General features: G+C 40.4%; 3 pseudogenes; 2 read left to right on the plus strand and 1 right to left on the minus strand.

Moving 5' to 3' along the window:
- Positions 1-16,200: 16,200 nt before the first annotated feature.
- LOC144253041 (large ribosomal subunit protein uL1 pseudogene) lies at positions 16,201-16,781 on the minus strand (annotated as a pseudogene).
- Positions 16,782-37,456: 20,675 nt separating this feature from the next.
- On the plus strand, positions 37,457-42,068 carry LOC144253029 (ribonuclease H1 pseudogene; annotated as a pseudogene).
- Positions 42,069-47,263: 5,195 nt separating this feature from the next.
- LOC144253030 (unconventional prefoldin RPB5 interactor pseudogene) lies at positions 47,264-48,458 on the plus strand (annotated as a pseudogene).
- Positions 48,459-60,948: the final 12,490 nt, after the last annotated feature.

A 60,948-nucleotide genomic window follows, 5' to 3' on the forward strand; every position in this document is an offset into this window, starting at 1 on the left:
CATCCCTGCCATCCATTATGACACTGGAAAAGCCAAGGCCCACTCTGCTAGTCCAGCATCTGCCTGTATTCCTGTCTTCCGTACAGTCTTACCCCAGCTTCTGTGTTCTGGCCCTTCTCTCCTGTCTTGTTTCTAGACTCTGACTGATAATAGTGTCCCAGTACCAACATTATCCACCTCTGCTCTGGTCACTGGTGACCTTTCCAGTGGCTTGGGGCCCTTCCAGCTCCATGAAACCCTGGGGACTGGGGATTACCTTGTCTGTGCTGGGCCTTTTCAGGACTAGAGTCCTGGTTCTCCAGCCCCTACTTGGGTTCCACTGCCTGCAGACAGATTTCCAGCTGCTACCAACCTCCATAGCTGTCCCCTGACTGTTTAGCATCACCTGTCGCTGGATTCAGCTGGTTGCTGGTTGGAGGTCCTCACCCCTGCCTGGATGTCTCCCAGACCTCTCTAGAGAGCCTGCTGTGCAGAGGACTGACTCTGTTTCCATCATGACCTGTTTTGAGACTCGGTAGTGGCAGCAGATCACCAAAAGAAGGATGTTGGGGGTTTCCGGTGGCCAAGTTCAATGGCTCCACGCTTAGGTGGGAGCCCTGTGTGCACTTGGCCATCCAGAAGAGCCCTTTGTACCCACCACAGCCCTACCCTCAATCTCCCTCCCCTAGGCCCTTTTAGGAGGGGGACTAGGAGGCTGCTCCCCTGCTCTGTCAGCCACATCTAGTTTGTGCTTGGCTCCAGAAGGCAGAGGTCAAGCAAGAAAGAGGAGAGAAGAGGGAGGAGGAGGAAACGTGGTACTGGAAGAGAGATCAACGTCCAGTGGTGGAGAAGCTCAGGACAGGGCACCGGGGAGGGTGGGGAGGGGAGGGGAAACTAGGCCCGGGGTATTTCTGTACAATAATCCAGGAGAAGAGGGCCAAGCTGACCAGATAGTGAGTAATCTTCAGGGGGCAAAGGCAGAGACTCTGCCGGAAGCCTGGGGCTGGAGGAGCTGGCCTGGGGCTCAGTCCGTGGACTGGAGCCATGATTTCAGATGCGGGGAATCTGAGGCCAGCTGGACCCAGGGACTAGTGAGCAGGGAAGGTGGGAGTGGGTGAGAGGAGCCAACCATCCTCCCTGCCCCACATCCAGCACAAGAGGATGGAAAGTGAGGTGTGACAGACCTGCCCAGCTCTCTGTCTGCCACCATGGGGTTATCTGGCTGGGCGTGGGGGCAGAGTTTCTGAAATGCACACTTCCTGGGCTCTGGCCTGTGAGGGAGATGGTGTGAGAAAGGGGGAGGAACACACTCTCGGAAACCTCAGGGGAAGGGTCAAGCCCTCATTTTCTTTCCCATGGGATCTCCAGTCATGGGGTTGAGGAGAGGGAATGTGAGAGAGTCAGGTCATGGGGGGAGCAGGGAAGTCACCAAGTACCAATTCTATTTTGTGCCTCTTGCCATACATTAGCACATAGATTCTTCCTGAAAACCAGATGAGGGAACAGTGATGCATATTTACACCGAGGTGAAGTGATTTGCCAAGCATCATGCAGCTACAGAGGCAAGTAATCAGCAAACACAGTTCTGTCATGCCCCAAAGCCTGGCTTTAGAAGCAATATTGCAAAGTGAGGGGCCACAAGTCCAGGCTTTGCTCTAAGACTGCCTGGATTTGTGTCTACTACCTATTCCCTGCCAGCTGTATGACCTTAGGCAAGTGACGTCATCTCTCAGCCTCAATTTCTCATCTGTAAAATGGGGCTAACAATAGAATTACCTTCAAGCCAGGCCCAATGGTGCATATTTGTAATCTCAGAGCCCTGTGAGGCTGAGGCAGGAGGATTGCAAGTTCAAGGCCAACCTGGGCAACTTAGTAAGACCCTTTGGCAAAATAAAAAACAAAAAGGACTTAGGACATGGCTCAGTGATAAAGTACCCCTCTGCTTAAGTTTCCTGTACACACACACACACACACACACACACACACACACACACACGGTACATTCTTAACATTGTTATGAGGAGTAAACAAATTAATATGTATAAAACACCTAGAACAGTGCCTGGCATAAAATAACTCATTGCTAAGAAACACAAAATGAGTACTTTTCTTATGTCCTTCATAGATCTCCTTAGAGGAAAGAGCATGAGCAAGGCAAAAGAACTATTGGGGAAAATACAGGGCAGAGGGTCACTCCAATTCCCTTAGAATTGGAGTACTCCCATATTTGGACAATAGTATTAGGAGTCTTCCAACCAGAAGCTCGTGAGACCCAGCAATTGCACTTCTGGGAATTCATCCTAAGGAAATAATGGGTCAAGAGAGCAAAGATGTACATAACAGGATGTTCATTGCCAGGTTGTTTATTATAGTGAAAAACAGCAGCTTGGTTTAATTAATTATGGTGAATTCATACACAGCAGCCATTAAAAACAACAAGGTCAATGTTTTAAAAATATCGATTCAGAAAGAGATTCCTGATATAGTTGGTTGTTAAGACAATAAAAGCAGGTAAGTAGAGTTTGAGAGAGGAGATACTGGAAGGACAAGGTTGGGGTGGGGAACTCCATCTTATTTATGGAGCACATAAAATTGTTTACTGTGGACTTTCATTACTTTTGTAATGAGAAAAAAAAAACAAGCAGCAAAACAATTTCCATTTGGGGGGAAAGAAAGAAAACCTTAAAGGTTTAGAATGTCCAGCTAGGAAGTAGTCATGAGCCTGGAATGGCTGGGCCTTCAAAGGAGGATCTCTCTGCTCCTTTGGGAGTGGGCCCAACATTTTATCCTCTTCAATCCTTCTCCCTGCCAAGAAGCAGGGGTCAGTGGGGAGCAAAAGGGCCTGGTGGGGTCAGACACACCCACCAAGTCTGTGGTGTTCAACAGGCTGGCATTTGCTGTTAAACCAGTTTCAAAACCACTGGCCAATGAGCCCTTCCATGTTCTTCTGCTCATTGATTCATTCACTCAACAGGTATTTTTTGAGCATGTGCTCTGTGCCTGGACTATGTGATGAAGCTGGAGTCCTGCAAACAAAGTGTAAGTGTTCAATAAATAGACAAAAAGTTGGTTGTCTTGGAGCTTGTGTTTTAGTGATGATACACAGGTAATTCATGAGACAGATTGTATGAAAAGTGTACTAGATGATGAGAACTATACAGAAAAATCAAACAGGAAGAGAGAAGAGTGAATATGGGATTTGGGAGTGGGATGTGTCATTAAAAGTAGAGAAAAACCCAGTGGGGTGGTGCACACCTGTAATCCAAAAGCTTGGGAGCCTGAGGCCGGAGGATCCCAAGTTCAAAGCCAGCCTCAGCAACTTAGCACGGCCCTAAGCAACTTAGTGAGATCCTTTCTCAAAATAAAAATTAAAAAGGTCTGGGGATGTGGCTCAGTGGTTAAGCACCCCTGGATTCAATCCCCAGTACCAAAAAATAAAATAAAATAAAAAAAAGAAAGAAGAAGGAAAACCAAAAAATCAAGAAAATTTGAAGTCCACTCTTGAAGCAGTTCTAGGAACAAGCCATGAAAAAAGAGTAGTCCAACCAGAGGAAACACCAATTACAACAGCCCTGAGGCAGGAAGGGAGTTTGATGGGCTGAATGAAGTATAGAAAAGATGTCAAATAGGCAATAGGATTAGTGAAGCAGAGAGTACCAGATGAATTTGGAGAATAAATGAATATTAAAGGGGGCAGGATTTGGTAAGCTATGGTGAGGTTTTGGCTTTTACCCTGAATGAAATTGGGAGACAGGACAGGGTTTTCAGTAGAGAAATGACAATCACTTGCTTAGGTTTGAACAGGATCACTTTGTCAGGTGACATGCATATAGGCTGGAAGGAGAAGGGTCAAAGAGAGAAGCTGGGGACTGACTAGGAAGCTATAACAGTCATCCAGAGGAAAGATAATGTTGGCTTCAGCCAGAGTGGCTGTGAAATTGAGAGAAGTGATTGCTACCATAGTCCCGTTTTGCTCTGACCTATTAGGTCTGGATTTTTCATCACATCCCGAACAAGCTAATGCAGTCACTTTGTTTTAGTAAGAATAAGGCATACAGTGTGTGTCACTATAGAAATATCCTTCTTAGTCCTGAAGATCTTTGTGTTGTGTTATCTGCTACATCTCCAGTGCCTACAACACTGTTTGGTGCTCACTTGGCACTTAGTGAATGAATGAAATAATGAATGATGAATGAATGAAGGAAGGAAGGAAGGCATTAACTGTGTAGATAAGGGACCAAGGACTTGGACTAAAGGTGGGAAGAGGAGAGGGTAATGTTGGCTCAGAACACACATGGAGGTGTTTCTGGTCCCTTCCTCTCTCTGCCTGGCTGAATGTGAGTGTAAACATTAGTATTCGTAATTTTTGGCCATATCAAAAAATGAACCCATTTAGGAAAAATCACTCGCATTTTATTTAAGAGAAGGGATGCAAGCCGGAAATGGATAGAGTTCCTAATTTGGGGACAAATGGAGTCCAAAGCTTTGGCTCATCTCAGTTCTAGAAAACCAGAAGCACTAGCTTTTCACTCTGCTCTTTTGACACAACCCTTCCAGCTCTTCTAGAAACTTCATTCCCATTCAACAGCATGTCTTTTCCAATCTTTTTGCCCTCCTGCCTGCTGATTCTTCCAGGGCTATCCACTAGCCCTCTTATTATTTTGAAATCCTCATTCCATTCAATGGAAACGCCTCTTAATCTTGAAACATCCCAAATCTCCTTGATTAAGCTATACCCGAATTCTCTGCAGACCCTATCCCTCTTGTCTCTGTAGTCTGCTATGGAAACTTAACTTTCCCTCTAGCTCAAGAGAAGGGTAGATTGACTGACTCAGACCCTGGATATCCCATTTTCCTTCTTTATCTTCTATAGGTACATAATAAGCCATTATTAAGGTAACCTGGGGAAGGTCTTGCAAAGTTTAATCAAGCACAGTGCAAACAAGAGAGGGAAGAAATAGCATCTGCCTGTGGTTTCATTGCACATCTCCATCCTTCTAGTTTAAACACGGCAGATAGATAAATATTCCAAATGGAGGTCATGCTGTTTCTTCCCTCAAAGTCCCACCAACATGGCAACACAGAGGTTTTGAAAAGTCCTTCAGTTAAAAGACTAAGGCAGAAGGATAGAGAAAAGTGCAACACAAGATTGAGAGCGGGACTGAGGTTGTGGCTCAGTGGTGGAGTGCTTGCCTAGCATGTGTGAGGCCCTGGGTTCAATCCTCAGCAGCACATAAGAATAAATAAATAAAGTTCCATCTATGATTAAATATATAATATATGATTTTATATACATATAATTGTATATGACTGGGAAAATATGAAAAATATGTATGAAAACTGGAGAAAGAGGAAACCCAAGTTGGCAGTGGGGGGAGCTCAGAAGCAGATCAATTTCTTCAACAAACCTCAGAAACATTCGGGAATGAGGCACACCACCTATCTCTGAGAGCAGGAGTGTATTTCGACTGAAAACAAGTAGTGTGGTTTAAAGTTTGTATGAGAAAAATTAGACCTCCAAATATTTCTCCCAGATGGACAGAACACTGGAGATTTTTTCCCAGAAAGGCTGGACACAGAGATACCAAGCACGTTCTAGAGATCACTGCAACAGAAGAAAATGATGGTCCACATGCTACACAGCAAGGTGTTCATGCCCCCACTCAGCTCCAGGAACATATGCAGCTGTGACTCTCTGTTCCCCTGACAGAGACTGGAGTCTTCCTCTGGGAAATAATATTTGTGAGTCCCCCAAAAAGTCCAGGAAATTCTGGCTGAGCCTGGTAGCACACACCTGTAATCCTGGCTACTAGGAAGCTTGAGGTAGGAGGATCACAAGCTCAAGGCCAGCCTCAGTAACTTAGTGAGACCCGGTATCCAAATTTAAAAAATAGAATAAAAAGGGTTCTGGTTGTAGCTCAGCAGTAGAGTATACCTGGGTTCAATTTCCAGTACCCCTCAAAATCAAAACTGACAAAAGTCCAGGAAACTCACTCTGCTCTGTGCAGTTGAAAACCCCTACAATCTGCATACAGAATTCCAATAAGCTTTCAGTTCCTCACTCTTAGAAATGAGTGGACACTCAAGGATGACCAGACATTTGAGGAAATCCTTTAATGGGGAAGACAAAGACTAAGACAAACAGAAAATTTAATTCAGAGGAAGTAGACACAAAGCGGGGAACAGAAGAAAACTCAAAACAAACAACTACTACATCTCCATGGCTTGCAACAACAAAGGGTGACCTTTTGCTCATGCCATATATTATCTGCATGTCTGTTCTGTTGTCTTCCCTCAGGATCCAAACCGAAGAAGAAGCTTCCATCAGAGGTATCCTCAGGCTCCTAGCAGACAGGAAAGAGAGATGGAGGCATTGCACAGTGACTCTCAATGCTTCTGCTCAAAAGTAGAACATATCTCTTCCACTCATATTTCATTGACCCGAACAAGTGATGTGTCCAAATCTGATGTTTGCAGTTCAGAAAACATTATTCTGCTGCATAGACAGTCCTGATAGACAGGATAGAAAATGCTTTAGCAACACCAGAATCTACAGGAATCCGTAGAACGAAAACAGGAGGCAGTCAAAGAGAAAAGAGAGGAGAATTAACAAATTGTCAACATGATAAGATAAAAGCAAAATTAAATAAATTATGAGCTCAAGGGTGCACGACTGTAATGCCAGCTACCCAGGAGGCTAAGGCAGGAGTATCACAGGATTGAGGCCAGCCTGGGCAACTGAGTGAGATTCTGTCTCAAAATATAAAATAAAAATGATTGGGGATATAGCTCAGTAGTAAAGTGCCATTGAATTCAATGATTCAATTCCCAGTACTGAATGTGTGTGTGTGTGTGTGTGTGTGTGTGTGTGTGTGTAGTTGATGACAAATAGACAAAAGTACAAAGAAATGGAAACTAAATAAAATTAAAAGAAGGCTCCAAGAAGCCCAATATGTGAATTAAAGTAATACAATGGAGGGGAAATAAAACAAAGACAAGTGAGAGTAGGAAAACATTAATGAAATAATTCAACAACATTCCTCTTCATGAAAGGGCAAATGTTTCTGAAATGAAAGGGCACAATAAGCACACTAGATAAAAAAGACAAATAACAGGGCACGTTTTGGTGAAATTTTAGTGTACTTTACAAAGCGGCCTTAAAGTTTACCAAAGAAAAGCAAGTGTATGAATCAGAGTAGCATCAAACTCCTCAACCACACACTGGAAGCTAGAAGATAATGGATCAATGTCCTTGAATGTTTTACAGTAAATGGTTTGCAACTTAGAATTTTATACTCAAATGACCAATAAAGTGTGAGGATAAAACAAAGACATGTTCAGATGGAAAGGTTCTCAAGACATATACTTTTTTTTTCAAGAAGCTGTTGCAGGATTTGATCTATTAAAATGAAGATTGAGATACTTCCTACCATCTTTCCATGACAACATAATGGTGTGCATGAATATCCTGGCTGATGCTCTCAAAGGCATCAAAAATACCAAAAGGGAGCTGTGTGTGGTGGCACACATCTGTAATCCCATCCACTCAGGAGGCTGAGGCAGGGGGATCATGAGTTAAAAGCCAGACTCAGCAAAAGTGAGGTACTAAGCAACTCAGTGAGACCCTGTCTCTAAATAAAATACAAAATAGGGCTGGGGATGGGGCTCAGTGGTTGAGTGCCCTTGAGTTCAATCTCCAGTACCAAAAAATAAATTAAAAAAGGAATGGCAAACGCCAGGTATGTTAAGTTGTGCTTCAAAGTCATCATGTGGCTTCTAACTGAGAAGACAAATTTGAAATCAGTGATGACCACAGAGCTGGATGGTCAACCCCAGATTTGATAAACAAAGACATAGAAAAATGGTAGAATAATCTCCTTCCATTCAATCACATTGATTTCATTGTATTGAAAACCTCAGCTGGCATCACAGACCATGAAGAAGCCAGACAAAAACACACAGGAGGGGAAAATTTGAGACACTTTTTCTTGGGATTTAAAACGTACATACTATTAAAAGATGTCAATAGATCAAATAATGAAGAATGATCCAAAAATGAGAGAGATCTGGAAGCCAGAAAGCAGGGAATCTAATATTACAGAAATGTGGGGATGACCCCTAGGATGAAAATAAGTCCCCAGACTTCCCTTTTACCATCATTCTTTGTATATAATAGGGAGCCAAGCTGCAATCCTGGAGCCCCAACAGCAGCAGAAAAAGGATCATGGAGAATTTTAGAAGAGATACTTCCAAGAAAAAATGCTAGGACATATTGAGATGAGGTTTACTTTTCTGGCAGACAGTTTGGGGGTGAATTAGTTATAGGTACACAGAAGACGAAGCAGGCACAAAATATTGGAGAACATAAAGGGTATTCAAAAAGGCCATATAATCATAGGAACTTCATATTTTTATTGGTACTTTTTATTTATACGTGACAGTAGAATCCTCTTGATATAATTATACAAGCATGCGATATATCTTATTCCAATTAGGATCTCAGTGTTGTGGGTGTACATGATGGTGAGATTCACTGTGGTGTATTAAATTCTATGCATATATAGGAAGGAATTCCATATAAATAGAGCTATATCAGGATGATGGGAAGAAGGGAAGACTTGTATGACTTTAGGTGAATAAAGGGAGATGTTCTTTTAGAACAAGAAGTCAGTAGATAATATATAAAACTGAAAATCCAGTATATATCAATATATAATTTAGAAATGTAGAGGAAAATATCAGTAAAATATTTTCCATCTAAAAGTGCTGAAACCAGGCATGATGGTGCATACCTGTAATCGCAACATCTGGTGAGGCTAAGGCAGGAGGATTGAAGATTCAAAACCATCCTCAGCAACTTAGCAAGGCCCTAAGCATATGGCTCAGTGGTTAAGCACCCCTGGATTCAATCTCTGGTACTAAAAAATAAACAAGAAAATGAATCAACAAATAAATAGACTAAAAATATTAGACTCTAAGGTGTTGGAATTAGGTATAGAAAGGTTAAGGCAGGGACACTCTGCTTTTTGCCATAAACAGTACAAACTATGTACATTATTTTTTTGAATTTTATTTTCCTACTTAATTGTGAATCTGAATATCTCTTAACATGTCCAATGACTAGTTCTCTTTCTGCATATACCCTATTGGTAACATTTAGCCTATTTTTTGGAATGGTATGCCTTATTTTTAGGAGTCTATTATAATTTATAAATTTGTACATTAATTCATTTAAGGAATATTCATTGAGCATCTGTTGTATGCCATGCACAGTGGAAGGCACTGGGGATACAGAAGATACAAAAAATAAGAGAACAAGTCTGTTTAATGGGCCTGACAGAGAAGCAGTAAACAAATATAGACTCACTTTCTTTTTTCTTTCTCTTTTCTCTCTCATTTATTTATTTTTGTACTGGAGATTGAACCAGGGGCCCTTTACCAATGAGCCACATCCCCAGTCCTTTTTAGTTGTAATCTGGAGATGGAGGCCTTGCTAAATTGCAGAGGCTAGTTTTGAATTTGAAATCCTCCTGCCTCAGCTTCCCAAGTGGCTGGGATTACAGGCAGGTGCTACCATACTCCTGACCAGACTCACTTTCTGGAACAGTTAGTGTTCTGAGGAGAATAAAAAGGAGTGTCAGGGTAGATTATGAAAGGTGGGGAATGGCTGCTTGTATTGGACTGTTAGGGAATGCATCTATGAAGAGATGAAATGCAAATCATTTACATCTCATGAGAATTAAAGTACAGATTCAGCATTTCAGACACTAGGAATAGAAATTTTACATGTGCTAAAGCAAAAATAAAATAAAATAAAGGGGGTGTTAGAGAAACGGAAGACCACCTGGATAAAAGTTGCCAATCATGTCTCCCAATCTGTCCTTTGTGTTTTAATTTTGTTTATGGTGATTATTGTTATACAGACATTTCAGAGTTTTGATGGCATCAAATGTATCAGTCTTTTCATTGAGATCTTTTTCACTTTCTATGGTTTCTTTAAAAGAAGGTTTTTCCCCCTACATCAATATTATAACCATACTTTTCAATATTTTCTTATCATAGATTCATACTTTATATTTTATATCTTCTGCTTTTAATTTGTCTGTAATTTCACTTTTAAATGGTGTGAAGAAAGGATCTAAATTTTTTCCCAAATGGATAGCCAATTGCCTCAATACTATTTATTGAATAGACCATTCTTTCTCTGCTTATTTGAAAAGCCGCCTTCATTAAACACCAGATTACCACATACACATGGATGTGTTTCTGGTCTCTATTCAGTGCCATTGTTCCCCATCTCTATCCCTGTGCTAGGTCTGATTATTAGGCCAGTAATCCTGCCTCAGGCCAAATTGGCTATTTAGGGCTCTTGTCCATTCTGATTGGTCTGAATTTATGGCATACCCATTGTTATCTCCTTTGAATAGAGCTCTAGCACACAGTTTTTATTCCTAGAAATGTATGAAATATTTGGATGTCTGGTCAAGCAAGTCTCCCTTTCCATTGTTCTTACCTTTCGAAATTGTCTTAGCTATTCTTGTGCATTTTCTCTCACACATGAATTTTCTAATCAATTTGTCAAGTTCTGTGAAAACTCCTGCTGGGAATTTGACTGTGAGAGAATTAAATTTATAGATTAGCTTGGAAAGAATTGATGTCTTTACATTATTGAGTTTCCCATCCAGGAACATGAGTGTATCTCCATATATTTAGATCTCATCAAGTGTTCTTTTGTAAAATTGTAGATTCTTCTTTTTATAAGCCTCTCACACTCCTTATTTTGTTTTTCCTTAGCTATTTTATACTTCTGTTTAGCAACAGAAGTTTTTGGGTGAAAGAAACTCCTTTACCCGATTTACTTTCTAATTGCTCATTGCTGGTTTATCTTGATTTCTTTTACAAAAAACTTCATTTTGTAATAGTTTTAGATTTATAGGAAAAAATCCAAAGAAGGATACGGATGTAGCTCAGTGGTACAGTGCTTGCCTAGTGTGTGTGATTCGGTGGATTCAATCCCCAGCACCATTAAAACAAAAAATAAGAAGAGAAAGAAAGAAGAATTCATTTCAAAGACAATATAAAGATTTCTCATAATCCATGACTCATTTTAAAAAGTTTATAGTTGTAGATGGACAGCATGCCTTTATTTTATTTATTTATTTTTATATGGTGCTGAGGATTGAACCCAGTGCTCACATGTGCAAGGCAAGTGCTCTACCACTGAGCTACAGCCCCAGCCCTCTATGCCTAATTTTTATATTATGAACAACTTACATTACTATACACACTTAATGAATGAATCAATGCATTATTATTAACTAAGGTACATTGTTTATTCATATTTCCTTAGTTTTTACCTAATGTCCTTTTTTCTGTTCCAGGATGCCATTCAGGATACCACATTCCATTTAATTATCACATTTCCTTAGGCTCCTCTCAGCTGTGACAGTTTCTCAGACTTTCCTTGTTACTCACGACCTTGATCATTTTGAGGAGTACTGCTCAGGTACTTCCTGGAATCTGCCTTAACAGAGATTTTTCTGATATTTTTCTCATGATTTGACTGAGTTACAAATCTGGGGAAGGGAGATCACAGAGGTAAATGCCATTTCCATCACATGATAGGAATATATGATCAACATGACTTGTCACTGTTGATTTTTCTGTAATCAATCAGCTGAGGCAAAATTTGTCATAAAGCTCCTCCATTATAAAATTACTTTTTTCCACCTTCTATAGTGTACTCCTTAGGAAGAGTTACTATGGGCAGGTCACACTAATTGTTGTGGGTAGAATATTTTCATAAATTACCTGAAATTCTCATGCCCTGGAGATTTATCCATTCTGCTTGATTTGTGTCAGTATTGACTCATAAACATCTATTTTTATATTTCGGTTATAATATAATACTCTTTTAGATTTGCTCAGGTCACTGGGAGCTCTTTCAAATAGATCCTATGTTCTTCATATCCCAAAAATGTGTTTTTTATTTTTATTTAATCATGTGTTTGGGTTTAGGTTGGAGGGGGTACTCCCATACTTTCTGAAACGATAGTATATTCCAGTCCTATTTTGTGCATTTCCTGCTCCAGTTGTCAAACCAGCCACTTCTTCAAGGATCCATGTTTCCTTTTATTGGAGAATGGTATGAGACACCAAGATCTAGGTACCAAGAGTGCTCACTGCTATCACGATGTACTTGCTTTTAGGCCTTAACAGCCAAAAGTACCAAAATGTTTGTGTGTATTGTAATCTATGTATATCTATAAATATTTCTGTATGTAACTATCTGTATGTATATAGTAAGCTAAACATGATGATGACTTCAACTCTAATCTGTAATCACGTGGATGATTCTAGTCTACTTCTCTTGCTTATCTATAAACTACAACAATGATGAATCAGGCTCCAACTATTGAACATCCATTAACTTAATTGTATTCTTCCAGTATACATGTATGGTGGTATAAGAATTGTTAACCATACCCCTGCAAAAAATAAATTTCTCACAATAAATCTCACTTTCTTTTACTTTCAGGTTTACAGATTGCAGGTTTTCAAAGTTACTTAGGTTAATCCCTCCTTCCTCTCACCACCCTACAATTTGATTCTTTGGTCACATTCTGCATTCCATCCTGGAATCCCCAATCTCCTAAAAGATTTTTTAAAATTTGCTTCATTAAGATTACTTCTTTATGCTGTAAAGTTCTGTGGCTTTTGAATAATGCTGTGTCATGTAGCCACAATTTCAATATTATACAGAATGGTTTCACCACCTTTAAGTCCCCTTTGCTTCACCTACCCATCTCTTACCCTCCTCACCTGGAGCCCCTGTGACCACTGATATTTTTATTATATGGTCATCACTATAGTTTTGCCTTTTCCAGAATGTCATTTCCAGATGGTTTGGAATCATATAATATGTAGCCTTTCGGAATGACCTCTTTTGCTTAGTTCACACATATTGTTCTGTTTCTTTTTTTGTGGGGGTGAGGGATGGGTACTGGGGATTGAACTCAGAGACAATGAACCACTGATCCACATCCCCAGCCCTATTTTGTATTTTTTATTTAGAGACATGGTCTCACTGAGTTGCTTAGTGCCTCACTTTTGCTGAGGCTGGCTCTGAACTTGCAATCCTCCTGCCTCAGCCTCCTGACTGCTGGTATTACAGGTGTGCACCTCCTCACCTGGCTTGTTTTGTTACTTAATAGCTCATTTATTTGTAGCATTGAATAATATTCCATTGTATGGGTGTTTTTTTTTATTTCTATTCACCTACTGATAAGTAGGTGAATGTATAGTTGCTTACTAGTTTGGGCAATTATGAATAGGTAAATCAAGAACAGGTGGATCTATTGTTGCTTCTACTTTAGGGCAATTATGAGTACAGCTGCTATAACATCTGTGAGGAAGTTTTTGTGTGGGCACAAATTTTCAAATCACTTGACTAAGTACCTAGGAATACAATTACTGGATTGTATGTTCAGACAACACCTAACTTTGTACAAAATCACCAAACTGTCTTCTAAAGTTGTTGTACAATTTTGCATAAGCAATAGCCATGAATTAACATTCCCATTGTTCCACATCTTCACCATCGATTGATAGTATCAGTTGTTGGACTTCAGCCATCCTATACACATATGTGGTATTATTTAAATTTGCAATACGCTAATGGTAAATGATGTTGAGCATCTTTTCATGTGCTTGTTTGCCATCCATATATCATCTTTAATGAGCATCTGTTCTGATTTTTCACCTATTTTAATTGTGTTATTTGTCTTGTTATTTTTGTATTTTAAGTGTTCTTTCTATATTTTGGATATAAGTTTTCTACTGTATGTGTTTTGTAAATATTTTCCTCCTATCTTAAATGGCGTATTTTGCAGAGTAGATGTCTTCAATTTTAATTAAATGTAACATCATTTTTTTCCTTTTATGTATTGTGCTCTAGGTGTTATGTTAAAAATTAACTACAAACCCAAGTTCACCTTGGCTTTCTCTTGTGTTTTATACAATTTTTACTCTTTTATGCTTTACATGTAGGTATATAACTCATTTTGAATAAATTTGGGGGAAAGGTGTAATGACTTTGTTTAGCTTTTATGAGTTTTGTTTTGGTTTTGCTTCTGGGCATCTATAAGCAAATGTTGCTAAATTATCCTTTTCCCACTGAATGATCTTAGTTACTGTATCAAGGAACAACTGACTATATTTGCATGGGTCCACTTCTGGACTCTGCACTGTGTTTTGTTGATCTTTGTGTCTATTTGCATAGATGTGTGTGCTATTTCACTAACACCACATTGTCTTTCACTACAGTTGCTTAAGAGTCAGTCATGAAATTTGGTCATGTGAGTTTCCCAACTTTGATTTTTCAGCATTGTGCTGGCCACTCTAGGTCTTTTGCCTTTCTATTTAAGTTTAAGTGTCAACTTATCTATACAGAATAGCTTGCTGGGATTTGGTTTAAGATTGTATTAAACTGGGTGCAGTGACACATGCCTGTAATTCTAGTAGCTCAGCAGGCTAAGGCAGAAGGATCATAAGTTCAAACCAGTGTCTGCAATTTAGTGATGTTCTAAGCAACTCAGCAAGACCCTGTCTCTAAATAAATTTTTAAAAAGGACTTGGGATGTGGCTCAGTGGCTAAGTGCCCCTGGGTTCAATCCCTGGTACCAAAAAAAAAATGAAATCTATATATCAAGTTGGAGAAGATCTGACATCTTAACAGTATTGAGCCTTCTAATCAAAGAACAAATTTGTACGTCATTTAGATCTTTGATTTCTTTCACCAGTTTTATGTTTTTCCACATATAGAAGCTATTTTGTCAGATTTGTATTTAAGATTTTATTTTTGTAACTATTTTGAATGGCATATTTTATTTCTAATTTCAGTTATTTATTTTCTTGCATATAGGAAATCAATTGACACTTGTATATTAACTTTGTATCCTACTACCTTTTAAAACTTATTAGTTTCAGGAGGATCATTTGTGGTACTAAGGATTGAACTAGGGCCTTATGAGTGCTCAGCAAGTGCTCTATCACTGAGCAACATCCCCATTCCTTCTTTTGGTCAATTATTTGGTGATTTTTACATAAATGATCACATCATCTGTGAACAAAGACAGTCTTATTTCTTATTTCCCAATCTCTCTACTTCTCATTTATTTTTATGTGTTACTGCACTAGCCAAGACTTGCAGTATGGCATTGAATACAAGTGGAGGGAGAGGACATCCTTGTTTCCAATCTTAGGGAGGGAGCATCTAATTTTTCACCATTAAATGTAATGTGAATATAGGTTGGTGTATATTTTCTTTATCATGTTGAGTAAGTTCTCTGCTCTTCCAGGTTTACTGACAGTTTTTATCATGAAGGAGTGTTACATTTTGTCAAACATTTTTTTTCTGCATCAATTGATGTACTCATGTGATTTTTCTTTAACTTGTTGATGTGGTAGGTTACATTGCTTTTCAAATTTTGGACTAGCCTTGTGTACCTGGAAGAAATCCCAGTTGCTCACTGCATTAGCTTTTCATTGCTGTGACCAAAATACATGACAAGAACAATTTGGAGTGCAAAAAGTTCATATTGAGCACATGATTTCGGAAGTCTCAGTCCATGGTGGGCCAACTCCACTGCTCTGGGCTTGAGATGGGGCAGAACATCATGGCAGGAGGGCACAGGAGAGGAAAGCTGCTCAGCTCATGGAAGCTATGAAGCAGAGAGAGAGAGTGTGTGTGTGAAAGGCCAGGAACAAAATATAAAACCTAAAGTCATGCCCCCAGTGGCCTACCTCCTCCACCACAGTCTACCTTCCTACACTTACCTGCCAACCTGGTACAGTAGTCCTTTCAAGTTATTAATCTATTAAATGAATTAATGAAATGATCAGGTTCCAGATCTCCTCATCTAATCATGAACTTTTATGTCTACACCTCCTATCCTAACCCAAACACTCATGGTGCACAATTCCGTTTAAACATTATTGGCTTCAGTTTGTTAATATTTTACACAGAATTTTTGCATAAGAGATATCAGTCCATAGTGTCCCTTTCTTGTGATGTCTTTGTTTTTGGAAACACTGTAATGCTGGCCTCCCAAAATGAGCTAGGACATGTACTTTCTATTTCTTTTTCTGGAAGACACTGGAGAAAATGTGTATCATCTCTTACTTAAGGATTTAAAGTTTTTTTTTTTTTTTTTTTTTTTTTTTTGGTAGCACTAGGATTTATTAGGATGTGCCTTAATACAGGTGCTGGGGCTTGCCCATGGTGCTCTTGATGTATAAAGCCCGGACATTCTGCCAATTCTTCTTGAGCAATGACACCAGGAAGTTGACAGCCAGGTGGATGTTATACACAAGCTCATCATCTGTCATCTTCACATGACCAACAGCAACAGCCAGACATAGCACCTTCTTCATCTGAAACTTGATTGTGGATTTCACCTCATCAACTTTGGCCACCATGTTTTCATTGTGTGTCAGCAGGGAAGGGAATTTGCCAGCCTTATTTAGGCCTGGACCCAGGATTCGGGGAATCTGCATTATCAAGGACTCTGAGGCCAAAAAGGCATCATACTTCTTGGCTAGCTTCTTGACCAACTTCTTATTCCTGTTGAGCTTCTTCAATGCCTCGATGTCCATGTGGGGGATATCCACAGCCTTGGCCTCGTCACAGTGTTGCTGGTCCCCCAGGACGCACACAGAAAACTTAGGGCGTGGAGTGGACTTAAGCCTGACGGTGCCCGAGAAGCGCTTGTCCTTCTGGGGATCATAGTTCTTCAAGCTGATCTGCAGCTCCACTGTTTCCAGAAACTTGCGGAGCTTGCGCTGGTTCCCGTGCAGGACTTGTCGCGAGAGACTTTGCTGCTCATTGTTCCTCGCGCCGCAGTACCAGAAAGAGAGGGATTTAAAGTTTTGAGAGCATTAACCAGTGAAACCACCTGGGCGTGGTGCTTTCTATTTTGGAAGGTTATAATGGTTTCATTTCTTTAATAGATATCAATTTGTTCAGATTATCTGTTTGGATTTCATAGTTTGTGTTTCTCAAGGCATTGGCCCATTTAATCTAGTTTATCAAATTTACAGGCATATAATTGGTCATAATATTTATTATAATGTCTAAGAGATCCGTAGTGATCATTCTTCTTTCACTTCCAATACGAATCATTTGTGTTTTCTTTTTTCTTCTTCTTTTTCTTCTTTTTTACCTGCCAATCATTAATTTCAAAGAACCAGTTGCTGAATTGGATGATTTTTCTCTTTGGTTTTCCCTTTATTAATTTCATTGGTTTCTATTCTGTTTTTTTTTTTTCTTTTCTGCTGCTTTCTTTAGGCTTCAATTATATATTTTCCTATGCACCAAGGTGGAATTTTAGACTCTAGATTTTAGACCATTTGCCCTTTCTCCTGTATACATCCAATACTCTAAATTTCCCTCTACATACTGGTTTTATTTTTTTCCTTTTTATTTAATTCAAAATACTTTCACATTTCTCTGAGACTTCTTTGATCAATATGTGTTATTTAGAAGTATGTTTTTTGAGGTCTAAATATTTGGGGACTTCACATTGATTTTTAATCCTGATATCTTGTCTCTTCAGTAGAGCTGAATTTTCCCTATTCTTGATAATGGCTTTTCTTGAATTCTTTGAGTAGAGATTAATTCCATCTGCATATAATAATGATTTATATCTTATTTTTGAATACTTACAATAGTAGCATATTTCTCACTATATTCCCTTGATCAGAATCTTCAGTACAATGGAGAAGAAACATGGTGATGATGGGTACTCTCATCTTATTCTTGAGTTTGGTAAATAAGGCTTCTAATAATTAACCACTAAGTTTGATGTTTGCTGTAAATCTCTGATATTTTACAGTTTTCTAAGAGTCTATTTAAATGAGAAATGGGTATTTAATTTCTCATATTTTTTTAAAAAAACATCTATTAAAATGATGGTGTAATTATCTCTTAAAGGCAATATAGTGAATTAATTGATAGATTTTCTTAATGGCAAATCAGCATAGTGAAATGGGTTCAAATCGCAGTTCTTCATCCATTTTTTTAACTGTGGACTTGTGTAACCTCTACTCTCCTCAGTTTTTAAACAATAAGAACTATCTCATGAGGTTGTTGTGCAAGTTTATATATATATATATATATATATATATATATATATATATATATTACATATATAACATATATGATTAATCTAGAACTTAGAGCAGAACATGACAAGTATGAAATAATTTTTTAAGTCGTTGCATTCTTGGAGGTGAAATATATTTGGTTTTGATTCCTTTAGTATGTCAGTAGATTTCATCTGTTAAATGTTTACTCATGCCTTTTACATCAGTGTCATTAGATTGTAATATTCTTTATGTAACCTGTTGCTTTCTGTCATCAGAGTTATGAAACTTTCTAAAGTGAGTTGGATATTTTCTCTTTTGGTATGCTCAGGAACTATTTATGTGACAAAGAAAATCTGAACTTGTTGCCTATATTTATATTAGTTACATATTGCTGTATAACAAATTACCCTAAAACTTAGTGAATTAAAACAACAGACATTTTTAAAAATACTTTTTATTTGTAGAGGGACACAATATCTTTATTTTACTTATTTATTTACTTATGTGGTGCTGAGAATGGAATCCAGTGCTTCACATTACTGAGCCACAACCCCAGCCCCAACAATAGAAACATTTCTGACCTCACAGTTTCTATAGTCAAGCCACCAGGCACAGCTCAGGGCTTATTTCTGGCTCAGGGTCTCTCATAGGCTGTGATCAAGGTGTTGACTGTGGCTGCTGTCCTCATGAGGTACAACTGGGAGCAAAGCCACCTCTTTGCTCACTCACGTGGCTGTTAGCATGATTCAGTTCCTGGTGAGTTTTTGAATTGAGGTCATCAATTTTTCACTGGATATTATCCAGAGGACTCTCTGAAGTTCATGTCATCTTGACCATTACATAAGTCAGCTCATGATATACAGTAATGTGCTTCATCAATGCCAACAAGGGAAAACCAGAATGCCACCAAGCTGGAAGTCAGTCTTTTTGTAACCTAATTTTGGAATGGATCCACAATTACTTTTGTTGCATTCAACTCACTCGAAGCAAGACACAGGATCCAGTCCACGTTCAAGGCAATAAAATTGAGGAAAGATGTGAATATGAAGAGGTAAAAACTATTGTGGGCCATTTTAGAAGCTGTATATCACCATTTTAAGGGTAGATATTTGATTAGGCTTCCAATTCCTTCTGTGGTTACTGGGCTAACCAGTTTTATACTAATTCTTTACCAGTTTTGGTATTTTATGATTTTCTAGAAAATAATTTTATTTAAGTTTTCAAATTTATTTGCCAAATGAAAAAATCTCCTCCAGGGCTATTAGTCTTATTATTAATTATGTCTTCTCTTCCTTTATCAGAAAGAACATTCATTTATTTCATTGTCATTTCAAAGTACCATTTTCACTTATTGATTAATTTTATTTTTATTCCTTTTATTGGTTTATGTTTTATCTTTATTAACTCCTTTCTTTTATTTTCCTTTGTGTTTATAGTTTTTTCCTAGCTCTTGAAGTTTGATTTTTTTTGGCACTGGATCTAGGACTCAGGGGTACTCTACCCCTGTGTTATATCCCATGTCCATTTTTATTTTAGTTGGAGACAGGGTCTCACTAAGTTGCCTGGGAATTTATGACAGCCTTCTGAATAGATGGGGTTACAGGCACACATCACTGTGCCTGGTTTTCATGTTTGTATAAGTGCACTTAAGGCCATGAATTTTTCTCTGAGTGGTTATTTTGTTACATCCTACTAGTTTTGTTATATAGAGATTTGATTGCTTTTCATTTTTCATTGGTTTATACTTTCCATTTTAATCTTTCTTTTTTTATTTATGCATGACAGTGGAATGCATTACAATTCTTATTATACATATAGAGCAGAATTTTTTATATCTCTGGTTGTATACATAGTATATTCACACCAATTCATGTTAATTCTTCTTTCACCATATTACAAGTGTGCTTTTCCCCCTCTTTTTTCTGGGGGCATAGATTTCAAAGCATTATTTTATTTTTAAACCATTATATTATTGACCCAATGGTTACTATGTGACCATATGTGATATTATTATTTCAAATTTATTGAGCTTTCTATTTTGACTTAACATATCATTAATTTCATGAGTATTCAATATGTATTTAAAAAGTGTATGACTTTTCTGTTCATACAAACATACAAATGTTCAACTTTGCTAATTTGCTCACTTTAATACTGATGTCTTTATGTAGTTAGCAGATTAGTAAGTTAGTACCTGATGTGTTGATTTCTGAATAAAGAATATTTTTGCCCTATGATTATAATTTTCTGTTATCTATGTTAAACCGTGCTGTAAAGGTTCATTGCTGTTTTATCTTTGTCATGGACTATTCCTATAAGGAACTAAATATTCTTTATTTATTATTTAAATCTTCTTCTGTCAGGCATGGGTATTACTACATTTCCTTCTTTTTAGTTAGCACTGAGTATATTTTCAACCTTTTTGTGTTATTTTGTTTTATGTATGTCTCATAAATGGCAAAAGCCTAAGAGTCTTTATATTTTAACAGGGTAATTTTAGCATTTACATTTACTATGATTGCTTATGCACTTAGACTAATTTCTGACATCTCATTTTGCATTTTTTAAATTTGCCTTCTTTCTCAGTGTTTCCAACCCCTTTGCTGTCTTTGTTAAATGGAGAAAATTCTCTTCTTTCCATTTCATTTTCAGTAATGATTTCAAAAGTATACCTTTTAATTTAAAGCTTCAAAAATTTGCCCATACATTACACATATGCATTCTCTACCAGCTTTTAACATTAATCTGCATGTATTCTCTCTCCAAACAAAGCAAGAAGCTTGGTATATGGTTTTTTACCTCTGCTCCCTCTTTACTATACTACAGTCCACCCCTTGCCCTATGCTTCCACCCCATCACATCCTGTGTTGATACATTCTCTTATACTTCACTCATTTCTTTTTAAATTTTTTCCCCAATTTCTTTTGTAGTTGTAGATGGATAGAATGCCTTTGTTTTATTTATTTATTTTATGTGGTGCTGAGGATCAAACCCAGTGCCTCACATATGCTAGGCAAGTGCTCTGCCACTGAGCTACAATCCCAGCCCTCATTTCTTTTCCATTATTCTAATATCCCTCTTCTTGTACTTGAATTAATCATTTTGTTTCTTAGTGTGATATATTTCTATCAGTTATGTCAGAAAGAATCTGTAACTAATAACATTTCTGAGTGCTTGAATGTCTTAAAAATGCCTTTCATTCACCCTCTCTATTTTCTTTAATTGGTCACTAAGTGTATTCCACAATGGCTATTATTTAAAATGGAATTTTAAATGATATTTTACTATCTATCATTTGTACAGATTTGAGGTAAGAAAAAGGAGTCTATTTCATCTGGTAAGCCCATCATATTACTCCCATTATACCTGCATCTTAATGCAGGGCTCACTACCTATGAGTTGAGTTTGGAAAACTTCCTTTTATCACCCCTTTCTTTGCTCCCCTGTTCCCATCAGAAAGAGATGTCAAGTATCAGGACATTGATGGAACTACCTTCAATTAGCAAGTAAAGTCACTATGCATCAGCTGTCATAAAAAGGGTGTGAATTGCTTCTTTTTTTATTTTGCCCATATGACCAGAGCTCTATGCAGAATTAGGGACAGATTTTCACTACCTATATACTTTCTTTTTTGTCTTTGTCTTCCATAAAGATGCTAGGAGGGAGACAGTATCCAGTATTGTGTTTAATCTTGTGACGGGAAGAAATATCTCAAGGCTCATGGCTAGGCTAAACTATCCTAGCAAGTATGAAAGAGCTCACATTGAGGTGTGAGGTCCAAAGTCCAGATAAGGGTGAAGGGAACCGTTGCTTTTCTTTGCTGTTGTTCTATGTGCATATCTGTCCCTTGGGAACCTTGGGGGAAGAGCTGGCTTTGGTCTAGAGCAATATTTTGGTACACCCAGGTCCCTTGGCCACCATAAAATACTCATTACACCAGATTTCCAACAATAGCTTCATGGTAATATTCTTGCAATTCCAATTCTGTAAAGGTAAAAAGATTAAAGATGAATGTGCCTTCAGTGATGAAGAATGACAAGAGTATCAATTGCAATGTGCTTCAGCCATAGATCAGCCATATAAGTTTGCAGAGGTTAAGGACTATGCAGCTAAAGGGAACTCACTTCTCAACATACACTTTGCCAATGGTACCCTTGGATTGGTGCAGAATCTGTACAATTCTATAAGGTGTCTCTACCTAGCCCTACCCTAGCTGCCCCTAAGGATGTCAGACTATCCCTTTGCCCTTAGCAAATGATGTGTAAATGTCTGTTGTCCTAATATTCAAAGGTGTATCCTGGTGCCTTATCCCATCTCTTGAGTTAGACATTAGCTTTTGTAATACTTCTTGGGTTAAACCTGAGGCTTTAGAAAGGAAGGTTTCCCATGAATGTGTGGGTGCTCACCTGTAATCCCAGCTACTAATGAGGCTGAGGCAGGAGAAACACAAATTTTAGGTCAGCTTGTCAACCTAGTGAGACCCTGTCTCAAAATCAAAAATAAATAAATCAGTTAGAGATGTGGCTCAGGGGTAGAGCACCCCTGGATTTAATCTCTAGTACAAATGTTAGACCAGGATGCAAGAAAAGACCACTGACTCCAATTAAAATCAAATTAAAGCAAGCTTATTATTTCGACCAGCTGGGCTGCCTCTCCCTCCTAAAACAACGGGAACAAGACAGCACCCCAACTTTCCTTCAGCCCAGCTTTATAGCCCAGAAAGTTACACAAAGGGGGGTTACAGATTACAGAACTCTGACAAGCATCACACTAATGGTAGTTTACATTTTTTGCTGGCCCCAACATCAGAATTTATGAGGACCATTAGAGCCTCAGAGGGGGTCATTGTCTGGCCAGGGAAGGCCAAGATTTGTGAGGTGTCACTAAAGTTTCAGAGAGGGCTGCTATCTGGTCAGAGAGCCAGGCATGGGTGAGTTAAGGCACGGGAAGGCATTCCAAGCAGGTTCAGAATTTTCAGTAATTTATAGTAAAGCCAAAATTATCTTTTCATGGCTTTGTGGAGAGATGCCAAATTTTAAGAAAAGATCAGGTTGGGTCTATCACTAAGAAATAAATAAGGTTTTCTTAGATGATATAGATGGTAGATGCAAAAAACAATGTTCAAAGCAAGGTCTAAGCTTATACACTCTCTACTACAGGCAAGCCAGCTGGAAGCATTCAGCAGGCAAATGTCTGAGGTTTAGTGCCAGACCATGAAAAGCATGGTTATCTCAGACACTCATTTATTTATTCCTCACATTTTTCCTAAGTCTCTACAGGACAGTCACCCTAAGGTACCATCCAACTCTGCCATTCATGATATAGGATATCTCCAGTCTCTGTTATATCAGGGGGGCCTCTTTCAATTGAAAATGGCAGGACTCCAACTCAAACTGATATAAGCCAAAAGGGTATCTTCTTAGTTAACATAAATGAGAAGTAAAATCATGTGCCACATAACATTTTGGTGAATGACAGGCTGCATATACAATGGTTTGTCCCATGAGATTACATCTCCTAGTGAGGGAGTTGTCATCTTAGTGTGGGTAAGCACACTATATGATGCTTGCACAACAAAAAAATCATCTTGTTAAGAGCCACAGCCAAGTCAGAATGACACCTGGCATTTTGCCAGACAGAATGGTTGAAAGATGAGGCCAGGGAATCATTGAGATGATTATTTTAGTTAAACTGTATATAATTGTTGTGATGCTGGATTGATTGAGTTGTATATGGACCCTGCTCCGGGGAATAGGGTGGCTCCGGGAATCTGCCTGGGCATTAAGCAATGTGTGACTGTGCAAGGGTCACACTGGATCCTGGGCTTAAATGGGGTCTATTCATCTCCTGAATGCCTGCTTCTCTCGCAGGCTGGTTCTTCTCACAGAGCTCTTGAAACTCTAGGCTTAGGTCTTCTACTGATGAGTCTTCAATGACTCTTTTTTTTATGCCTTTATCAAAAGTTCCAAGGAGGGGGGCCCTGTGAGGTGGTACAAACCTGTAATCCCAGTGGTTCTGGAGACTGAGGCAGAAGGATTGCCTCAGCAATTTATTTAAAGCCAGCCTCAGCAATTCAGTAAGTCTGTAAGCAACTCAGTGAGACCCTGTCTCTAAATAAAATAAATGTTTTTTTTTTTTTTAATAGGGCTGGGGATGCGGCTTAGTACTTCAGTGCCCCTCAGCTCAATTCCCAGTACCAAAAGAGAAAGAAGTTCCAGAGAGGGCTTGTATTGGCCCAGCGAGGGTCACATGACTACACAAATCAATATCTCTATCTACTATGATCAAATGCTATGGTGGGCAAGAGTTGAGTCTTCATCTGTCAGCTCTTGGAGCTGACTCATATGGACTCACAGTGAGGGAGACATGATTTCCTGAGAAAATTTTGGCAGCTGTTATAAAAAAAAAAAAGCAGTGGATGCTGAGCAAATGGAAACAATGATCTCTTGCATTTCTCATTTCACAGATGAAGAAACTGAGACTCAGAGAAGAATAGCCCATGATTACATGGCCCTTCTATCTGGCAACTTTTATGCAGTACTAGGGATTGAACCTAGGGGGACTCTACCAGCAAACTACATCCTCAGCCCATTGCATTTTTTGAGACAGTGGCTCATTAGGTTGCTGAGACTGGCCTCAAACTTGCAATCTTCCTGCCTCAGCCTCTGAAGCAGCTGGGATTACAAGTGTGCACCATTGTGCCCAGGTTATATCAAGCAATATTAAATGATTTATGTACACTGTACATTAAGAGAAGCCACCTCTGGCTTTTGTCCCAGCATCCACAGATGGTAGGCCATCTGTGGAGGCAATTTGACGATTTTAAGGCCAATGCTGCAGATGGGTGCTGTGACAAAAACACTGTAGAATGACAATCAGGACACTTGGGCCTTCATCCTGACTCTGCCATTAACTTGCTGAATGAATTTAGGCAAGACCATTCTTCTCCTATGCCTCAGTGTCCTCATGTAGAAGCAGAGAGTATTGGAGTAAATGGTCTGAAAACATGTTCTAAGTTGGTGCTTTAGTTTCACTCTTGGGGAAAGAGGGAAGGAGAGAGTCGGCAGACTGAGGGAGCCCCTCCTCTGTATCTGGACCCATGTGGAATTTCTGCAGTGGAGACATTTAACCTGACTTTAATTGGAGTTGAGACGCCTGATATTTCTGATAGTAATAACATGCCCTAGGTGGGGGCCAGGGGGAGCAAGGCCCCCTGAAAAAAACACTCAAAAGCCCTCTCTGTTCCTTCTCTTGAAGCACAGCCCCCAGCAGGCGGGGGTCCCAGCACCAAGGCCCAGGGAATTGGGGGTTCCTGAGAAGCCGGGGCTTTAGGAATCCATCTCAGGCTGGCAGGCGGCAATGCTGGCTGCATCGCGGGCTTCTGCACCTCCTTCTTCCTTCGGCCTGCCCCATCTTGCCCTGATAGGCCTGGGGGCTGCTTCAGGATGGGCCAGGGGCTATGGAACACCAGGGAGAAAGCCAGACAGTGGGTGGCATGTGAGGTCCTACCTGCAATGTTGCACAAGTGGCTTGGCTGAGCAAAGAGGCTTGGTGTCAGGGTGTGTGTGGTAGTGGGAGTTATGGGGTTGGCAGGACACTGCTGTGGTGGCCACGGCTGGGTGTGTTTGTCCCTCCCTAGATATCCATCACCCTCATTTTCCTCCCCCCACTGAGTCCATCTTTCCACACAAGCATCTCCTCCTCTGTGGGAGGTCCCTTGGCTGCCACCCCAGCTTCTCCTGCTGTGACACAGATGTTTCATCTTAACCCTCCCTTTGTCACAAAGTAAATCCTAGCCTAGATAGGTATGGGGGAGCAGGGTCACTCATTCAATAGGGATCCAGCTAAAACTTCTTAACTCTTTTCCCTAGCAGGCCGAGCACACTATGTGTTAGACAGTGAACTTAGATGTCCTGCCTGGTGTCTAGCCCCTCATACTGTATTTATTCTATGCAGGAGTTGGTGAACTGCTGGCCAACCACCACTATATAAACAGCGCCTGGAGTCAGTGACTAAGTGGTGCCCTTGCCACCACTCCTTTAGTTTCCCATCCCACCCCTGGCCTGTTTTCCCATCTTAATGATCCCTCTGTGATGGGGCAATGAGTGGGCAATGGAGAGCCCATGCTGACCACTAGCCCAGAGCAGGCAGCCCTCCCATTACCCACAAAGCTCAGGGGAGGGCCGGGGGTGGGTCGGGAGCTAGTGCTTTCCTCCCCACTTTAAATATATGTATATTCAAGCAAGGAAACAGACTTCACTTTCAATCTTCTCTCCAAGAGATTGTCATGAACAAAAGCAGGTCTGGGGCAGGAGGAGGAGGGGAAGAGAGGAAAGTGATTTGGGAGATGAAGGAGGTGGCCCTACAATGTCCCCTTTTAAACCTCAATCAGGTTGTTTTTCTTGGTCATTTTTCCCCTCCTTGTCCCTCCAGCCAGCATTACTTAAAGGAACATTATGTTATCCCAAATCAGATTTCCAAACATCACCTCCAGGTCACTGTGAACACTCAGCAATCTGGCTGCAGGTTCCTGGAGAAGGAGTCCCCTTTAAACTCCAACTCAGGAGGGAGCGGCCCCTATCACCAACGCTGTGGAAGCCCTCCCAGTTGGGCTGGGACAGAGAGCAGCCTGCGGGGGAGGGGGGTGCAGGGCAGGAACTGCTGTGCTGGGGTGGAGCCCATGCCACCCCAACTCCACTGTGTCCTGAGGGGCTGCTGGGGCTCCCACTGCCCACTGGAGGACACCCCTGGCTCTGCCGGATGGGAGCTGGACCCTGGTGGGGTGATGTGGGTTTCATTTTTCCGCTGCCATAAACTTGGGCTTGTCAATGTCATAGAGCTGCCAGGGGAGACTAGAGTCAGGGCTGGCGCCCAGGTGGCAGTGCACAGTGAGAGACCACACTATTCCAGCTGGGTTGGTGAGGCCTTCAAGTGATGAGAGTGAGGCTGAGGGTGTGGGACAGCTGACGGCTTCTGGAAGTATAATGCTCCCCCTATTCTGTTCCATCTGTCCAAGTGAAAGGCCACCCTTTGCCCTCCCCTCCTCCTTCCTCTGAGGACAGAGCAGGAGGTGAGGGAGAAGAGGAAAGAGAATACTGGTTAGGGGGTGGCAAGTTAGTACACATCTGAGTAGGAACCTCAGCAGAAGGACCTGGGCTAGACACAAAGCATTTCCAAACTGGAGATTCAGGTCCCATGGGGCAGTTTTCTCTCACAGAGAATTGGGAACAGAAAAGAGTTGGGGTATCTTGGCGTCTCACCAAATGGAAAAAGCTAAGTGACAGCAATTGGAACTGGGGTGCCTGAACATTTGGTGTGTCCTGTGTTGATGCAGAACTGAGCGCTGCCAAAACATTAAATTTCAGGTCCTCAAGCTGAAACATTCTTTCTAGGACCCTATTGCCATGAATTTTTGTGCACTTCCCAGTAGCCCCAAGGTGCAAGAATTTAAAAGTCCATTTTAGAGACTGGAAAACAGAGGTCCAAAGAGGACTTGAAAAGAGTCCATGAGGAGTAAATTGAGGAGTTGGATCTAGACATGAGGTCTTCTGACACAGGGGTCACCACGGAAGGTGCCCAGCAGCAGCACCCATGTCACCCTCAGTTTAGGGAGTTCTGGAACTTTGGTCATCTAGGTTTCTTACTCCAGGGGCCTTCAGATTCTCTGACCTCAGGAAGTGGACCCAGGAGCCCAGCAGACCAGAGATGGAAAATTGGGGAGCTGGGGGATAGGGATGGGGAGAGTCTCCTACCACTCCCCTCATCTCCACACTCCTCCCTCCTCCTAGGCTCCCTAGCAGTCCCTCCAGAGCACCCAAGAAAGGAGACACTGAGGAGGGATTCAACATTTTTCTCATGCTACTCGTTCCTGGGCACCTGGCCCAGGCACCCTCCCTTCCACGTTCCTCTGGGAGGAGGGTGGCACAGCACCCACCGCAACCTTGGGCAGACGGACACTCGGCACGCCACTCCCTCCACCAACAGGGGCCGCTTCAGACATCAGCTCGGAGCATGCAGAGGCCTCTCCCTCACTTGTTTTATTTATCCTGGCCCAAGGACGACGAAGCCCGGATGGATGGGGGGGAGGATGATGAGGCCATTTCCAATACTTCCTCCCGGCCTCTCCATGCCCCTTGGTACCTGGGAGGAGAGGGCAGAGGTCTATGGTCTGAAAACCATGACTTGAAACTGTAAGGGTGCAGGGATGAAGGGAGAGAGAGAACTCAGAGCCCACAGCTCTGTGGTGGACTTGCAGGTAGTGCACCACACCCCAGGGGGGCTGTGATCCCTGATGGGCCTCAGCCCCCCAGCAGGGCCCACCCCAGGCCCAGCCTCAGACAGCTGTGGATACATGGGGTAGACACTGGCCTGGTTCCCTCTGCCTTCAGGGTCAGGCCTGCACCAAAGTGTCAGCACCCCCAGGAAGCCAGGCCGAGAGCCCTCTGTTCAGGCCAGTGAGCAGAGGGGTGGCAGGCCTGTCTCCGTGTCCAGGGAGCTCCAGGTCTGTATCCCCAGAGCCCAACAGCCTCAGGAGAGCTCCCCCACCCTAGAGCTCAATGTCTCCCCCTCTTCAGCTTGTCTGCATGGCTGGAATCCCTAAATCCAGTCACCATGTCCCCATCACACCCAGCGCTGTCCTTCAGCCAAGCCACACATAGAACTGCTTCCATCTCCCTCCTCAGCTAAGCCTGCCCTTCTCAAGGGCTCAGGGACTTGGCTCCTCTGAATTCCCTCCAATTTGTCTCCATCACTCCCATGCCCAGGGACGTTCAGCTGCACTGTGACCTGGACCTCAGAAGACAGGCAGGAGGCATGGGGGTGTGAAGACAGGCAGGAGGCATAGGGGTGGCAATGAGCTGGCTTGCTCCTGATAGATATCAAGGAGGGGAGGACATTTTTTTCTTTCGCAGCCTCCCTCCTTTCTTCTGGATTCTGTAGGGCCAGGAGGTGTCAGGGGGTGGGTAGCCTTAGGCTCCATCAGCAAATGTGTCTGGACATCTCCAGGGTGGGTGATGAAAGGCGTCGGACTTGGTTCCTGCCCAGGAGGATTTGTCAGACCGGTTGCTATGGTTCCAATGTGTTCCTCAGAATTCATGTGTTGGCCCTAATATGGCAGTATTGGGAGGGGAACCCAGAGGGAGGTGTTTGGGTCCATGGGACAGAGCTGTCATGAACAGAAGAATGGGGTCTCGTGGGAGGGAGGAGTTCTCACTTTCGAGGGTCTGGATTAGTTACCACAACGGGGGGTTGTTATAAAGAAGCCTGCTTCTTGTATTCTCCCCATCTGTCGTGTGCCTGCTTGCCCTTTCACTTTCTGCCATGAGCTGAAACAGCACAAGACCCTCATGGGTGCCATGCTCTTACACTTCCCAGCCTCCAAAACCATGAGCCAAAATAAAACTCTTTTCTTTACAAATTACCCAGTCTCAAGTGTTCTGTTATAGCAACAGAAAATGAATCCATAAAAGAGGCCATATTAGTAATAACAGCACTGATAAGAGTAATATGGTACTTTCCCCATGGCAGATACTATCCTAAGTATTGTACACAGATTAATCTTTTCATTTTCACAAGGGCCCTATGGGGTGGTAATTATACTTATCTTCAATTTACAGGCAAGGAAACTGGGGTTCTTGCTCAAAGGTATTCTGTAACTTTCCCTAGGAACTGGATAATGTTCCAGCTGGGATTCTGCACCCAGGGAGGCTGCCTCCAGAGCCTATGCTCCAAACCACTACATTCGACCTGATGGGAGCTAGGCCTGGTGGCACAGGCTTATAGACTGAGCTGCTCAGGAGGTTGAGACAGGAGCATTGCATATTTGAGGCCAGCATCAGCAATGTAGTGAGACTGTTCTCAAAAGAAAATCAAGGGGGCTGGGGATATAGGTTAATGTTGCACCCCCACTATTGCAAAAAGAAAACAAAACAAATAAACCAAAACCCCCAGCCAGGAAAGCTGGCAGAATGTTTGGAGGAGAGACCTATTCTTTCCAACAGGAGACTCGGTGAAGGCTTGCTGGAGGAAGCAGCCCTTGTGATGAGCCTTGCAGGCAGCTGGACCAGGCAGAGAGCTGGGAGAGAACATTCCAGGTGAAGGCAAGAGGAAAAGCCATCACCAGGGAACAGGGCATTGAAAGTCAGGTCCTAAGATCGTAGGGAGCTCAGAGGAAGGAGGAGTTCAAGGGCAGCCTTGCAAGTCAAGGCTGGAAGACAGAGGCTCCTGCAGGTCAGGCAGCAAGAGATGAGCTGGTTCTGTTCTGGAAGGGTGGCAGTGGAGATAGAGTGGTGTCAGGAGATGGCACAGATGACAGTTTGATATAATCTAGTCCCCAAATGGATGTCAGGTGTGAGGGAGAGTGAGGTGCTCAGCAAGGAAGACATGAATGCTGGCACTGGAGCACTGTGGAAGAGGGAAAGGTGGGTGGAATGGGGTGGTTTGTCGTGGATGTGGAGAAGTCGAGGTGCTTGTGGGCCATTCAGAAAGGCTCCCATTTTGGCAAACAAGGAGAGCCCTGTGTGCCCTGAGTGTGGGATTCCTGCATTTCCATAGTGGGAGATGTTTCTGGAAAGGAAGCTGGAGCCTTGAATAACAAGTGAATTATGACTTGATTCAGCAGGCCACAGGGAGCCCATAAGGGCCCTTGAGGAGGGGAGTGGTGTAATCTGATCTGCCTTTCAGGAAGGTCGCTGTGGTGACACTGTGGGAGACAGGCTGCTCAGGAACAGAGAGTGAAGGGAGATGGTGGGGATGGGTATGAAGGGACACACAAGAGAGACATTTTAATGACAGAAAGGGCAGGACCCAGAGAGGGGAAGAGAGGTTAAAAATAATGAGTGATATGCCCTCTGTGGAGAAGGAGCAGGTATACTGGTCAGGGGGGAAATAGAGTGGCTGGCAGTGGGGACAGGGACCATTGAGGTCTGTGGCTTTCTCCCTACTTGTTTGCTCCCCTGGCCACAGGTTTTCATTTGAGGACAGAAGAAATGCTTCCAAAGATAGCACTCCCTCCTGCCAGAGGTTAGAGATCTCCAGAGCCAGGACACTGACACACACCTGCTGCAGGCCTGGGCTCCATAGCTGGGAAGACAGGGTTGGGGCCAGCACTTCCCAAAATATGGGACCATTGCCAGGTTCTGTTTCCAAAGGAATTCCTGGCTGGGGAAACACCAGAAAGCAGTGACTGTGAGGAGGGGAAAGAGCCCACCCATCCCTAAACAGGTCTCAGCATTTACAGAGGGATGGAAGGGGCGTGTTTCAGGCAGCTTTTCACTGCTGTGACTAAAAGGATCCAACCAGAACAACTGTAGGGAGGAAAAGTTTATCTTGAGGCTCACAGTTTGAGGTCTCAGTCTACATACAGCCAGCAACATCATGGTGGAAGAGTATGGTGGAGGGAAGCAGCTAACATGATGTTCAGGAAGCTGACTCTACCTGCCCAATACAATATGTACCCCAAAGCCACACCTGCCATGCCTCCCCACCTCCTGATACCACTCAGTGAATCCCATCAGGGTATTAATCACTGATTGAGTTAAATCTCTCACAACCCAATCATTCCTTCTTTGAACTTCCTTGCATTGTCTCACTCATAAGCTTTTGGAGGACATCTCACATCCAAACCATCACATGGGGTCTTTCCCTAGGAATTAAGCCAGCCAGACTTAGATGTACCACTGTCAGTTACTGTCAAGTCTGGGGCCACACCCCCTCCATGCACACACATACTGAGACGGTCTCAGAGCAGGAAGGACCCTGGCAAATGCTTGAGTCTAGTACCAAAATGTCGACCTTTGGGGAAGCAGATAATTCAGAGACAAGGCACAGGGATGAAGTGACAGAGCTGAGCCTTTATCTCCTGGTTTAGGACTTGCTAGCACAAAGCTCCACCTTCTACAGGGAGGACATAACAAGAGAGATGAAGAAAACGTGGGATGCATCTGTCACCACCTGGAGAGAAGTCATTTCTTCCCTCCTTTTCTGGAGATAGGACTGAGGACTAACTGCAGTCACTGTCATTGCCAGAGCAATTAGACTTTGGCAATCCTTGAGAAATTGAATTTGGCAAAAGTGAAGCAAGATTGAAGGCCAAGAGATAATTCTGAAGAGGCTGAAAGAAAGTGGTGGAACCCACTTAGAGAAACTGGGGTGCCAAATTGGAAGATTGCAGGACCTTGGCTGAGGGTGGAAGGGCTTCTGGGAATGGCTATTAGCTGGAGAAGACAGGAGACAGCAGAGAAATGGAGGGTTGGGGAGGGTGTGGTCCTTGTCTTGCTCTGATTTGGCTTCAGCCCTCAGCTTACCCCCTGGGTCCTATCTCTGTCTGTAGAGATTTCCCTTATATGTTCTAGTTCTAAAGCACTTTGTTCCTCCCAGGACAGCATCCCCTTTCTGATATCCCAATGCATGCAATGCGCACTCCATGGAAACTTGTTGATGCTATAACAGAAATTGACAAGACTGAGGAGCTCCTGATCCTAGGACCTCGACTCCTCCATCAGAAGTTTCCCTAGGGTCCAAGAACACACCCCCACCATGACCTGGCCTGGAATCCCTGAGAGAAGTTGTTGTTGGGCCAGATCCAGAGGATGAGGGCAGGTTGGAGAGCGCAAGGAAGGAACGAGTCACAGAGCAGCTTGCCATCTCCTGTTGAGCAGTAGGAGCCAAGGCAGAACCTCTTCCAACACTGACACTCTGTTTCCAGGTTGTCAACTCCAGCCCAAGGTTATACTCACAGATAGAGGCAACCACAAGCCCAGCCCGTCATCTTGCTTTGCAGTGTCAGACATTCTTTTGAGAGAGGTGACAATGCAGCCTTTGTCTTTCTCCTTCCTCTCTTATTCTCACTTTCCCTGTCCGCTAGCTCTTTAAGTGGTCATTTCCTGGCTTTCCTCCAAAAGGGGAGAAAAAAAAGAAAAAAATAATAATAGGCCACCAAGAGAGGCCACAGAGAGCATTAGGTCAGACCTGTCCTTCTTGTGAACTGGCTCTCCTCTGGGGCCCTGAAGGGAGCAGAGGTGGTGGATATAGTTCCTCTCCTGCTCTCTCCTAGAGGAAGCGGGGGGAAAACGGGTTCCCTTTCCAGTGCCCCAGGGCGTTGCATTTGCAGTAGACAACACCTGGACCCTGGGAAGTGTATTAAGGGTAAGTGAACATTGAGCTGGATTTTTGAAGGTGTCTACCTGCCCAGAAGCAGAAGGATGGATTTGGTGGCAACCCAGGTCACCTGTGAGGTCCAGACTATGGCAGGGGATTTTGAGTAGCAATTTCAAGAACTTAAGGTTCTTCCCTGGGACTCTGAACCAAAAATTCTGCAGAAACTGTTACCCCATCCCATTCTATTACCCTAAGCTTTTAGTCAAATGTTCCTGTGCCTTTGAGGTTCTCCAAAGGTCACTTTATCCATCCCCCAGCCTCCAGGCTGTAAGCCATTTTTCTCCAGCCTGGCTAACTAATCCCTCCCTTGTAAGTTCAGGCATTCTGGTCTCCAAAAAATTTTAGTGGGTGACCATGGCATTGGCCTTGGGCCCTGGAAGCCATGTGTGCCTGCTTCTGAGTGCAGGGTTGGGGTGTTCCAGAGAAGGGGAACAAGGAGCTGCCTGGTAGAGTCAGCTGGGCAGCAGGGCCTTTGGGGAGCAAGTCCCCTCTCCTGTTGAGGATCACTTTATAGGAGAGCCTTTAAGTCTCCTTGGACTTTCCCTGCCTTCCTGGCTGCCTGCCTGCATCTCAATTTCTAAGCTGAGCCCAGGGTCTGGCCTCAGGAGCAACCTGAGTCCCAGCCCCAGGCCTTCTGAGAGCAGCAGAGTCAAATAGCTCCAATCAGCCTTTGGCTGCCTTGCTTCCTGCAGGTGGAAAAACCATCCTATTTATCCCCAAATGGATTCATCTACTCCAACAACAGACAGACACAGAGACACACAAGGAGTTGTAGACATATGTGTAAGACAGTTCCATAGATGCACAGCCTCTCTCTCTCTCTCTCTCTCTCTCTCTCTCTCTCTCTCTCTCTCTCTCATCTCTCTCTCCCTGTCTCTCCCTCCTTTCCTCCAACTGTCACTGCCTCTCTCCATCTGTCTTTGTCTCTCCCCCACCCTCTGTTTCTCCTCTTTCTCTCCCTCCCCCTTTCCCAAGGCCCCCTCTGTCTTTCATTACAGCATTTATCAAAGTGGCCTGACCTCATGTTGTAAAAATATACAGCGTGTAACAAAATCAACCTTAAACTCTCTTCTAAATATATTAAAATAATAGGAATTTTCATCTTCCTGATTGAATTTGCTGCTTGATATTAGAAGCATGCCAGGCCTTTCTGGGCCCAGTCTGGGGCAGGGAGGGGCGGATATTCCCTGCCTGAATCCTCTCTGTTGGTCAAGGGATCAGCTTCCTTGGGTGGTGGGGTCCCAGGGAGGCAGTGAGGCTGTGTTCTAGCCAAGGGACCTTGGGCAGTCACCTCAGTCTGCAGCCTGCACAGTCCACTGAGCATGTGTAGACAAATATCAGGGCTTCTCTGGTCCACATAGCACCTCATCTTAGCCTGGAAACGGTGAACCTTTGTTTCCCATTCCCATCAGCACCAGGGTTCATAAGCCATACTGTGGTAGCTCTCATGCTTTCAAACATCCAATTTCTTGGCCTGTGGGACTACAAGCTTCTTGAGGGCAGGGGCCGTATCTTGTTCTTTCTGTCACCAGGATTCAAAACGGCCTGGTACAGAACAGAGGCTTGGGCGAACATGGGTGGAATGAGCAATTTTGTTCACTAATTTATTCAAGGGGAATTAATGAACACTTAGTATGTTCCAAGTGCTGGGAACCCAACCCAAACCAAAATAGATGTTGAATTCTGCCCTCCTATAGCTGTTATTGTAATGAATAAATAAATGGGCCCACTCAGCTGGTGAGAGGGAGAAATTGTTGCCCTAGATTGGGTTTCCCCTCAAAACCTCCTACTCCCTAGAAAAGCAAATGACAGAACTTGCTAAATATTAGACTCTGCTCCACAGAACTACTGTGTCTGCCTCATTGTGGCTTGCTTAGGCTTGCATAGGAGGCTGATGTCTTCTTGGGGCAACACTGTACAGGCAGAGATGAAGAAAGGACAGGGTTCTGACATAAGACTCCATACTCATTTAGGATTGCAGCTAGGAAATAGGCCTGGCAAGCAGTGAAGGATCATTTCCTAATGGGCAAAGTTCAGTGTCAAAGGGCAGGGACCTGATCAACAGTGGGCCCTGAGCTTACAAAGAGATATAAATGAGACAGGACAATCCTGTGGCAGGAAGGCAGCTACAGGTGGATTTTGTGTCTTGAAGAAGCAATGGTTATCTAAGGAAGAGCCCTAGAGTGTCACATGGAGGTATGAATCCGTTGGTGTAAGCAATGGTGTGCTGGGAAATGTTTAGTAAATTGCTCACTGAGAGAATAAAAAGCCCTAATTTGCAGTGTTTGCCAATTACTATAATATAAATACTCCCAAGATATCTGACTTCAACTTCTGAACATGACATCACTAAATGCCAATTTGGGAAGATCTATGCACAAAGGCCTTGCCATGGGCTGGGTATTGGGATCAGGAATACCATTCTTAGGGAGGGACTTACACTAGGATGGGGATGAGTGTTTGACTGAGGTCATTAATGTCATAGAGTCTGTGCCAGCACTGGCTTGATCTATTGGCTGATTTAGCATTTATAGAGGCAGTAGGACATCAATGCAGTGGTTGGGTCCTAGGGATCAAGGATAGTTGCTGATGTCTGATCCTGAAAATTAAAGCATGCCATGATATGGTGCTTCCTCATGTAGCTGTATGAAATTTTCATGTATTCATTCTTTTGACCTCAAATATACCCTATAACATAACATAGGCAATTCTTATTATCACAATTTTAAGATGAAGATAATGAGGGCTGGGGATGTGGCTCAAGCGGTAGCACGCTCGCCTGGCATGCGTCCGGCCCGGGTTCGATCCTTAGCACCACATGCAGGCAAACATGTTCTCCCTGCCGAAAACTGAAAAAAAAAATGAATATTGAAAAAAATTTAAAAAAATATGAAGATAATGAGACCCAGATGGATTAAATAACTGTCTCATGTCGCTGACTCCATTCTGTTCTCAACCTCCATACTCTACACCTCTAGCCATGATTCTCCGATGTAATCTTCTTGAAATAGATCACTTGCTTTGGCCCAGAGTACCCAACTGAGCATTATGGCCTTGCCTGCTGCTGCTAAATACTTCTTCCAATTCTTTTTCTAGAACCCACCTCCCAGGGGCTATTCCTGGCCTCTTGAAATCTGTAGCCACCCACACCCCCAGAAAACTCAGTTCTAATCTTTATTTTATTTTGTGACTGTGAGATCTGGGATGATGATATCTGTGTTTTGAGGTTAGGGGTAGCTAAGCCTGGGTGGTCTTTAGGAAGAGGGAAGAACTTTCTAGAAGGGGGAAGAAAAGGAGGAGGGTGACAGCTCAAGTCCCACAATTGTCCTCTGCTGCTATTAGCATTGCTGTGACCCCTGCACACAATCAGAGCAGAGTGAGCTGTGACCTGCTGAAGTGTCAACAGGATAAGAGACTCTGAGCTCCTGGGAGTCGCTGCTGGAAAAGCTCATCACCTACAACATGTGTTCATGTGTGCGTGTGCACAGACATGCTTCCATACCCGGACTCAAATGAGAAACTGTATCTGAGTGTGGTGATTGGTTCATGGGGGAGATGCTATGATTGTGTGAGTGAGTAAGAAACATGGACATCCTGGACTCCTGGAATTTACCTGACCTTCTGGAAAACCCCCAGCAGAGGAGGCTTGGCAAGGTCTCCAGGGAAGCCCTGAGAGGGTTCCTTGGGGGGCATGCTGGCTCCAGGAGGGGCTTTCTTGTGACCCAAGGTCACTGGCCCTCTTGTGTCCCCTACTAGACATAAGTCATCAGTCTCCAGCAAATGCCTGGAGAGAGGGGAGGCATTTCCTCTGAATTTTTCTCCACAAAAGGAAGAGACATACAAATGAGGAAAAGCTTGTAAGGAAGCACCAGGGGTGGGCACCTGTCTCGGCCTGCCCTTGGTTGTCCCTGTGGTTGCCTGTGACAACATGATCAATCCCAGTGTCTCAGCTTTGTCACAGAAGCACAGTATAGAGGGAGGAGCATGGCTTAATGTTGGAGTAGGTAGCTTAAGTAGGCATAAGCAATGAGGATTAGGTAGAGGAAATTCAGGCTTTGTCCCAGGGCCACACACAATGGACCAATGCACCACCTGGGGACCACCTTCATGCAGTCAGACATGTCCATGACAGTCTGGAGAAAATGGATATGGTATATGCTGAACAATTTCCAAGATGGCGAAATCTGCACACGTACATTAAGCCATCATGGGAAACTCAGGAACCACCCCAAATACATAATACATGAAAAGGGAGGTTCCCACTCCAAATACCAAAACTCTCCCCATGGGGACCCCAGGTCCTTTCCTCTTATGGAGATCATCCCCTCCACACACCCTGGAGCATTATTTCTATTTCATTGTCATAAAATCATTGTTGTTCGTGGCTGAGTAATATTCCATTGTGTATATTCACCACATTTTCTTTATCCATTTGTCTGTTGAAGGGCACCTAGGTTGGTTTCATAGCTTGGCTGTTGTGAAATGAGCTGCTATAAACATTGATGAAGCTGCATCCATCCTTGCTCCATTGAGTACCTACTCTAGTACTTCAGATGAACTCCCACATACTACTAAGCTTTGGTTTCCTCATCTATAAAAATGGAAATGATTTCCACCCTACAGAACTAAAGGATATGCAAACATCCTGCTCAGTCCTTAATTGTTCCCCTAATTTCCCCTCTGTATAGTCAGACACTAAAAGCAACCTTCTCCAAGGCAAAAATCCAGAGGTCCAGCTGTTCTTCCTCTCCCTAAGCAAGGAGGATGGGGAGGAGCCCTCTATTCAGACTTGAGTCTTTGTTGGTCTCTCCTTCCTTTACGTATCAGCAGATAGTTCACAGGCCCCAAACCCAATGTCTGAAATCCAGCCCTCCTTATTCATACCATACAGCTCAGATGAACTCAGCAGTTTCTTGTCCACAGGCCTGGAAAGATCTCTAGGGACTCAGGTAATCCCCTCTTCCGACATTTTTGCAATACAGGGATTTTTAAAGATACAATCTGTATATCCCACAAAGAAAGCTTAAGACATTTCATCATATATGTGTAGATGCTAGATGTAATCAAGTAGGAGTCCCAAGAAAGGGTGCTTTAGCTGGGCATGGTGGTGTGCACTTGTAATTCCATTGACTCAGGAGGGTGAAGCAAGAGGATCACAAGCTTGAAGGCATCTTCAGCAATTTAGTGAGGCCCTAAGAAACTTAAGGAGGCCCTGTCTCAAAATAAAAATTGAAAGAGGGCTGGGGATATAGCTCAGTGGTTAAACACCCTGGGTTCAATCCCCAGTACAGCCTCCCCCCACCAAAAAATGAAACAAACAAAAAAAAAAAACAGGGTATTTGTCTATTGTGAATTGGTTCTTCCTTTAAGCTTGCTGACATGAGGGACATTTTGTCCTATAGCTCATGTGAAATTTGATGAATTTATAAAAATGAAGCTAGGTCTAGCACAGTGGCACACACATGTAATCTCAGCAATTTGGGGAGCTGAGGCAGGAGGATCACAAGTTTGATGCCAGCCTAGGCAATAAGCAAGACTCAGTCACAAAGTAAAATATAAAAAGGGCTGGGAATGCAGCTCAGTGCTAAAGTCCCTGGGTTCTGTTCCCAGTATAGAAACAAATAGGACCTGGGAGGGGTCAGGTGGCTGGCTGGGAGTCTTGGGGGACTGTTGACATAGATAAGGCTGAAGGGTCCAGGACTGTACCTACAGAGAGTGTAGTAGACTGATGGAGGGTAGGGAGAATTGGAGGGCCTCAGTGGAAAGAGCTCCCATGAGCACCAAGGGGCCTGCAGCCTGCCACTCACCATCTGTACAACTTTGGGCAAGGTATAGAATATTTGGGGGCCTCCATTTCCCCACCTGCAACATGAAGGGTCTGGACTACTGTGTCAGACCGTCTGGGGCTATTGTGAATATGACATGACATGATGCATGGAAAGTGTTCCATGGACCATAAACACTGCACATGCGGAGACAGAGCTAGGCGCCCAGGATGCCTGGGCCTCTGCTCTGGGCCACCTCTTGTGCTGGGAGTGCAGTTCCACACAAGAGCTCCCCCTGGACTGCTGCACTGGGAATGCTTTGGCATCAGGGAGTGGATCTCCTACTTCTCTGTGTGCCCTTCAGTTGCCCTGCACTGGGCTTGGCCGTGCAGACGTAGTCTAGCTACAGTCATTCGCCAAATATACAATCTCATCTGAATCCACACAGCACAAAATGGGACAGTCAGAATTAGGATCTTTTTTTTTTTTTGGTCTGTGACACAAATCCATTCTTGCTTCAAGACACACATCTGCTTTTCTCACTTCTGTATAACTCTCTGTGATGCCTTCGTGACCCACTCTCTGGCTTGGTGGGAAGGACATTGGGTCAAACAGAGAACTCAGAAAGCAGGTTGAAGCCAGGTGTGGTGGTACGCACCTATAATCCTAGCAGATCAGGAGGAGGATCATGAGTTCAAAACCAGCCTCGGCAAATTAGCAAGGCCCTAAGCAACTCAATGAGACCCTGTCTCTAAATAAGATATAAAAAATGGGGCTGGGGATGTAGCTCAGTGTTTAAGTGTGCCTAGGTTCAATCCCCAGTACCACCCTTACCAAAAGAGAGGGGTAGGTGAAAAAAGTTCTGGCCATCCCTGGCTCAAGCTGGATCCCAAATATTCTGTTGGTCACAGGTGACTTTATGTTTCAGATACTGCCAGTGGTAGGAAGGAATGCCTTAGGGGTGATAGGGTATTGAAAGAGGAAAAGGGCAAGTGTTGAGAATATCAGAGAGAGGCACTCACTCGGACCTCCCTTGGTTACCCATTGTACCTAAAAAGCCTTATTCTGAGGAAGTTCTTCCTAATGCTATCCCAAATCCTTCTTGCTGCTATCTAAAACTCCTTTTTTTAAAAAAAAAATGTTATACTTGTTGATGGACAGAATGCCTTTATTTTATTTATTTTTATGCAGTGCTAAGGATTGAACCTAGTGCCTCACACAGGCTAGGCAAGCGCCCCAACACTGAGCTACAGCCCCAGCTCCTACAACTCATTTTTGTCTCATTTTCTTGCCTCTAGGTTTTCATACAAACAATTTCTCACAATCCTTCAGATAACTTCTTTTCAGGGGCCCTTACTAGCAAAGCTTTTATACTCAAGAGTGAGGAGAGTTTACCATCAACTCTACCCAAGGGAGTTAAGAGGGACCTGGGAACAAGAACCCCGGAGTCAGTTTCTGGCTCCAGCTGAAGTCTGTATCCTCTGGACATACTCCCTGTGCTTCAGTTCCCCCCATGGAAAGTGTTCCTCAGGGCCTAGCAAAAGGTTGGTGCTCAAAAAACAGAAGTATAGTCTAGTGATAACATTAACTGCAATTTTTGTTTCTTATAAGTACACAGTAGCTCATTCTGGACCCCCCACCTCAGCCAATTCCACTACAGTTCTTGCCCGCTGCACTTCTGCTGTCCTGCAAATTCTCAGAAACAACTGGTAGTTTCATTATCTGGGCAAACATCAGAAAGATGTTTTCTACAAAAAACCGTTAACTTGTACTCTTGTTTATTTCTCTCATACTTAGTAAGAAATAGGAGAAAATCTGGAAATAGCTCAAGCAAAAAGCAAATGGTCTTCTATAAACCAGAGAGGGATTGCTTTTCTATATGTGAAATGTAAATATTGGCTGTACCTGACATGTGCATTGGGACTGGTAGCATTCTAAGCTTTCTCAGATTTCTTTCTGTTTAATTTTCACAAAATACCCCTGTGAAGTAAGTAGAAATTGTTATTACTTTAACACTGAAAAAAATTAAATGATTTCATAGAAAAAACACAGCTAGTAAGTGAAGAATTCCAAATTGGAATCCAGAATATATTCAACATAAATATACAATATTAAATATTGTTTTTATTTCAAAATCATAAACTTAAGACACAAAATATTAATCATTTTTGTGCAGACGTACTTCTGAGCTTTTAATTTCTGCTTTCACATAATCATTAATATGAACCCTTCCTGAGCTCATGGGGTGTGGTAGAACCTGGAAAGTGATGTGTTTGTGGGCATGAACCTGAGCAATGCAAGGCCTGCTGCCTCTGGCAGGCCTAGTAGCTCTAGTCACACTGCACAGCTGGGCTGCTGTGGGCTAGGAATTTTCTACACCATGCACAGTGGCCACAGGACTGGTGTCATCCTCACCTGAGCAAAAAAATACAGACGTCCAGGAGTCACAGGTGAAAGTCACCAAGCATCTCAGAGAGCCCTTAGATGACTACGAAGAAGAAGTCTCAGAGCTGAGTATGATGTATGTGTGAACAAACCTAGAGCTAGGCCCTGCCCTTGGCAAGGATACATTTTCTTATATGGGAGACTCTGTAGTTGGCTACACCGATGGATGCTGCTCCAGTAATGGACAGAGGAGAGCATGAGCAGCAATTGGCATCTACTGGGGTCCAGGCCATCCTTTAAACATAGGCATTAGACTCCCTGGATGACAGAAAAACTAAGAGCAGAAATCCATGCAGCCTACAAAGCCATGGAACAAGCAAGGCTCAGAACATCAGTAAATTGGTTCTATATATGGACAGTATGTTCACTATAAATAGGATTACTAACTGGGTCCAAGGCTGGAAGAAGAACAGGTGGAAGAGGAGTACAAGGAAGAAGGTGATCAACAAAGAGGAATTTGTGCAGCTGGAGGAGCTCACCCACGGCAGGGATATTCAGTAGATGCATGTTCCTGTTCATTCTGGATTTGTGGGCAATGAAGAGGTCGATAGGTTGGCCAGAGAAGGGGCTCAGTAGTCTCAAGACTGAGTGGAGTCACTTGGGTGCTCTGGAGAAGACTAGCAATGGCTTTTGTTGCTGTCATTTCCTGGATATGCATCAAGACCTTGCAGCAGGAGTGGCTGCAGGAGACAGAGCTGAGCCAGGAGTCACTGTGTCCTATGACGTCTTGGTAAAAAGCACTCCAGGAAGTGTCAGGAAGTGGATATCTTTGATTTCTGGTAATTCTGAGATCCACTGCTTACTGGGCTTAGTATATTTTCATGTGTTTTATTGCAGTTTGGCCCAAAGTGCTTGGGTGTTGTTTTTATAAGAAATCAATGAAACACTGGTTAAAAGATACAGACAGGAACTCAAAAAGAATTGTGGAATAGTTCGTTGACCTTCTGATTTTCAAGGTGGAGTCACCTGCCCTTGTAGTCACTCTGTGCATGTGGCTCACAGGAAGAACTTCAGGTGCCTGATGCTGTGTACACAGGAGACCGTGGCTATGGAAGAATGGCCTCAACTCTTTCAAATGTGTGTGTGTGTGTGTGTGTGTGTGTGTGTGTGTGTGTGTGTGTGTGCAGGGCTGGGGATAGAACCCAGTACCTCACACATGCTCCACAATTACAATTTTGTGCATGTATATGTGTGGTGGGCACTTGGGATTGAACCCAGGGATGCTCTACCCTGAGATATTCCCCCAGACCTTTTTATTTTTTCATTTTGAGAGGTCTTGGTGAGTAGCTAAAATTGACCTTAAACTTGTGATCTTCCCTCAGCATGCTAAGTGCTGGGATTATAGGTATGTGTCACCACTCTTGGCTCAGTTACACCTTTTTTGGTACCAGGGATTGAATCCAGGGCACTTAATCACTGAGCCACATCCCCAGCCTAATTTTATATTTCATTTAGGGACAAGGTCTCACTCAGTTTCTAAGTGCCTTGCTAATCTTCTGAGTCTGGCTTTGAACTAGGGATTCTCCTGCCTCATCCTCCCATATTGCTAGGGTTACAGGTGTGCATCACTATGCCCGGCTCAGTTACAGATTTTAAAGACCAAGATGCATATATCTTTGAAAAGTTTCTTTGGATTTTTTCCTTAAAAATACTGTGTGGGTGCAGGTTAACTCTTCTGTATCTATTGATTTTCTATGTGAATGATCTGTACATGAACAAAAGCGGGGTGTTGAAGTCCCCAGCTGTTATTGGCCTGAAGTCCAGCCCCCTAGACCAAATGGACGTAACAGACATCTATAGAAAGTTCCATCCAACAACTGCCAGATACACATTTGTCTCAATAGTGTGAGGAACATTTTCCAGGATGATCTCATGATAGGCCACAAACAAGTCTCAATAAATTTTAAAAAATTAAAATAAAAATACTGTGTGGGTTTAAAACTAATGTTTGGCATGATCTTTTATTTTTAAATTTTATTTTCCATAAAATAAGAATACAGAAAATCATACACACATACACACACACACACACACACACACACACACACACATACACATGAACCCTTACTCAATAACTCTCTTGGGTAAAAGATTCTAACAGGTAACAGATAGGAAAAGGACACAAATGTCCAAGATTTAGTCATGAGATAAATGTCTAGCATATATCCATGCCCATTAATTTGCTCAACTTGCTTAGTGTTTGTCCTTAAGATTTCAAAAGCTCAAACTATATTTTAATCTCTGAGATATTATGTTAAAGTAGTATTTCACTATTTAGCAGCTCAAAATATGAATAATTTGCAATAATCAAGAAATAATTAAAATATATGTTTCCACTTTTCTGCAATTTTTTGAATTTTTCTGAGCCTGTACTGATGTATCTATAAACAGTACCGAATTCTATCATTTTACTTAATTTTATTAAAATTCTACAATGGAAAAAGATAAGAATAGTTCCTAACAAAATATCCAAAAGTATTTGTGTGTGTGTAGGGGGGGGGTAGGGATTGACCACAGGGCCTTGTGCATGTAAGTCTAGGACTCTACCAACTGAGCTATATCTCCAACCCCTTCAAAAGTATTTCTACCAATTTTAAATTTTAAATAGTGCAAGAAATGAATGGTTAAACATTTTTCTTACATTAAAACTGTAACAGAGAAATGAAAGAATTTTTAGGTAAAAGCTGTTATTAAGTTGCACAGAGATAATGTGTCCTTCTACTTTGACTAATATAAGTAAAAGAATAATGGGATGAGGTTGTGGCTCACTGGTAGAGTGCTAACCTAGCATGTATAATGTCCTAGGTTCAATCCTCAGCACCACATATAAATAAATAAAGTAAAGCTAGAAAAAAGGAAAAAAATAAGATTGCACATAGGCTAGAACTAAATGACCCTGACTTCCTTTCCTGAGGCTCTCAGAAATCCATGTTAGTGAGCATCAGAGACAGTGAGAAAGTAAGTACAGTACATATCCAAATGACAGAGTGTACAGGATTCCAAAGTGGAACCTTTCTGTGAAAGTGGTATACATTTCACTTTTTTATTCAAAAACATGTTAATACACAACCTTCAGATCCTTTAACACTACAGCATTCAGTCTTTCAGTATAGTGCAACTGTCTACTGTTTACCTTAAGTTGCAAAAAGTTTGACTAAGCCACCACTCACCCACTGAAATGACAGAATTCAGGTTTAAGCTGTCAATATGCTTCTACCTACTGCAACCACTACCTAAAAGAACCCCTTCCCCCTTTTGTGTGAATTGTACTTGGGGTCCTATAAATATTGGTTCTAGAAACTATATCTTTAATAAGAAATCCAGCTCTAAATCAAAGAAATTTCAAATAATGATTATAAGATATTGCTAGTTACTTTATTGTAAAGTTTGATTAGCCATTAATAATTTTTTAATGTTTTGGTATAAATTATTGACACATAATAATGAGCTTCATTTTGACATATTCACAAATGCACACAACAGTTTTCTCCATTTTAATCATTAGTACTTCCTCCCTTCCTGCCTCCCCCTGATTCCCTTCCTCTACTGGTCTTTAATAAGTCAATTTTTCTTGTTTTAATAAAAGATATCTTCCTTAAAATATTGTTTTATAAATTTTATGGCATTAAAATATACAGAGCACAGTTACTAACCCCCTAAAACACAAATCAAATTAGAAGAGAGTAGAAAAAAACAAAATTCATTTCCAAAATTTGTGCTGTTAGCAAACTGTTTTTTAAGGTATGACTACACTAAATAGTGATCATCAAGGGCCGGTAAAATATGTGACACTACTGGAACAGGATTAGCACCTTAGGGCTGCTACCGACAAAAAAAAAAATTGTACACAGTTAATGAAAAATTCCTTGAGTTCAAAGAGGCTGTGACCTTATTTCCCTTCCCCATCATGTCATGACACTACTTGACATCATGTTACAAGGAAATAAATTTTGCCTATAAGTACTGCCCAGTGATGTGTACTACCCCTTGAAGAGACTATCAAAATCCAGAGCTAGAAAAGTGGCCTCAAATTATATAAGAGAATAGATAATCTAAGTTCACCTACCTATCCACTGTACCTAACTATCAAGGACATAGATGCAGTCACTCATTTCATTTCCTGTTTCACATTCTCAATAAATCAACTGTGATTTCATAGAGTAGATTGAGGTCACATTCTCATGAGGCTTCACAAAGGTGACTCCAGTGTCCCTCAGGCACACTTTTTACTTCATCCATCCTTAAGTTAAAAGAAGCATGGTCCTTCATGGCCCACAACTTCTTGGGATGGGTCTTCAGTTAATTCATTCCTGATTGGTGAGTGATTTTCCTTCTACTCATAGTACACACCTGGAACCATCCTTCCAATCAAGTCCAGGTTCTCATCTTTAAGTGACAGAAGGACATTTTCTTTGATTGCTTTCTAATCACACAAATCACTCCTTCCTCCCAGTTATACCCCTCCCCACACTCAGTTGCATCCATTACACTTTCTGTCCATGATCTTGCAATTCTCAATCATCTTACTCCCCATTTTAGACATATTCTCTAATTCACTAATTTTAATACCTCCAGTCTAACTCCTCCACCAGGCCTGTCAGACCTCCAACTTTAATTTCATTAATCCTCAAAAACATCATTCCACTAACTTTCCCATGAATCCCCAATCACTCTATCTATGAATAAGTCTAGCCTCTGACTTTCACACAAATTACATTCTCCCCTTGCCAAGAACATGCTTATTTCTCCTGGCAATTGAAACATGCCTTCAGGAGTCACATCTGGTCACATTTTTATAAAAGATTTCCCTTTCTTCCCATTTCATCCTAGATAAGTATTCTGTCAGAACTCCATCTCATACCTATTACTCTCTGTATGTTTAGCTGAAGAACTTATGGTTCAAAGACTAAATACACATTTTAAATCTTTCTTAGTAACTAACTGTAAAATTTGAGTGGTTATAAGTTTATCATAGAGGAATACATATTTTAGTCATTAAGTGCAGGTAGGTTTATCACATAAGATTTCATATTGTCCATCTTTTCAAAACCTCACAATCATTCCTATGTTAATTTCCATCAAAAGTATTTCTCTAGACAAAGAGCGTTATTATAACAATAAGAATAGCTGGCACTAATGAGACATACAGAAAGGAAAAAAAAGAGTTGACTTAAAGAAGTAGATTTAAATGACAACTTACATTTGGAATATAGGTTTAGGGTCTATCTCCAGAGTAAAGGACACATTTGTTTCCTGGCCAGGATAATAAACATACTCTCTCTCTCTGAAGGGTAAAAATTAGACTGCTTTGCTAGTAGCCCCTTAAGAGTAGAGAGTTTTCTAAACTCCAAGTTTCTCAGTTGTGACACAAATACACTGTGTACAAATATCTACAGAGTCACTCAGCACTGCCTGAATCATGGATCTCATAACAGGGGAACTGGTGACAACTTGAAGCTCATACTGTTATGCCCTGAGTCCTAAGTATGTTTTCTCTGATCCAGGAGATTTCTGTCTTTCACCAGCATCTATGTTAACTGTGGCAACCTCTCTAAACTGTGACAGCAGCAGCGGGCGCACAGTGCATGAAGGCAACCAGGAGGACTCTGGGCAGCAGCCGGCCGGGCCGCCTCCATAAACCGGTGCCCCATTCACGGAGGCACCTTCTGATTCTGGAATGTGTGGAAGTTTGTGACACACGCTTCCGCCTTGGCCTTGGTGCTGTTGCGTGCCCTGGAGGTGGTGTGGCTCTGTGAGGAACAGGAAAAGATGTAAGAAAAACAATAAATGGTTTAAAAAAAGTGATGGAAAATTTTTGAATCCAGAGTTAAATTCACAGAAGATTTGGAAAAATGAGTGATGCTGCAGGTGATATTGCTGAGATTAAAAGTGACTTTGAGTTTAAAGCCAAACAACGAATTTCTCAAAAACCTCATTCCAAACAAAATCTTCAAATACTTTTGAAGCAAATTTTGCAAATGAAGTAAAATCTGAGGATATACTTGCTAATAAGAAACTGTGGGCTCGACTTGAAGAATTATAGAGATAAGAATTGCTGGGTGAACTTGATAGTAAGCCTGATACTGTGACTGCAAATGGAGAATACCCAGCCTCTTCTAAAGTGGAGAAGGAAGATCAAAACACAAATGTGAATGTGATACATCAAGAAACAAAGTCCCTTGCCCCCAGCAGTAATCATTAGGATGTTACACATTTAGAACAATTCAATGGACAATTGACTAGTCAGTTGAACTTTTCAGTAAATGGTTCAAGTTTTTGTCAGAGTAATGAAGAAGATGATGAAGACAACAGTCATGATGGTGATAATGAAAATGACCATAATGCTTTAAGGATTGGAGATAATTCTGTACCAAAAATATATTTTTCTCATACGGTTGAACCTAAGAGGATTCGAATAAATACTGGAAAAAAATACCACTTTAAATTCAGTGAAAAGAAAGAAGTCGTCAAACGTAAAGGACAACTCTGGAAGAGTGGTCATTCTGCTCAAGAGCTTCCTACAATCAGGACTCCTGCTGACATTTACAGAGTCTTTGTTGATGTTGTGAATGGAGAATATGTTCCTTGTAAATCTATTCTGAAGTCTCAAAGCAGAGAAAATAGTGTTTTTAGTGATATCAATGAAAGTAGTGCTGCTGAATTTGATAAGAGGATTTTTTGAGGAGTATTAGCTGTGAAAAAGCCAATTGCAGTGACACCAGTGAAAGCATTTTAAAAGAAGAACCACAAGAAAATCATCAGAATAAACTTTTCCCATTATCAGGAGCACCTGAGGCTTTTTCTGGAACTGTAATAGAAAAAGAATTTTTATCCTCTTTAACACCACACCCAGTCATTGCTCATCCTGTACTACTCACCATTCTGGAACAAAAAGAAATTCTGTCAGAAGTATCAGAATGAACTGCCAAAAGGGTTTCAAAGTTCAAAGCTGCCATATTTCAATAGAAAAACTAGGAAATGGGAGTTTACATCCTAAAACCTAGTTGTGAATTTTTAGAATGTATAAGCAAAATATGTTACATGTACTTTGAAATAAGGTGTTTTGAATTAGTTTGGTAGCAAGCTGTCATTCTTATCAGTGATATTACAAAAACCAAAGTAAATGTTGGAATATAGTAATATTCAGCTTGTTTTGTTAATTCTCTTACTACTAAGTTGGCCTTACAATTTTGAATTATTTTTCAAAGAACACAGTTCATACACATTGCTTTTGTGTTTTAAACTAAACACAAGCAGTTTTGTACCAGCTGTGATACTGTGTGTACCTAGCTGCTCCCCAACCAACTTTTTGACAGCATCACTTTTTAGGGCTTCAGTGTGAGTTCACAGATGATAGTTCCCTTGACTTTGACTTCCAAACTTTTCTAGCAGGTATAAATACCTAATTCCAATGTTAAAACACTCACACCAGAAAACATAAAGTGGATTCAGTTTCCCCAAGTAATTCCAGATATAAAATGCAGTGTTTTCTCTGCTGCAGTTCTAAGCCATTACAGGTGCCTGACAAATTGCTGATAAAGAATTTGCTTTGAGTTGGTGATGGTTTCCTTGATACCTAAAAATTTGGACTGCTAATGAGAACATCCACCCAGTAAACACATTTTACCTCACATTTAACCATTCCTATAGTACTCCAGCCTGGGCTTCCAGAAAGCTACTTTTTGGAGAAAATTAAGATGAATCTGTGGCAAAATGCATTTTAAATTGACTAAAAATGATTTAGTTTTACTTATTATATTTCCTCAAAAAAGAGGTTTATAAAACTAAATTCAACTCTTATATAATTTCTTGAATTGTAAACTGAAGTTTTCTGTCCTAAAATGGCATTTATAAAGAAATTTATCAAAATTAATGTGAAAGTTTCAGTCTAAAAACTGTGTCATATATTCTAACAGGTTACAAAAAATGCAAAAAAAGCCAACTCAAAAACAGTTTATACCAAAGAATAAATAGCACAAGTTTTTGTATTATATGTTTCCAGAGTTCAAAAATTATGGTGATATAATTTGCTCAATATAACACCTAAATTTACACTTTGAAGGTTATGAGAAAAGAATTCCTGTTTCATTTCAATAGACATCCTCATGAACATATATAATATTTTAGATTTAAGTGTACATAATTAAATTGCTGCCCATGAAGGTGCAAAAATATTTAAAATGTTGTATTTAAAACATTGATTTGGGTTAATACATTATTGGTATCCAGAAAATAATATGTTTTTACTTTATTACTTGTCTGAATTAAATAAATAAAAGAATGTACACATATGTATAATGTCTCAGCATAACAGCTACTGAGTATTAGCTTAGTTTTTAAATTCTAAATAAATGTGAAAATAGAAATGCATAAATAACTATTTGGGAATACCCATAATAATATTTTTGATTATATTTAACAAATGTATTGTGTGTAAAAACCTGGAAGAAAAATTCACTAAAAAAATATTTTAACCTTAATATAGACCATTTTCTTTAATCAATACATAATATTTGTATAACTGTAAAACAAATTAGCATATTTGTGCTGTTCTTTACCATTTAAAATAAGTAATGATGTATAGGTATTCTCAAATGTTTGGATGTATCTTTTAAACTCCATTAGTAAATTGAGTCTGACATTATTCAATTAAGCCAGTATTTTAAAATACATTCAGGTTGTGGATGATGGGAAATCATGGTGCTCAATGCAGAGCAAGATATTGTATTGGATTTAAAGTTAATTAACATACTTTTGTGACAGAATTTATATAATATTTATCAATTTAGCAGCAGCATGAACCAAAATATCAAGTAGAATTGGGGAGAGAAAAATAAAATTGAAATTTAAAAATCCATAATATTTTCATTTTATTTTCTACAATATGGGAAATAAGACCACTGTTTGCACCAAAACATTGCCATTTGATTCCTGAACAGGAAATTTCAAAGGCAGCAGCTGACCCAAGTGGCCCTATTGAGGACTGAAATGCCCACTTCCAATTTTCCAAGCCAGGGCTCTGGCTAGGCTAGACTATGAAGGGTATGTTTTTCTAATTTGTTCACCCCAGCAGGTGCCTTTTCTTATTTATCCTCCAGAGATAGTGCATTTTCCTAATTGGACAGTCCAGAGTGTATGCTTTTACTATTTTGCACAGAGCACTGGATGCTTGGCCATCCTGCCTCTCTACCCATTGGACTAGGAGCACTGTGAGACCAAGGAGACCCATCTTCAGGGAAGTGATACACACACAAACTGGATCAAAGCCGACAAACTCAGGTTAGAAGGCATGTAATTGAATACGGCATGAAGATGGAAACTGATGAATTGTGCCCATTTTCCATGGAGTCAGCTGAATCTGCAGAGGTACCTTTGTTTTTATAAAACTCTCTGTAAGAGGTCAGTTCCATTTAGAAGTGTTTAATCAATGAGAATTTATTTAAGAAATCACTTATTGTAACATGGGCAGCATTCAAGAAAGTAACAAGTGATGAGTTTACCCAGACACCAGCATCAGTGGAAACATTACCACTATTCTATTGAAGAGGACCAGAAAGAGCAGAGCAGTAGGAAGAGGCTGACATCATGAACTGAATGAGTCATAACCAAAGTGAAGCGCCAGAGAGGATGAGCAGGAAAAAATGCCCTGATTTTTCTCCTTTTGCCCTCTGTTCCTCAGTTTCCTTGCCAAACCCCAAAAGAAGACAGGACAGGGGAGCTCAGGCAACACAACCTTGAGGATCAGACTCTTGGGGCACAGAGGAGAGCAATTGCAAGGTGAGACATTACTACCACAAGATGCAAATTACAACACGGACAACCATTATGTTGGGGACAGGTAGATTTAGTGAGCCTTAATCTATGCTAAGGATTTACCCTCAACCTTATGAAGTCAGTTCTCTTATAATCCTGGTTATACAAATGGAAAAATTAAGGCAAAGAGAAACTAAGTTACTTGTCTTCTATGGTACACAGCCAGTAAGTACACTTTTTGTGGTACACAGCTAGTAAGTACTGCTCTGGGACACATGTTACATAGTATAACATAAAACTAGTGGGACCTTGTCTCAAAATGAAATTAAAAAGGCTAGAGATGTAGCTCAGTGGTAGACTGCTTGTCTAGCATGCAGAAGTTTTAGGGTTTGATCCCTAATAGTATCCCCCTTCCCCAATAAAATGGTTTCAAAATAAATTACAAAGTTAGCCCTAAGAAGGCTTTGCTAAGGAGCATTTTCAACTGAGAAATTCTAGTCTTTATTAGAGTTCAGCTCTGATCGTGACCTTATTTTCAACAGAGGGTCATGGTCTGTGCCATGTGTGAAATCCATGAGAGGTACCCCTAAGCCAACATGTGAGGCCCCTGAACTGAAATCTTGGCTTCACTTAGTGAATATCCTCACCTTCATCCCCCTTTCCTCAAAGTACATACTGTCATGTTAGGTGGCAATACTTAATATTCACTGGGCATTGGGCACATCTTGGGCACTATGCAGAGTATAAGTTGTGCTACTTCTCAATAACTCTATGAAACGAAAGGCAATTTTATACTTGAAGAAACTGAGTTTTAAGGAGATTGAATGATGCAGCCACAAAAGTCCAGCTAGGAAGTTGATCTGACACAAATGGTTTCACTCCTGCACTTAGTCTTTAAGCTACTAGTTCTCTGAGTATAGGAAACAGATGAAAATTTTAAACCAGCCTAGAACTTTGGATAACTCTTCAGGAAAGCTACAGAATAAAGGAGATGAATAAATAGTGTGGGCAAAACAGTGGGGAAGATTTCTCCAGTGGCTCAAGGAGTAATAATTATAAAGGACTCTGGAGAAGAAGTGGGCCAAAAGAGTCATGTAAGGATAATGTAAAAACAGTTGGATTAAGGAATACTGTGTGGAGAAGAATAAATACTAAACTGCAAAACTCAAACTGGAATCTCTGTAAATGGCAGGGACTGGGAATAAAATTTTTGGTTATCATTTTTTTATTTCTTCAATCTCCCAAACTTGTGATGGTTATTAATCTTCTCATTTTTTAAATCGGGATATAACATACAAAGAGAGAAGTATATAATCTTAAATGTTTGACTTAAAGATATGATTTAAATGTTTAACATGTAAAGAAAGCACAATTTTTTATGTTTATATTTGGGCATCCACCATATACATGAATACAGAATATCCACATGCCCCACAGTCTTCCTGGTGGACCTTCCCAGTCAGTTTACTCCAACACCATCCCAGGAAACTACTATTCTAGGTATCTTTTACTGTGGATTGCTTGAGATTCATACAAATGGAAATATAAATATCCTCTTTGTGCACAGCATCTTTTGGTTTTATCTGTGGGGTTATCTGTGGTTCTACAGGGAGCAGTCCATTCTATAACCGTGCTCCATATCCCATGCTGGACATACCACAATTTGTTTACCCACTCTATCATCGATAGACTGGAGGTTAGTTTCCATATCAAGATTATAAATATCCTTGTTAATATCTATGTGGATATAATGACTGCTTTCCATGGGCAGACATCTAAGTTTTGGGTTAGTCATATGTTGAGCTTTAGTATATGACCAGCTTTTTCAAAGATGCCTGAAAATGTAGGCTCCCCAAAACAGCATGCAACAGTTACAATTTCTCTACATTCTTACCAACACAAGCATTTTCCCTTGTTTGAGTGGTACTTTGTATTTTTAATTTGGATTTTCCTGATAAGTAATCATATTTGTCACTTTTTCATATGCTTTTTTACCCATTTGCATATTTTTTGAGGTGTGTTTTCAAGTTCTCCCATTTTTTAAATTAGGTTTTCTTTCTTTTTAATGGATATATTAGAGGACTTAATGTTTTGGATGTGCAAGTTTTGTTGTTTGTATTGCAAATATTTCTTTCCAGTCTGTGACTTGCGTTTTCAATTTCAAAGGGTATATTTTGATTATCAAAGTTTTTGAATTTTAATAAAGTATTATCTTTCAATCATTAATTGTGTTGAATAAGGTTGAATGATTTAAAGAGATCTGAACTGGTACTATTCTTTGTGTAAAAGCTTATTTTTAAATTTAATTGTTTATCAAATGTGTTTAACACATTAAAAATGTACATATTTATGGAGTACCATGTGATGAATAGTTAAATGTATATGTTGTGTAAATACAGATTAAATTTATTTAACATTTATAAAGTGCTTCAGATTTTTCTTTCTTCTTTTGTCAGTCTTGTTGTGCTTTTCAAGGGGTGTTTCCATGTTAGCTAAATGAATTGACATAATGTGATTTAAAATGTTCTTTTAAAATAAATAATATTAAATTAAATGTCCTTTTATGGTATGCCACACAAGTTTTATCTTTTTAAAAAATCATTTTTACCAGTGGTTTATAAATTATATTAATCTCTATTTTTAAAAATTAACTTTGGTTTTCTGTTTCTTCTGTTATTGGTGTATTTTTAATTTCCATTGATTATTCTCTTATCTCCATCAATCTTTCTTTGGCTTTGATCTATGTTGTTCTTTTGACTTCCTGAGAAATATTAAATCACTGATTTTCAACCTTTTATTTTCCCAATATATGTGTTATGGAACAAATATCCCTTTAAAGACTACTTTGGCTATATCTCACAAGTTTTGATGTAATGTTTTTTATTTGGTTAAAACTATGTTCTAATTTATTTTGTGCTTCACTCTTTGACCCATTGGTCTTTGATGTGTATAACAGTCAACAGTCAAGCATGTGGGGATTCCCCAATTACCTTCCAGTGTTGATTTCTAGCTTAATTCCAGTGTGGTCAGTGTGAAAGAAATCCTTATATGATTGAGTATGTGGATATACATTGAGAGTGAGTTTTTGGCCCAGAATATATTTTATTTTGATAGACATTTCATGAACACTGGAGGAAATAGTATATTATTCAATGGCTGGGTGAAGATATGTCTGCAAATCAATTAATTTCAGTCCTTTAATATTGTCACAAAAATAATTATATCAACACTGTGCAACAGAATTATAATATAAGCTACATGTGAAATTTTAAAATATCAGTGGCAATATTTAAAAAGATAAGACTGAAAAATGAATTGATTTAATAATATATTTTATTTGAAACAATTTACATAAAATGTTATCATTACTGTAATTATTCAACATTATATATGAACTACTTTGAATTATGTTCATACAGTCTTCAAAGTTCAGAATGAATTTTATACTTTTAGTGTACCTCAATATAATGCTAAATTTTCATCTGAGTTATTTGATCTAAATTGATTTCATATTATGTCACTTGAAAAAAATATATTTGTATACCTAAGATGCTCAAAATATACTTTAAAATTTTCCAGTAACTTAATTAACTTCTAAATAATTATCTTTCTTTAATTTTCTCACTTACATTGACAAAACTGGTTGAAATTTTCTGAGTTGATTTGAGTTTGAAGCAAAAATCCTGCCATTCAAGGTAAGCAAATTCACTAAATCTTGAGTCAAAGTATTATTATTATGTATTATATACTTTATATACTTTTTAAAAAATATTTTGCAAATTGAAAGATGACTTTATGAGTTTCAAAAATACAACTTTCAATCTTTTCTTATAGGTTTTGAAATCAATTTTCATAATGCTGTTAATAACAAGTATTTTGTATTTATGTTTAGAATAACCTATAAAATCATATTGCTGATTTGTATAATGAAAAATTTCAATTTCCACATAAATTCTTATTTCAATTCCCTTATGTCACAAGTAAGCTCTTCCATTGGAACTTCAAATTTAATTCACTTGCATGCATTGTGATATTAGTGAGTAAAAATAAGTCATTGTCAATTTTGTTTTGTATTATTAAATAATTAGCAAGTATTTTTTTGTTTTAAAACAAAAAAGAATTGTTTTAAAACAATTTTGAATTGAAGTTAAAAATCTAGGAAATCTGTAAAACTTTCCCATGATTCAACCAGTGAGCACTGGAAAAGAACACAAAATCACTATCTTCAATTTCTTCCTACAGTTCAAAAAACTAATAAATGGGTGATTCATGTCTTCTACCACCCCCACATGCATACATTTTAATAACCATAGAAATAATATTTTCATAGAAATTGAAGCACAGATATTTTGATATGCATCACACAGCAGAAAAGAGCAGTTGAGAAACTTCAGGTATCTGCTTGGAAAGGAAAGTGAACTTTTAGTTTTGACCTAAGAAATGGAAAATTGATGTCTACAATGTGAGGGGGGAAATTAGTTATTTTGTATCTATGTGAAATCCTTCTTTTAAAATTTAAAGTATTCAAAAACTAATGATACAAATTTGTGGTTTGGGGATATAAATTGATATCTTTTTAAAATAGTAAGGTGCTTGTGGCTGGGCTTGTGGCTCAAGGTTAGAGCACTCACCTAGCACAAGTGAGGAACTGGTGAGATCCTCAGCACCACATAAGGATAATAAAATAAAATTTTTGTGTCCATCTATGACTAATTTTTCTTTAAGTATTAAGGTGGTTTTGTCTTACAAAATGTTAATTGTGCAATGTTTTATATCATGCACATTTATCTGAAACTTCAAAAACTCGAAATTGTTCAATTTTGAATCAATTGATCTTTGTCATTGTTAACGGCATCTTGTACATTCCCAACAATCCTTTGGTGGCTTAATTTGAGATACTAATTTGTTTTGTGAAATATCTCCTTGGGTGTCTGCCGCATACTTTTTTTTTAACAAAATGTATAAAATGAAAAAAATAATTTATTTTGCCACTTCATGAAACATAATTCTGTCTCTGTGTGTTTGCAAAAGTTTAAACTTCTTTATAGCTGATCAATGTTATAATCACAGATCCTGTTAAAACACATTTTTAAATGTTTTAGATATTTAATTTTGATTTTAAGTGATTGGACACTTCCCTTATACTGCAAGAAATTTATAATAGGTCAAATCTATTTTAGTTGTTCTTTGCAATAATCTTAACAGTTTATCTTTACATACATTTTAACCTATGCACTGTAATATAATTAATATTTATTTAGATTGGTCTTTTGGACTGCTCTTTTTTTCTTTTCTGCAGCATTCTCTAAGGTTTGGTTTTTTTGTTTTGCTTTTATTTTGTTGGTCTAAAATGTTTGCATTCATTTTTTAAGGATATTTTGGCAAGATATAGAATTCTAGGTTTTTCTTTCTTTCATTACTTTAAATATATTACTACTATTGTCTTATCTTCCATAGTCTCTTAGTCAAGTCAGCAATATTCTTATTGCTATCCCCCTAATAGTGATGTGTCTTATTTACTGGGACGGATTTTATATTTTTTTCATAGTGTTTTATTTTTCTTCAGTTTAAATAGAATGTGACTAAAAGTGAGTTTCTATTTATTTATTTGCTTTGGCTATCATGAACCCATGTTGATGTATCAACATATTTAGAAAATTCTCCACAAGTTCTTTTTAATAATTCTTCTGGTTCATCATTTTTTTTCTCCTTTTAATCTGAAACTCTGATTAGAATTTTTTTTTTTGCAACTTCCCACATTCATTTTAATTTAGTGTGTTTGTGTGTGTGTGTGTGTGTGTGTGTGTGTGTCTGTATGTTGCATCCTTTCTTCTTTCTGTGTGGCAGTATGGAAATTTTCTTCAGACTTGTCTTCCAAATCACAAATCCTCCCCCACCTAGCCAGGAGCGGGCGGGACTGCGGGCGGGCTGCAGGCGGCCTGCAAGGGTGCGATGCCCCCAGCGCTGCTGCAGAGCTAGAGAATCCGCGTCCCAGGGCGGTTGCTAAGCACACTGCTTCAGTGGGCCCGCTGGCATAGCCGCCTTGCGCAAGCCGCTTGCCAGGCGGGGCAAACTGAAAGCGCTGGGAGCACAGGGCCTGGGGCCTGAGGCGCTGCTCTGGGGCCTGAGGCACTGCCCTGCCGCCGCCTCCGACCCCCACCCCGGAGCCTCCCCTGCGGCACCACCCCTATTCCCAACCCCCTCACGCACTCACCTTCTGGCTGTGCTGCGCGCGAGGAGGAGCAAGGCGCCCATAGATCTGAAGGGGCTAGAGCCTGCCCTGGCTCTGTGGCTGACTGGAGGACCACCGGGGCTGCGCTCCCCAGCCGCCAGGCCGCGCAGCTCCGCGCCATTCCCGGGCACAGACCCTCAGCGGGGCGTTGGAGGGCAGCGAGGAGCTCCCGGAATTGCAGGCGGTGCAGACTAGCTGTTCCATTCTCACCAGAGACCTCAGGGCCAGGGGCTTGACCCAGAGGTGCAGGGAGCCCCTCAGAGTGCAGAAGATATTTGACTTTGAATATTTAATATTCAAGATTATGTTAAATAAAGAATAAGAAATTTGTGTCTTGAGTTTTAGAAGGCTAAAGCAGGTTGTGGGTGCACTAAATGAAAAATTTCTGTGCTGGGGATTTAACCCAAGGCCTCATGCATGTTAGGCAAGTGTTCTGCCACTGAACTATATTCCCAGTTCAGGGGTTGGCAAACCATGGGCCACATTCAGCCCATTATATATTTTGATATGGCCTGCAAGTTAAGACTGGTTTTTACATTTTTCGATGAAAAACAAAATCAAAAGAATACTGGAGCTGCGGGTGTGGCTCAGTGTTGGAGTGCCTGCCTTGTATGTGCGAGGCACTGGGTTTGATTCTCAGTACCATATAAAAATAAACAAATAAATAAATAAAACTAAAGGTATTTTGTCCACCTTAAAAAATAAAAATATAGAATGCTTTGTGTCATGTGAAAATTACAGGAAATTCAGGTTTCTGTGTGCGTAAAGACAGTTTTATGGGAACCTAGCCATGCTCATTTGTTTGTATATTGACTGTGGCGGTTTGGGGGTACAGCAGCTGACTTGAGTAGTTACCATTGAGACCATATGGTCTGCAAAGCCTAAATATTTACCATTTGGCTCTTTACAGAAAAAGTTTGCTGGTTCTTGGTCTATTACGCAGTCTGTGCTCATTAAGTACTTATTGAATATTATGAGCTGTAGCTACACCTTGTCCATTGAAGGATTTGCAGGGAATAATTTCATTTATTTATTGAGAGAAAATTGATCACCTTGCCTTAGTATGGGTTTTTCTGACAGACCCCTATTGAGCCCTGTTATGATACTCTTACTATGTCTAACTCTGAAGAATTCAGTTTCTGACAAAATGTGTTATTAGATTCTATTCCTTTATCAAAGAAGTATCCCAAGTAAGAGGTTAGAGCACAGCATGAAAGAACATTTTGCTTTACTCAAATTTAAGTCTATCATGTATTTTCCACACAAAAAAAGATTGTTGTTATATTTTTAAATACTGGATTTTGTATAGTAATTTGTTACACAGATACCATGTGTAAGGTATGAGTTGTTGAAGTATTTATATTGAAAAAATTGGGGGATTATATATGGAGTATATTAATACATTCCCTTACTTGATATTTATTAACCACATATTATGTACAAATTTCACTACTGTTGTATTTGGTTTAGGATAAAAATGGTATATTCTTCCTTGAATAAAAGCTAAAATTGTAATTCGGGGGAAAAAAAAAAAAGAACAACAAGTCACAAATCCTTTCCCATGGTTTCAATACTGATATTAACCCCATCAACTGAAAATTTAATTTCAATTATTTTATGTCTCATTTATAGAGGTTCAGTTTTACTCTTTTTATGAATTCTAGGCCTCTGCTCAAAATTTTTATCCTCTGTTCTATTGAATATATTAATAATAGTTATTTTAAAGTTCCTATCTGAAAGCTCCAATAAGTGAATCACACAGGGTCTCTTTTTATAGTCGGTTATTTTTCTTGGTTCTCATTAAATTGTTTCTGTTATATATCAGGATTTGCATTTTTTTTTATCAGTTTCCACATTGTGTAGAAAATTTTGGAGAAACTCTTAAGATATGTATGGTGTGAAACTATTAAGACATGAATGGTGTGAAACTATTAAGACATGAATGGTGTGAAAATACATTGTGTACAACGACTGTCTTTAAAAATTGTGTTATATGTTTGAAATATGAAATGAATTGCATTCTGTCATCACTATGAACAAATCAGGATAAATTTTTAAAAATTTAATTGAGGAAACTCTACGTGCTGCTATATTTCTGGAAAAACAAAAAGGAAAGGTTGTGGGTTGTTTTTATTCTGACAGGCAGAGAGATACTATTAGATCATTTTAATCCTTGTCCTTCTGATGTCATAACTAAAAGTCTGAGTTTTTTTAAGTCACCCCAAATTTGTGTATCTTGAATAGCCATCTGCTTCCCAGCACTAGGCAGATGCAAAAATCTATGCTTACATATTTAGTCTTTCACTCTATGCCTTCTACTAATCTTGCATCTTAGATTTGAGTATATCAGATGACATCCCTGACTAGCAACAAATTCGTATACAGATTCCTTGTTCTTTCCTATGTGGCTTTTGACTCTGTGCAGCTGCTCTCTGTTGAACTCCTATTTATAACTCCTCTGTGCAGACAACCTATTTTGTTTGGATTGCATTTATTCATAACATGGTATAACTATCAAGTGTCCTCAGTGCAAAGTTGTAAAAAATGTGGATCTTACTCTTACTCTTTAAAGAATGCATTCCTTTGAATTTTCTCCGGTGCCACCTTTATCATTTTTTTTTTTTTTGGCTTGGATTTTCTTCAGCTTTTATAATTTTTGTTAGTAGGTTAATCCAAGCAATATATGCTGCTCTGTCAAATATTCAGCAAACTCTAGTTTCCTTCTCCTTAAGAAAGAGATACCCAGTAATGCCATGATCACTTTTGTCTTAGCACTTTGTTCTTTCATCTCCCTAGATTTCCAATGCAATATTTATTAATTTTTATTTTTATGTGCTTTGTAGATTATTCAAAGAAAGATCTAAACAATGTAATTTTAGTAAGAATCAAGACAACATGGTACTATCTAGATATAGTTTGGTAATTGTGAATATGTATTATAAATGAAAAGTAACTCAAATTTAGAAAATAAGTTTCTTGAATTTATGACAATTTTTATTCCTCCTCTGTTTCCCTATGTACCTGCTGGCATTTCATAAGATTTAGGCTGTTATGGTAGAAGAGAAGAATTTCAATGAGGTATGTGTTTATGAAATGAAGAGAGGCTTAATTTACACAAAAAAACTTTTACATTGATTGGGGTATGGTGGTGCACACCTGTAATCCAGGCTGCTCAGGAGGTTGAGGCAGGAGAATTGCAAGTTTGAGGCCAGCCTCAGCAACTTAGCAAGGCACTAAGCAACTTTGCAAGACCCTGTCTCAAAATGAAAAATAAAAAATGGCTTGAGATGTGTCTCAATGGTTAAGCATCCCTGAGTTCAATCCCTTATAAAAACAAGTAAATAAAGGGCTGGGATTGTGGTTCAGTGGTAGTGACCACCTAGTATGCATGAGGTATGGGGTTCAATCCTCAGCACCACAAAAAATATAAAATAAAATATTGTGTTCACCTAAAACAAAGAAATAAATATT

Source organism: Urocitellus parryii, unplaced genomic scaffold (genome assembly GCF_045843805.1).
Source record: "Urocitellus parryii isolate mUroPar1 unplaced genomic scaffold, mUroPar1.hap1 Scaffold_87, whole genome shotgun sequence".
Lineage (NCBI taxonomy): Eukaryota > Metazoa > Chordata > Mammalia > Rodentia > Sciuridae > Urocitellus > Urocitellus parryii.